The sequence below is a fragment of the Entelurus aequoreus genome, linkage group LG11 (genome assembly GCF_033978785.1).
Source record: "Entelurus aequoreus isolate RoL-2023_Sb linkage group LG11, RoL_Eaeq_v1.1, whole genome shotgun sequence".
NCBI lineage: Eukaryota > Metazoa > Chordata > Actinopteri > Syngnathiformes > Syngnathidae > Entelurus > Entelurus aequoreus.
In genome coordinates, this window is record NC_084741.1 from 26,116,352 (window position 1) to 26,188,440 (window position 72,089).

The window sequence follows — 72,089 nt, forward strand, 5'->3', positions numbered from 1 at the left end:
CGGCAGGTCTGATTGTGGCGGGTGTCTCCCTGTATGATCAGTGTCAGAGCTTGGTCCGCATTGCCGGCAGTATGTCGGACCCTTTTCCAGTGAGGGTTGGCAAGGCTGCCCTTTGTCACCGATTCTGTTCATAACTTTTATGGACAGAATTTGTAGGCACAGTCATGGCGTTGAGGATCCTCTCAACACCATGACTGCGCCTGGTTTGGTGGCTGCAGGATTAAGTCTCTGCTTTTTGCAGATGATGTGGTCCTGATGGCTTCAACTGGCCAATAATTGTCATATTGAACGTGGCAGTTATTAAAGTTAAAGTTAAAGTTAAAGTACCAATGATTGTCACACACACACTAGGTGTGGCGAAATTATTCTCTGCATTTGACCCATCACCCTTGATCACCCCCTGGGGGGGTGAGGGGAGCAGTGGGCAGCAGCAGTGGCCCCGCCCTGGAATAATTTCTGGTGATTTAACCCCCAATTCCAACCCTTGATGCTGAGTGCCAAGCAGGGATGTAATGGGTCCCATTTTTACAGTCTTTGGTATGACTCGGCCAGGGTTTGAACTCACAACCTACCGATGTCAGGGCGGACACTCTAACTACTAGTTCAGTTACACTGTCATTATGAGTAAAACCTAATTTTTGTATTTGTAAACCTTACAAAAACATCTGATTTAGTAAAAATCACATAGATACAATATTACAGGCATTTTTAGACATAATGCATGTTTGGTTTTGGAGTTATGTTTATATAACTTTCATATTTAGTATGACATATTGAGTAAAAAAACTAACTTGTGTCTTTGCAAACCTTACAAAATATTTATTTTTTCCAGTAAAACTCACAAAGATACATTACTTCAGGCATAATTAGCCATTGTGCATGTTTGGTTTAGGCCACCGGCCTTGATAATATTCCCTCCAGATTCCTCAGGGACTCTGCCTCCATCATTGCCCCGATCATCACGCACATAATAAACCTATCAATTACACAAGGCCAAGTACCAAAAGATTTTAAAATAGCAAGAGTAACTCCCCTCTTTAAAAAAGGAAGCAAATTGGAACCTGTCAACTACCGACCTGTTTCTATTCTCAGTTCCATTTCGAAAGTAATGGAGAAAATAGTTTATGAACAGGTCGATAGTTACCTTGCCACTAATAAACTCATGTACAAATTCCAATCCGGCTTCAGAACTAACCACTCCACTGACACATGCCTTCTCTATCTGACCGACCACATCAAACATGAGGTGGACGCGGGCAAATACTGCGGCATGGTCATGCTGGACCTTCAGAAGGCCTTTGACACTGTTAACCACGCTATACTGTTGGATAAGCTCAGAGCAATCGGATTTAACAAAACCTCATCGAGCTGGATGCAATCTTACTTGGAGGGGAGGGAGCAGGTGGGAGAGGTGAACGGCACCGTGTGTTCCCCCCCTCTCGGTGAGCTGTGGAGTCCCCCAAGGCAGTATATTGGGACCTTTACTGTTCCTAATATACATAAACGACATGTCATCGGCATGCGACTGTGAATTGGTTTTGTTTGCGGATGACTCTGCCCTGCTGGTATCCGACAAGGACAAGTCACAGGTGGAGAAAATCCTCAGTGCTGAGCTCTGTAGAACTTGCACCTGGCTCGCTGACAACAAGCTATCCATACACTTGGGTAAAATGGAATCCATCCTGTTTGGGTCCCACATCAACCTTAAGAAAGTCAATGAGTTCACTATAAAAGTGGGTGACATTGTTATCACCAGGAAAGATGAGGTCACCTACCTAGGTTCCATTCTAGAGGCTAACCTTTCCTGTGATAAAATGGCAACCAAGGTAATCAGAAAGGTTAACCAACGAACGAGATTTCTCTACAGAATCTCCTCTCTGGTCAACAAAAGCACCATGAGGATTCTGGCGGGAACTCTCGTTCAACCCTTTTTCGATTACGCATGCACCTCCTGGTACCCTAGCACCTCCAAAACCCTCAAATCTAAACTCCAAACATCTCAGAACAAGCTAGTCAGGTTACTTCTAGACCTCCACCCCAGATCCCACCTCACTCCTACCCACTTCTCCAAAGTGGGCTGGCTCAAGGTGGAGGACAGGGTTAAACAACTTGCACTGAGCCTAGTCTATAAAATCCACTACACCTCCCTGATACCGAAGTACATGTCAAACTACTTCCTTAACGTAAATGACCGCCATAACCACAACACCAGGGGGAGCTCCACTAACCACGTTAAACCCAGATTCCGAACTAACAAAGGTCTTAACTCATTCTCTTTCTATGCCACATCAATGTAGAATGCGCTCCCAACAGGTATAAAAGAAAGGGCATCTCTATCCTCCTTCAAAACCGCAATAAAAGTTCACCTCCAGGCAGCTACAACCCTTAACTAACACCCTCCCCGGATTGCTAACAATCAAATGCTAATAATCAAATGTAAACAATGAAATGCAGATACGTTTTCTTATGCCTTCTGATCTCTCTCTCTCTCTCTCTCTCTCTCTCTCTCTCTCTCTCTCTCTCTCTCTCTCTCTCTCTCTCTCTCTCTCTCTATGTTCACTACTTGCTGTCCATATCCTACCCCCCCCCCTCCACACCCCTGATTGTAAATAATGTAAATAATTCAATGTGATTATCTTGTGTGATGACTATATTATGATGATAGTATATGATAGACCCCGACTTAAACAAGTTGAAAAACTTATTCGGGTGTTACCATTTAGTGGTCAATTGTACGGAATATGTACTTCACTGTGCAACCTACTAATAAAAGTCTCAATCAATCAATCAATCAAGTTATGTTTAAATAACTGTCATATTGAATGTGGCAGTTATACTGTCATTAAGAGTAAAACCTATTTTTTGTATTTGTAAACCTTACAATATGTATGTAATCTGATTCTAGTAAAACTCACATAGATATAATATTAGAGGGATTTTTAGACGTAATGAATGTTTCAATTTGGAGTTATGTTTATATAATTTCCGATTTAGTTTGACAGTTTTTCTGTAATATTGAGTAAAAAAACTTACTTGTGTCTTTGCAAACCTTACAAAATATTTTTTTTTCCAGTAAAACTCACAAATATACATTACTCCAGGCATTATTAGCCATTTTGCATGTGTGGTAAGAAGTTATGTTTAAATAACTGTCATATTGAATGTGGCAGTTATACTGTCATTATGAGTAAAACCCAATTTTTGTATTTGTAAACCTTACAAAAACATCTGATTCTAGTAAAACTCACATAGATACATTATTACAGGCATTTTTAGACATAATGCATGTTTGGTTTTGGAGTTATGTTTATATAACTTTCATATTTAGTATGACAGTTATACTGTCATATTGAGTAAAAAACCTAACTTTTGTCTTTGCAAACCTTACAAGATCATTTTTTTCCCAGTAAAACTTCAGGCATTATTTGCCATTTTACATGTGTGGTTTAGGAGTTATGTTTAAATAACTGTCATATTGAATGTGACCGTATACTGTCATAGTGAGTAAAACCTAATTTTTGTATTTGTAAACCTTACAAAAACATCTGATTCTAATAAAACTCACATAGATACAATATTAGAGGCATTTTTAGATGTAATGAATGTTTCAATTTGGAGTTATGTTTATATAACTTTCATATTTAGTATGACAGTTATACTGTCATATTGAGTAAAAAAAACTAACTTTTGTCTTTGCAAACCTTACAAGATAATTTTTCCCCAGTAAAACTTCAGGCATTATTAGCTATTTTGCATGTGTGGTTTAGGAGTTATGTTTAAATAACTCTCATATTGAATGTGACCGTATACTGTCATAGTGAGTAAAACCCAATTTTTGTATTTGTAAACCTTACAAAAACATCTGATTCTAATAAAACTCACATAGATACAATATTAGAGGCATTTTTAGACGTAATGAATGTTTCAATTTGGAGTTATGTTTATATAACTTTCACATTTAGTATGACAGTTATTCTGTCATATTGTGTAAAAAAACTGACTTGTGTCTTTGCAAACCTTACAAAATATTTTTTTTTCCAGTAAAATTCACAAATATACATTACTTCAGGCATAATTAGCCATTTTGCATGTGTGGTAAGAAGTTATGTTTAAATAACTGTCATATTGAATGTGGCAGTTATACTGTCATTATGAGTAAAACCCCATTTTTGTATTTGTAAACCTTACAAAAACATCTGATTCTAGTAAAACTCACATATATACAATATTAAAGGCATTTTTAGACTTAATGCACAGATACTGTCATATTGAGTAAAAACTAACTTGTGTCTTTGCAAACCTTAGAAAATATGTTTTTCCCCCAGTAAAACTCACAAAGATACATTACTTCAGGCATTATTAGCCATTTTGCATGTGTGGTTTCGGAGTTATGTTTATATAACTGCCATATTGAACGTGGCAGTTATTAAAGTTAAAAATAAATTTAAAGTACCAATGATTGTCACACACACACTAGGTGTGGCGAAATTATTCTCTGCATTTGACCCATCACCCTTGATCACCCCCTGGGGGGGTGAGGGGAGCAGTGGACAGCAGCGGTGGCCGCGCCCTGGAATCATTTTTGGTGATTTTACCCCCAATTCCAACCCTTGATGCTGAGTAACAAGCAGGGAGGTAATGGTTCCCATTTTTATGGTCTTTGGTATGACTCGGCCAGGGTTTGAACTCACAACCTACCAATCTCAGGGCGGACACTCTAACAACTAAGCCAGTTATACTGTCATTATGAGAAAAACCTAATTTTTGTATTTGTAAACCTTATAAAACATCTGATTCTAGTAAAACTCACATAGATACAATATTACAGGCATTTTTAGACATAATGCAAGTTTGGTTTTGGAGTTATGTTTATATAACTTTCATATTTAGTATGACATATTGAGTAAAAAAACTAACTTGTGTCTTTGCAACCTTACAATTTTTTTTTTTTTCCAGTAAAACTCACAAAGATACATTACTCAGGCATAGTTAGCAATTTTGTATGTGTGGTTTAGGAGTTATGTTTAAATAAATGTCATATTTATTTATTTATCATTTATATTGAATGTGGCAGTTATACTGTCATTATGAGTAAAACCTAATTTTTGTATTTGTAAACCTTAAAAAAACATCTGATTCTAGTAAAACTCACATAGATTTAATATTACAAGCATTTTTAGATATAATGCATGTTTAGTTTTGCAGTTATGTTTATATAACTTTCATATTTAGTATGACAGATACTGTCATATTGAGTAAAAACTAACTTGTGTTTTTGCAAGCCTTTTGCAAGATATTTTTCTCAGTAAAACTTCAGGCATAATTAGCCATTTTGCATGTGTGGTTTAGGAGTTATGTTTAAATAACTGTTATATTGAATGTGGCAGTTATGCTGTCATTATGAGTAAAACCTAATTTTTGTATTTGTAAACCTTACAAAAACATCTGATTCTAGTAAAACTCACATAGATACAATATTAGAGGCATTTTTAGACGTAATGAATGTTTAAATTTGGAGTTATGTTTATACGGCGTGGCGAAGTTGGTAGAGTGGCTGTGCCAGCAATCGGAGTGTTGCTGGTTACTGGGGTTCAATTCCCACCTTCTACCTTCCTAGTCACGTCCGTTGTGTCCTTGGGCAAGACACTTCACCCTTTGCCTCTGATGGCTGCTGGTTAGCGCCTTGCATGGCAGCTCCCGCCATGTGTGTGTGAATGGGTGAATGTGGAAATACTGTCAAAGCGCTTTGAGTACCTTGAAGGTAGAAAAGCGCTATACAAGTATAACCCATTTATCATTATTTATTTATATTTAGTATGACAGTTATACTGTCATATTGAGTAAAAAAAACTAACTTGTGTCTTTGCAAACCTTACAAAATATTTTTTTCCCAGTAAAACTCAAAAAGATACATTACTTCAGGCATTATAAGCCATTTTGCATGTGTGGTTTAGGAGTTATGTTTAAATAACTGTTATATTGAACGTGGCAGTTATTAAAGTTATAGTTTAGGTGTGGCGAAATTATTATCTGCATTTGACCCATCACCCTTGATCACCCCCTGGGAGGGTGATGGGAGCAGTGGGCAGCAGCGGTGGCCGCGCCCTGGAGTCATTTTTGGTGATTTTACCCCCAATTCCAACCCTTGATGCTGAGTGCATTACCTCCAAGCAGGGAGGTAATGGGTCCCATTTTTGCAGTCTTTGGTATGACTCGGCCAGGGTTTGAACTCACAACCTACCGATCTCAGGGCGGACACTCTAACTACTAGTTCAGTTATACTGTCATTATGAGTAAAACCTAATTTTTGTATTTGTAAACCTTACAAAAACATCTGATTTTAGTAAAACTCACAAAGATACATTACTTCAGGCATAATTAGCCATTTTGCATGTTTGGTTTAGAAGTTATGTTTAAATAACTGTCATATTGAATGTGGCAGTTATACTCTCATTATGAGTAAAACCCAATTTTTGTATTTGTAAACCTTACAAAAACATCTGATTCTAGTAAAACTCACATAGATACAATATTACAGGCATTATTAGCCATTTTGCATGTGTGGTTTAGGAGTTATGTTTAAATAACTGTCATATTGAATGTGACAGTATACTGTCATAGTGAATAAAACCCAATTTTTGTATTTGCAAACCTTACAATTTTATTTTTTTTCCAGTAAAACTTCAGGCATTATTAGCCGTTTTGCATGTGTGGTTTAGGAGTTATGTTTGAATAACTGTCATATTGAACGGGATAGTTAGACTGTCATTATGAGTAAAACCTAATTTTTGTATTTGTAAACCTTACAAAAACATCTGATTCTAGTAAAACTCACATAGATACAATATTACAGGCATTATTAGCCATTTTGCATGTGTGGTTTAGGAGTTATGTTTAAATAACTGTCATATTGAATGTGACAGTATACTGTCATAGTGAGTAAAACCCAATTTTTGTATTTGCAAACCTTATATCTTTTTTTCCCAGTAAAACTTCAGGCTTTATTAGCCATTTTGCATGTGTGGTTTTAGAGTCATGTTTAAATAACTGTCATATTGAACGTGGCAGTTATTAAAGTTAAAATTAAAGTTAAAGTACCAATGATTGTCACACACACACTAGGTGTGGCGAAATTATTCTCTGCATTTGACCCATCACCCTTGATCAACCCCTGGGGGGTTAAGGGGAGCAGTGGGCAGCAGCGGTGGCCGCGCCCTGGAATCATTTTTAGTGATTTAACCCCCAATTCCAACCCTTGATGCTGAGTGCCAAGCAGGGAGGTAATGGGTCCCATTTTTATAGTCATTGGTATGACTCGGCCAGGGTTTGAACTCACAACCTACCGATCTCAGGGCGGACACTCTAACCACTAGGCCAGTTATACTGTCATTATGAGTAAAACCTAATTTTTGTATTTGTAAAACTTACAAAAACATCTGATTTTAGTAAAACCTCACATAGATACAATATTACAGGCATTTTTAGTCATAATGCATGTTTGGTTTTGGAGCTATGTTTATATAACTTTCATATTTAGTATGACAGTTATACTGTCATATTGAGTAAAAAAAACTAACTTGTGTTTTTGCAAACCTTACAAGATTTTATTTTTCCCCAGTAAAACTTCAGTTATGATTAGCCATTTTGCATGTGTGGTAAGAAGTTATGTTTAAATAACTGCATATTGAACGTGGCAGTTATACTGTCATTATGAGTAAAACCTCATTTTTGTATTTGTAAACCTTAAAAAAACATCTGATTCTAGTAAAACTCACATAGATACAATATTACAGACATTTTTAGACATAATGCATGTTTAGTTTTGGAGTTATGTTTATATAACTTTCATATTTAGTATGACAGATACTGTCATATTGAGTAAAAACTAACTTGTGTCTTTGCAAACCTTATAAAATATTTTTTTCCCCCAGTAAAACTCACAAAGATACATTACTTCAGGCATTATTAGCCATTTTGCATGTGTGGTTTAGGAGTTATGTTTAAATAACTGTCATATTGAACGTGGCAGTTATTAAAGTTAAAGTTAAAGTTAAATTACCAATGATTGTCACACACACACTAGGTGTGGTGAAATTATTCCCTGCATTTGACCCATCACCATTGATCACCCCCTGGGGGGGTGAGGGGAGCAGTGGGCGGCAGTGGTGGCCGCGCCCTGGAATCATTTTTGGTGAATTAACCCCCAATTCCAACCCTTGATGCTGAGTGCCAAGCAGGGATGTAATGGGTCCCATTTTTTTAGTCTTTGGTATGACTCGGCCAGGGTTTGAACTCACAACTACCGATCACTCTAACCCAGGGGCGTCACTAGCTTTTAAGGACAGGGGGGGCTTAGCCCCCAGGAGATGTACAGGATGCGAGCGAACGTAGCGCACAAGCACAAAACTTCACAAACGGCTAACAAAGACTTACAAATTATTATTATATACAGTATATATAATATATATAATATATTATATTATCATATTATATATTATATTATATATTATATTATATATTATATTATATATTATATTACATATTATATTATTATTACATATATTATATATTATAGAAATAATTATTATTTCAGTGAGTTTATTTTCAATCTGTGTTCAATACAACAACAAACATGGGTTTGCACAGTGACATTTTGTTTACATCATCAACAAGAAACAATTACTTGCATGATCCTTCAGGATACACTGAAACACAATGAAAGTCATGGCATTAGCCTCTATGTTATTCATTCACAACATAGAGGCTATGCCACGACTTTCGCTCACAATACAATAATTGTTTGTTCCCAAATATTTTTAATTGCACAGATTACATTTTGGGCACATATGTGACTAAAATTGTTGTAAATTTAAGCCCTGGAAATATTACTTAATTACTTGAATTAAAGTAATATCTGGATCGGGATAATTTGGCTTATATATAATATATTTATATATATATTATGGCAAGCCGTTAAGGAAATTAAATATATATGGAAGTCTGAATAGAAATGAGAAAGGTTTATATATACTGTAAATAAGAAAGACTTAGAGTCCGTCTGCTGATCTGAAAAAGAGCCAAAGCTGTCAAAGAGCTGAGGGACCATCTTCAAAGTGCAATGCTGAAACAAATAATGCAAACAATAAAATGTAACTTCCAGGGCTTGAGATTAACTAGTCCCGTCGTCCCAGGGACGGAAAAAAAATGCACGAGATGAAATTAAATGCCCCCCGGGACGATGGCTTTTAACCATTTTTTTTTCTTTTTCTTTTTATGTATTTATTCATTTTATATTAAATGTCTTGGTTTTTCCTCCCTCTGAAAATCCTATGAAATGTTTAACAAGCCATCCTATAATAATACAACAGCTATTAATGTAACAATACAATAAAACAAATTTATTTAATGATGTTTTTTTCATTATTTTAACAATAGGCTAATGTATATTACTTTATATAGATTCTACAAGAAACACGAAACTTAAAAACTAAATTATTTACAATTGCAGACACAAGGTTTCGTGCAGCTTCACTCATTGTAAAGGAAGACGGAAGTCCACGCAGGAGAAAAATGACTACAAATATGGTGTCTGGGTTTTTCTTATATATATATATATATATATATATATATATATATATATATATATATATATATATATATATATATATATATATATATATATATATATATATATTAAGTCTTTCATACATATATATATATATATATATATATATATATATATATATATATATATATATATATATATATATATATATATACACAGTATACTGTATATATATATATATATATATATATATATACATCAGAATCAGAATCAGCTTTATTGTCATTACGCAGGGTAACGAGATTGAGGCCATTCCATACAGTGCGATAAAACAAGACAAACAAACAAAACAACAACAAACAAACAACATATATATGAAAGACTTAAAGGTATACTAGAGAATGTTGTGGATCATGTTGACTATTGGTCCTCCTAATTGTCAATCATTCTGGTGATGTTACGTAAGGACATATATATATATATATATCAAATAAAACAAATGGCTTATCGATAAGCTATTTTTTATTTATTTATTTATTACAACGCCAAAATAGGCCTAACAACGCCAATGGTTGTAATTCTGTAGCACTTTGAGATTTGGAATCAAATGTAAAGTAGATCACAAATACAATCTATTATATATATATATATATATATATATATATATATATATATATATATATATATATATATATATATATATATATATATATATATATATATATATATATATTGACAATTAGGAGGACTAATAGCCAATATGATCCACCCAGAAATAAATAAAACAAATAGCTTATCGATAAGCCATTTAAAAAAAAAAAAATTTTAAGTTTTATTTATATGTATCATTATTCTCCCACTCACCTTTCCAGTAGAGGACTCTCTCCTCTCCCTTTCTGTGCTCCTCTGCCCTGACTCCTACAGGTCAAAAGGTGTTGTGGAGTGATTATTATTATTATTATCTACTGATGATAGTCATACGTGAATGAGCTCAGCTGCTGTTCTCCTCCATGTGTAAAGTGAGAAACACAGCTGATGCTGCAGAAGGAAGTAACCCCAAAGATAGCAAATGGTAAAAAAGAGTGCACATTTAACTTTATAAATAACCAGGACCTTTATGATGCATTTCAGGCTAACTAGCTAACTAAGTAGCAGCATTGTTTTAGAGCTGGTGTAAAGTGGAGCTAATACATTTTACTACACGCAGTGATGAATACTTACTTTCTTGAAAAAGTTTCTTATGTCCATTTTGCATCCGTTCACGTTCTTGTTCTGCAGTGCTGTGTGCTAATGTGCTTCGTACACCTGCAGGACCGCAACTCCGCAAGCAAGGTCGCTGAGAAAATGCGGACTGGATTTTGACTGATGTGGGCATTTTCTAATGAACAAGTGGAATGGATTGGATACCGACGCACTAAAGGGGCTCTCTACCTTACGCTATGAAGTGAGGGGAAACTGAGTGAATAATGACAGTTTATATGATTATTTATTTAAAGTCATATTCGGGCCACTTTATAATTAATATGTCGGCAAGTATTTGTAAAAAAATAAAAAATAAATTAAAAAAAGTTGTTGTTTTTTTTTTAACACTAAATTATTTAGGGGGGCTTAAGAATATTTTAGGGGGGCTTCAGGCCCCCTAAAATAGGCCTAACAACGCCAATTATATTTAGTATGACAGATACTGTCATAATGAGTAAAAACTAACTTGTGTTTTTGCAAGCCTTACAAGATATTTTTTTCCCCAGTAAAACTTCAGGCATAATTAGCCATTTTGCATGTGTGGTTTAGGAGTTATGTTTAAATAACTGTCATATTGAATGTGGCAGTTATACTGTCATTATGAATAAAACCTAATTTTTGTATTTGTAAACCTTACAAAAACATATGATTCTAGTAAAACTCACATAGATACAATATTAGAGGCATTTTTAGACGTAATGAATGTTTGGTTTTGGAGTTATGTTTATATAACTTTCATATTTAGTATGACAGATACTGTCATATTGAGTAAAAAAAATGTTTGTCATTCTTGTTTGGTGTGGGTTCACAGTGTGGTGTATATTTCTAACAGTGTTAAAGTTTTTTATACTGGCACCCTCAGTGTAACCTGTATCGCTGTTGATGAAGTATGTGTTGCATTCACTCGTGTATGTGTACGGAATCCGCTCATATCTTGTGACTGGGTCTGAACGATGTTAGAATTGGGTGGACGAGATATAATGACTGTTGAACACCTTTGTTCGATAACGAAAGTTGCCTCAGCTCAAAGCCTGAGCCCCGACATTAATGAACTAGCATCCAAGAAAAGATGCCAGGTATCTGGCTTGGGCACATCAGATTGATCAGTGTGTTGCAAACTGAGCAGTTTAAAGTCCTGAATGGTTGTTTTATTCATTGTTATTTTATTTTCAAATGTATTAGCCAGTGGAAAAAGTTAATGTTGATATTTACCTCAGAAGGCTGTAAATAGTAAAGAGGCATTCAATTTTTATTTAAATTGTATTTGATATGCCATTGATATTTTTTAATTATTATTATTATTATTTGAAACTCGATTTTGCATGTCACTATAAAGTTATATAAGCCTTGCTTGTTCATTATTCAATGCAAAACCTGTTTGGGTCCCTATTAAAAGGTTAATTTGTTCAACCTTGGCCCGCGGCTTTGTTCAATTTTAAATTTTGGCCCACTCTGTATTTGAGTTTGACACTCCTGCTTTAGAGTTTTACTCGAAACATATGCTGTTTTAAATCTTGCAAACACAAAAAGTAGTTTTTTACTCAATATGACAGTAATGTTCTCAAAATCCTGAGATAATGCGAAAAAAGCAATAAAAATGTATTCCATCATAATTCCTAAACCAAACATGAAAAATGTCTAAAAATGCCTGTAATATTGAATCCATGTGAGTTAACTAGAATCAGTTGTTTTTGTTAGGTTTGCAAATACAAAAATTAGGTTTTTCTCTTAGACAGTGTCACACTCAATATGACAGTTATTTAAACATAACTCCTAAACTATACATGCAAAATGGCTAATGATGCCTGAAATAATGCATCCTTTAGAGTTTTACTCGAAACATATGCTGTTTTAAATCTTGCAAACATAAAAAGTAGGTTTTTTACCCAATATGTTAGTAATATTCTTAAAATCCTGAGATAATGTGAAAAAAGCAATAAAAAAGTTTTCCATCATAATTCCTAAACCAAATATGCAATATGTCTAAAAATGCCTGTAATATTGAATCCAAGTGAGTGTTACTAAAATCAGTTGTTTTTGAAAGGTTTGCCAATACAAAAATTAGGTTTTACTCACTATGACAGTATACTGTCACACTCAATATGACAGTTATTAAAAAATAACTACTAAACTATACATGCAAAATGGCTAATAATGCCTGAAATAATGCATCCTTTGGAGTTTTACTCGAAACATATGCTTTTTTTAAATCTTGCAAATACAAAAAGTGTTTTTTACTCAATATGACAGTAATGTTCTTAGAATCCTGAGATAATGCGAAAAAAGCAATAAAAATGCATTCCATCATGAGTTCTAAACCAAACATGCAAAATGTCTAAAAATGCCTGTAATATTGAATCCAAGTGAGTTTTACTAGAATCAGTTGGCTTTTTTTAGGTTTGCAAATACAAAAATTAGGTTTTTCTCATAAGACAGTGCACACTCAATATGACAGTTATTTAAACATAACTCCTAAACTATACATGCAAAATGGCTAATGATGCCTGAAATAATGCATCCTTTAGAGTTTTACTCGAAACATATGCTGTTTTAAATCTTGCAAACACAAAAAGTAGTATTTTTACTCAATATGACAGTAATGTTCTCAAAATCCTGAGATAATGTGAAAAAAGCAATAAAAATGTATTCCATCATAATTCCTAAACCAAACATGAAAAATGTCTAAAAATGCCTGTAATATTGAATCCATGTGAGGTAACTAGAATCAGTTGTTTTTGTTAGGTTTGCAAATACAAAAATTAGGTTTTTCTCATAAGACAGTGTCACACTCAATATGACAGTTATTTAAACATAACTCCTAAACTATACATGCAAAATGGCTAATGATGCCTGAAATAATGCATCCTTTAGAGTTTTACTCGAAACATATGCTGTTTTAAATCTTGCAAACATAAAAAGTAGTTTTTTTACTCAATATGACAGTAATATTCTTAAAATCCTGAGATAATGTGAAAAAAGCAATAAAAAAGTTTTCCATCATAATTCCTAAACCAAATATGCAATATGTCTAAAAATGACTGTGATATTGAATCCAAGTGAGTGTTACTAAAATCAGTTGTTTTTGTAGGGTTTGCCAATACAAAAGTTAGGTTTTACTCACTATGACAGTATACTGTCACACTCAATATGACAGTTATTTAAAAATAACTACTAAACTACACATGCAAAATGGCTAATAATGCCTGAAATAATGCATCCTTAGGCGTTTTACTCGAAACATATGCTTTTTTTAAATCTTGCAAATACAAAAAGTGTTTTTTACTCAGTATGACAGTAATGTTCTTAGAATCCTGAGATAATGTGAAAAAAGCAATAACAATTTATTCCATCATAATTCCTAAACCAAACATGCAAAATGTGGAAAACTGCCTCTAATATTGAATCTATGTGACAATTACTGTAATCAGTTGTTTTTGTAAGGTTTGCAGATACAAAAATCAGGTTTTACACATAATGACACATGGATACAATATTACAGGCATTTTTAGACATAATGCATGTTTGGTTTTGGAGTTATGTTAAATAACTTTCACATTTCATATTTACTGCACACCCATTATGACAGTTTTTTAAACATAACTCCTCAACCACACATGCAAAATGGCTAATAATGCCTGGAAAAAAGTATCTTTGTGAGTTTTACTTTGTAAGGTTTGCATAGACACAAGTTAGTTTTTTTTACTCAATTTGACAGTATAAGGGTCATACTAAATATGAAAGTTGTATAAACATAACTCCAAAACCAAACATGAATCCTTCTAAAAATGCCTCTAATATTGAATCTATGTGAGTTTTACCAGAATCAGGTATTTTGGTAAGGTTTACAATTACACAAGTTAGGTTTTACTCATAATGATAGTATAACTGCCACATTCAATATGACAGTTATTTATTTGTTTTTTTTTTAGGTTTGCAAATACAAAAATTAGGTTTTTCTCATAAGACAGTGTCACACTAGATATGACAGTTATTTAAACATAACTCCTAAACCACACATGTAAAATTAATAATAATGCCTGGAAAAATGTCTGTGAGTTTTACTGGAAAAACATATTTTGTTAGTTTTCTTTACTCAATATGACAGTATAACTGTCATAACCAAATATGAAAGTTATATAAACATAACTCCAAAACCAAACATGCGTTATGTCTAAAAAATGCCTGTAATATTGTAACTTCAATCCGTTGTTTTTTAAGGTTTGCAAATACAAAAATGTGGTTTTACTCACTATGACAGTTATTTAAATATAACTCCTAAACAACAAATGCAAAATGGCTAATAATGCTTGGAGAAATGTATCTTTGTTAGTTTTACTAGAATAATGATCTTTTGTAAGGTTTGCAAAGACACAAGTTAGTTGTTTTTTTTACTTATTATGACAGTAATACTGTCATACTAAATATGAAAGTTATTTAACATAACTCCAAAACCAAACATGCATTATGTCTAAAAATGCCTGTAATATTGTATCCATGTGAGTTTAACTAGAATCAGTTGTTTTTGTAATGTTTGCAAATACAAAATATGTTTTTTTTCTCTATGACAGTATACTGTTACACTCAATCTGACAGTAATTTAAACATAACTCCTAAACCACACATGCAAAATGGCTAATAATGCCTGGAGATATGTATCTTTGTGAGTTTTACTGGAAAAACATATTTTTTAACGTTTGTAAAGACACAAGTTAGTTTTTTTACTCAATATGACAGTATAACTGTCATAACCAAATATGAAAGTTATATATACATAACTCCAAAACCAAACATCATTGTGTCTAAAAATGCCTGTAAAATTTTATCCATGTGAGTTATACTAGAATCAGTTGTTTTTGTACGTACTAAATCCATCCATTTTCTTCCGCTTAACCGAGGTTGGGGTGCGGGGGCAGCAGCCTAAGCAGAGAAGCCCAGACTTCCCTCTCCCCAGCCACTTCGTCCAGCTCTTCTCGGGGGATCCCGAGGCATTCCCAGGCCAGCCGGGAGACATAGTCTTCCCAATGTGTCCTGGGTCTTCCCCGTGGCCTCTTGCCGGTCGGACTTGCCCTAAACACCTCCCTAGGGAGGCGTTCGGGTGGCATCCTGAGCAGATGCCCGAACCACCTCATCTGGCTCCTCTCAATGTGGAGGAGCAGCGGCTTTACACTGAGTTCCTCCCGGATGACAGAGCTTCCCACCCTATCTCCAAGGGAGAGACCCGCCACCCGGTGGAGGAAACTCATTTCTGCCGCTTGTACCCGTGATCTTGTCTTTTCGGTCATAACCATGACCATAGGTGAGGATGGGAATGTAGATCGATCAGTAAATTGAGAGCTTTTCCTCTGGCTCAGCTCCTTCTTCACCACAATGTAACGATATAGCGTCCTCATTACTGAAGACGCCGCACCGATCCGCCTGTGGATCTCACGATCCACTCTTCCCTCACTCGTGAACATTACTCCTAGGTACTTGAACTCCTCCACTTGGGGCCATCAAGTATGTGCCATCTCCTCCCCAACCTGGAGATGGCACTCCACCCTTTCCCGGGCGAGAACCATGGACTCGGACTTGGAGGTGCTGATTCTCATCCCAGTCGCTTCACACTCGGCTGCAAACCGATCCAATGAGAGCTGAAGATCCTGGCCAGTTGAAGCCATCAGGACCACATCATCTGCAAAAAGCAGAGACCTAATCCTGCAGCCACCAAACCGGATCCCCTCAACGCTGAGTGCGCCTAGAAATTCTGTCCATAAAAGTTATGAACAGAATCGGGCAGCCTTGGCGGAGTCCAACCCTCACTGGAAAAGGGTCCGACTTACTGCGGACCAAGCTCTGACACTGATCATACGGGGAGCGACCCGCCACAATCAGACAGTCCGATACCCCATACTCTCTGAGCACTCCCCACAGGATTTCCCGGGGGACACGGTCGAATGCCTTCTCTAAGTCCACAAAGCACATGTAGACTGGTTGGGCAAACTCCAATGCACACTCAAGGACCCTGCCGAGAGTATAGAGCTGGTCTACCGTTCCACGACCAGGACAAAAACCACACTGTTCTTCCTGGAGCCTAGGTTCGACTATCCGGCGTAGCCTCCTCTCCAGTACACATGAATAGACCTTACCGGGAAGGCTGAGGAGTGTGATCCACGATAGTTCGAAGACACCATACGGTTCCCCTTCTTAAAGAGAGGAACCACCACCCCGGTCTGCCAATCCAGAGGTACCGCCCCTGATGTCCACGCGATGTTGCAGAGTCTTGTCAACCAAGACAGCCCCACAGCATCCAGAGCCTTAAGGAACTCCGGACTGATCTCATCCACCCCCGGGGCGTTGCCACCAGGAGCTTTTTAACTACCTTGGCAACCTCAGCCCCAGAAATAGGAGAGCACACCAAAGATTCCACAGGCACTGCTTCCTCATAGGAAGACATGTTGGTGGGATTAAGGAGGTCTTCGAAGTATTCCCTCTACCGATCCACAACAGCCGCAGTAGAGGTCAGCAGCACACCATCCTCACCATACACGGTGTTACAGTGCACTGCTCCCCCCACCCGAGGCGGCGGATGGTGGTCCAGAATCGCTTCGCAGCCGCCCGGAAGGCGTTTTCCATGGCTTCCCAAACTCCTCCCGTGTCCAAACTTTTGCCTTTGCGACCGCTGAAGCCGCACTTCGCTTGGCCTGTCAGTACCTGTCCGCTGCCTCTGGAGTCCCATGAGCCAAAAGGACCCGATAGGCTCTTTCTTCAGCTTGACGGCATCCTTCACTGCCAGCGGGTTCTAAGATTACCGTCACGACAGGCACCAAACTCCTTGCGGCCACAGCTCCAATCAGCCGGCTCGACAAGAGAGGCACGGAACATGGTCCACTCAGACTCAATGTCCAGCACCTCCCTCGTGACATGATCAAAGTTCTTCCGGAGGTGGGAATTGAAACTCTCTCTGACAGGAGACTCTGCTAGGCGTTCGCAGCAGACCCTCACAATGCGTTTGGGCCTGCCAGGTCTGTCCGACATCCTCCCCCACCATCAGAGCCACCACCAGGTGGTATTCAGTAGAAAGCTCTGCCCCTCTCTTCACCCGAGTGTCCAAAACATGAGGCCGCAAATCCGATGACACAACTACAATCAATCATGGAACTGCGGCCGAGGGTGTCCTGGTGCCAAGTGCACTTATGGACACCCTTATGTTTCAACATTGTGTTTGTTATGGACAACCTGTGACAAGCACAAAAGTCCAATAACAAAGCACCACTTGGGTTCAGATCCGGGTGGCCATTTTTCCCAATCACGTCTCTCCAGGTTTCACTGTCGTTGCCAACATGAGCGTTGCAGTCCCCCAGCAGAACAAGGGAGTCACCCGAGGGAGCACTCTCCAGTACTCCCTCAAGGGAATTCAAAAAGAGTGGGTACTCTGAGCTGCTGTTTTGTGCGTAAATACAAACAGTCAGGACCCGGCCCCCAACCCGAAGGCGGAGGGAAGCTACCATCTCGTCAACTGGGTTGAAGTCCAACGTGCAGGCTTTGAGCCGGGGAACAGCAAGAATTGCCACCCCAGCCTTTCATTGCTTGCAACGCCAAAGTGGAAGAGAGTCCAGCCCCTCTCGAGAGAATAGGTTTCAGAGCCCTTGCTGTGCGCGAAGTGAGTCCAACTATATCTAGCCGGAACTTTTCCACCTCGCACACCAGCTCAGGCTCCTTCCCTCCCAGAGAGGTGACGTTCCACGTCCAAAGAGCTAGCTTATGTAGCCGATGATCGGACCGCCAAGTGCCCTGTCTTCGGCTGCCGCCCAGCTCACACTGCACCCGACCTCTATGACCCAGCCCATGAGTGGTGAGCCCATTGGAGAAGGGACCAACGTTGCCTCATCGAGCTGACCAACAGGCGCTTGCCATCGTGCCCCACCTCTGGGCCTGGCTCCACAGGGGAGCCACGGTGACCCGCGTCCGGGCGAGGAAAAATCTAGGACCTCGATTTGTACTTTTCATAAAGGTCTTTGAGCTGCTCTTTGTCTGATCCCTCACCTCGGACCTATTTGTCTTGGGAGAGCCTACCAGGGGGCATAGAAGCCCCCGGACAACATAGCTCCTAGGATCAGTGGGACATGCAAACTCCTCTACCACGATAATGTGGCGGCTCAGAAAGGAGTTTATATAAACATAACTCCAAAACCAAACATGCATTTTGTCTAAAAATGCCTGTAATATTGTATCTATGTGAGTTTTACTAGAATCGGTTGTTTTTGTAAGGTTTGCAAATACAAAAATTAGGTTTTACTCACTATGGTAAATGGGTTATACTTGTATAGCGCTTTTCTACCTTCAAGGAACTCAAAGCGCTTTGACCTATTTCCACATTCACCCATATACACACACATTCACACACTGATGGCGGGAGCTGCCATGAAAGGCCCTAACCACGACCCATCAGGAGCAAGGGTGAAGTGTCTTGCTCAAGGACACAACGGACGTGACGAGGTTGGTAAAAAGTGGGGATCGAACCAAGAACCCTCAGGTTGCTGGCACGGCCACTCTCCCAACAGCGCCACGCCGTCCCCATGTATACTGTCACACTCAATATGAACAGGTTCGATGGTTACCTTGCCACCAATAAACTCATGTACAAATTCCAATCCGGCTACAGAACTAACCACTCCACTGACACATGCCTTGTCCATCTGACCGACCACATCAAACATGAGGTGGACGCGGGCAAATACTGCGGCATGGTCATGCTGGATCTTCAGAAGGCCTTTGACACCGTTGACCACGCTATACTGTTGGATAAGCTCAGAGCAATCGGATTTAACAAAACCTCATCGAGCTGGATGCAATCTTACTTGGAGGGGAGGGAACATGTGGTAGAGGTGAACGGCACCGTGTGTCCCCCCCCTCTCAGTGAGCTGTGGAGTCCCCCAAGGCAGTATATGGGGGCCTTTACGTTCCTAGTATACATAAACGACTTGTCACCGGCATGCGACTGTGAATTGTTCTTGTTTGCGGATGACTCGGCCTTGCTGGTATCAGACAAGGACAAGTCACACGTGGAGAAAATCCTCAATGCTGAACTCTGTAGAACTTGCACCTGGCTCGCTGACAACAAGCTATCCATACACATGGGTAAAACGGAATCCATCCTGTTTGGGTCCCACATCAACCTTAAGAAAGTCAATAACTTCACTATAAAAGTGGGTGACATTGTCATCACCAGGAAAGATGAGGTCACCTACCTAGGTTCCATTCTTGAGGCTAATCTTTCCTGTGATAAAATGGCAACCAAGGAAATCTAAAAGGTCAACCAACGAACAAGATTTCTCTATAGAATCTCCTCTCTGGTCAACAAAAGCACCATGAGGATTCAGGCGGGAACTCTCGTTCAACCCTTTTTCGATTACGCATAAACCTCCTGGTACCCTAGCACCTCCAAAACCCTCAAATCTAAACTCCAAACATCCTAGCAAGTCAGATTACTTCTAGACCTCCACCCCAGATCCCACCTCACTCGTACCCACTTCTCAAAAGTGGGCTGGCTCAGGGTGTAGGACAGAGTAAAACAACTTGCACTGATCCTAGTCTATAAAATCCACTACACCTCCCTGATACCGAAGTACATGTCAAACTACTTCCTTAACGTAAATAACCGCCATAACCACAACACCAGGGGGAGCTTCACTAACCACGTTAAACCCAGATTCTGATCTAACAAAGGTCTTTACTCATTCTCTTTCTATGCCACATCAATGTGGAATGCGCTCGCAACAGGTATAAAATAAAGGGCATCTTATCCTCCTTCAAAACCGCAATAAAAGTACACCTACAGGCAACTACAACCCTAAACTAACACCCTCCCCGGATTGTTAATAATCAAATGTAAACAATCAAATGTAGATACTTTTTCCTATGCATTCTTCTCTCTCTCTCTCTCTCTCTCTCTCTCTCTCTCTCTCTCTCTCTCTCTCTCTCTCTCTCTCTCTCTCTCTCTGTCTCTCGCTCTCTCTCTCTCTCTTTGTCTCTCTCTCTCTCTCTCTCTCTCTCTCTGTCTCTCTCTCTCTCTCTCTCTCTCTCTCTCTCTCTCTCTCTCTCTCTCTCTCTCTCTCTCTCTCTCTCTCTCTCTGTCTCTCTCTCGCTCTCTCAATGTCCACTACTTGCTGTACATATCTTACCAAGTCAGACTACACTGTTCCAATATCCATTTCTCTGTTCTCAATTGTTGATGACTGATGATATTTAAACATAACTCCTAAACTACACATGCAAAATGGTTAATGATGCCTGAAATAATGCATCCTTTGGAGTTTTACTCGAAACATTTTTTTTTTTTTAACCTTGCAAACACAAAAGTGTTTTTTACGCAATATGACAGTAATGTTCTTGCGAAAAAAGCAATAAAAATGTATTCCATCATAATTTTTAAACCAAACATGAAAAATGTCTAAAAATGCCTGTAATATTGAATCCATGTTAGTTTTACTAGAATCAGGTTTTTTTGTTAGGTTTGCAAATACAAAAATTTGTTTTTTCTCATAAGACAGTGTCACACTCAATATGACAGTTATTTAAACATAACTCCTAAACTATACATGCAAAATGGCTAATGATGCCTGAAATAATGCATCCTTTAGAGTTTTACTCGAAACATATGCTGTTTTAAATCTTGCAAACACAAAAAGTAGTTTTTTACTCAATATGACAGTAATGTTCTCAAAATCCTGAGATAATGCGAAAAAAGCAATAAAAATATATTCCATCATAATTCCTAAACCAAACATGAAAAATGTCTAAAAATGCCTGTAATATTGAATCCATGTGAGTTAACTAGAATCAGTTGTTTTTGTTAGGTTTGCAAATACAAAAATTAGGTTTTTCTCTTAGACAGTGTCACACTCAATATGACAGTTATTTAAACATAACTCCTAAACTATACATGCAAAATGGCTAATGATGCCTGAAATAATGCATCCTTTAGAGTTTTACTCGAAACATATGCTGTTTTAAATCTTGCAAACAGAAAAAGTAGTTTTTTTACTCAATATGACAGTAATATTCTTAAAATCCTGAGATAATGCAAAAAAAGCAATAAAAAAGTTTTCCATCATAATTCCAAAACCAAATATGCAATATGTCTAAAAATGTCTGTAATATTGAATCCAAGTGAGTGTTACTAAAATCAGTTGTTTTTGTAAGTTTGCCAATACAAAAATTTGGTTTTACTCATTATGACAGTATACTGTCACACTCAATATGACAGTTATTAAAAAATAACTACTAAACTATACATGCAAAATGGCTAATAATGCCTGAAATAATGCATCCTTTGGAGTTTTACTCGAAACATATTCTTTTTTTAAATCTTGCAAATACAAAAAGTGTTTTTTACTCAATATGACAGTAATGTTCTTAGAATCCTGAGATAACGCGAAAAAAGCAATAAAAATGTATTCCATCATAAGTTCTAAACCAAACATGCAAAATTTCTAAAAATGCCTGTAATATTGAATCCATGTGAGTTTTACTAGAATCAGTTGTTTTTTTAGGTTTGCAAATACAAAAATTAGGTTTTTCTCATAAGATAGTGCACACTCAATATGACAGTTATTTAAACATAACTCCTAAACTATACATGCAAAATGGCTAATGATGCCTGAAATAATGCATCCTCTAGAGCAGGGGTCACCAACGCGGTGCCCGCGGGCACCAGGTCGCCCGTAAGGACCAGATGAGTCGCCCGCGGGCCTGTTCTAAAAAAAAAAATTGAAAAAAAAAATAATAATAAAAAAATAAATTCAATCTACATAGAAAAAAAACACAAGATACACTTTCAATCAGTGCATCAACCCAAACAACCTCCCCCATGCACACTCATCCACACCCACTCACACAAAAGGGGTTATTTCTTTCTGCTACCAATATTCTGGTTCCCACAACATAAACACATCTGCAAGGGACACAGTCCCTGAAGCACACATGATTGTATAGGCTGCTGGTCCACTAACATTTTTATATTGTTTTACTTTCTTTTTTATCCAAGAAAATGTTTTTTATTTATTTATCTTATTTTATTTTTTTAAAAAGGGCCTTATCTTCAACAGACCAGGTTGTCAATGAAATTAGATTTGTTTAAAGGTTTTTTTAAACCAGGCCCAGTCCAGATAATGTCCAAGTCGGACTCAGCAACACACACCTTCATTCATGTACACAGAAAAAAATTAGGGAACACAACAGATTGTATATAATTTATAAACAAAATTACATTTTCAAAATAAGCATTTATGTACAGTCCAGATTATGTCCAGGTCACTCAAATTAGGGAATACAACAACAGATATCATATAATCTATAAACGTAATTATACTTTCAAAATAAGCCTTTGAGGACTTCTCATCTTTTTTTTTAATGTTTTTTGGCATCGTTATCGTTTTCAACCATGTAACTTTCTAAAGTTAGAAAATACTGAATAAATGTTTTAAAGAAAGCAATACTAAGTGAATATCTGTTTTTGGCCTTAAAAATAAACATTTTACCGAGTACTATAATTAAATTGACTAAATCATGATTGTCAATGAACTCTCCTAAAATAACAGAAACCACATTAAGCTTCATAAACAAACCAATCCTTAAACACATTTTTTCAACTTCCACCCAAAACAAAGACACAATATGACAATACCAAAACAAATGCAGGGTGGATTCAGGCTCCTGACAACAAAATCGGCAATCATCTGACTCTGTCATATTCCATAATTTTAACATTTTCCCTGTGGGTAAGAAGTTATAAATAATTTTAATTTGAAAATAACGATTTTGCACATTGATAGTGGTTTTATAGATTAGTTTGAATATGGCATCCCATGGCAACGGGCAGTCAAAAAGTTCCTCCCATTTTCCATATGTGTTGTATGACGCAGCCTTCAAAGATTTCTTTATTAAATAAAAATTATATATTTTTCTATTTATTTTAGTTCCTTTTTGCCAACTAGAATTTCTTATTAGAGGTTTACAAACTAATAATTTAGTAGTTCCATAATTAATTATTTGTTTCCATCTTTTCCCAATTACTCCAGTTAGTTGATAAAATGAAAAGCTTGAGCAAGCATCACCATACATAGCTCTAAATTCATCATACTTCATAATTTTACCTTTCTCATTGATAATATCATTGACAAAAATGATTCCTCTTTCAAACATATTTTTCCAAAAGAAAGGCTTTCCATCTATTACAATATTAGAGTTCATCCATATTAACTGCTGCAAAATATCGTCTCTTTTTTCTGGCACATAAAATTGAAAACACCACTATGAGTGGATTGTTTCCTTTATGAACCCCGTCATGTTTCCCAGCAGACTCTCTGGGAGGGGATCACTTGTAAAAAAGGATACAATTTATTTTGATACAGTACATGTTTTTTGTCCAACAGGACATTTGTGTACCACTCAATGTTTAAATACATATTTGGAACAATTGATGTTTTTAAAGACAGACACATAGCTTCAAGGTTGAGAAGTTTCAGGCCCCCATATTCATACTCTTTGTACAAAACCTTTCTTTTAATCTTTTCTGGTTTGCCGTTCCAGACAAAATCGGAGACCCTCCGCTCATAAATCTTAAAAAAGTTTTGTAATGGAGCTGGTAATGACAAAAACAAATAAATAAATTGAGGAATAATTAACGAGTTGGCAATAGACATTTTACCATACAAGGTTAGGGATTTCCCTTTCCATAATTGCATAATTTTGTCCAGCTTTCTTAGTCGATTATCATAATTTACTGAGCCTAGATCTTCCAGATTTTCTGGGACAACAACACCAAGTATGTTAACTGGTCCATCTGTCCACAAAACAGGCACTTTGCATTCCATTCGAAAGGACGTTCCCTTTAGATTTCCGATCCTTAACATTTTACATTTATCATAATTAAGCTTAAGGCCAGATTGCTGTGAAAATATGTCCAAAAGATTAAGAAGGTTCCGCAAACAATGAGGAAAAATCTTATCTTTGTGAATCAGCCTTTTCTGACATGAACTTCATCAAGAACAAACACAGAACACGCCTCACTGATGCACATCTGCAAGACTCACTCAGAGTTGCAGTGTCAAGTTACACACCAGAGTACAACACACTAGTTAACAGCATGCAATGCCAGGCTTCCCACTAACTGACAAAGAAACAGATAACAGATTTGGTGTCCAGTTCAAAGTGTGACATGATTTAAAAATTTGAGAGTTTACTTTTGTATTTTACATGAGTTATTATTTGTACAAACATGGTGCAAAGTAATTCATGATTTGTTCAAAAATGTTAGTGGCTAGCTAGTTAAAATGGGACTTTGCGATTTCACAAGACTGTCTTAGAAGTGATCATTTGAAAATGTTCAATTTGAAAAATGTGCACTTAGAGAAAATATAAAAATAAAGTGTTGCATATTGATATTTATCTGTTTCTATATATATTTATTGTGAGAAATCATTAAGATGATCAGTGTTTCCACAAAGATAAATATCATTAATTATTAATAATAACAGAGTTAAAGGTAAATTGAGCAAATTGGCTACTTCTGTCAATTTATTTAAGTGTGTATCTAACTGGTAGCCCTTCGCATTAATCAGTACCCAAGAAGTAGCCCTTGGTTTCAAAAAGGTTGGTGACCCCTGCACTAGGGTCTCAACAGATGTCTAAACAACAGCTAACTACTGACAGTAGGGAGCAGTGTAGGTCTGTTTCACCGTGGGAGTCTCCTCTATAATGACGCACTTCCGCCCAAACTCTACAATGCTGTGAAAGCGACAACACGTTTCCATTTGTGGTCCTTGTGTCCATATTTCAGGTTAGTAATTACCTTAAAGCAGCTATATTTGAAACACAAATAATTTCGTGGTAATGTGCAGTCACTGAGTTTTAGTTTGATGTAAAGATGATGGTGTTCTTGTGAGTGACACTTGGTGTTCATTTTGGGACATTGTAATGTAATGCAAAGTGAGCTGCTGCAGTTTATTTTCTTTTTTTTTTTTTCTAACCACTTCTGCAAAAGTGATAAGTGCAAGGAGCCTAAATGTGTACAATATGAGTTCGTTTTTGGTATAATAACTTTCTATCTTGTTTATTGGTCCAGTTCTGCCAATGTTGTTAGCATTAGCCACTGTCTGCTTTCAGTGTGCACTGTAGTGGTGCAGCTACTCACAAGTGGGCTTTGCCAAAGCTATGTAGTGACACAACAATGATGCGGACACTGTAGTAACAGTATTATGCTGGAAATGAAAATGAGAGATATTGATGAAGAGAACAAATGATGTAAAATGAGAATGGTGTTATGTGTTATGTAGTGTGAATTTGAATAATGACAGAATGATTGTTAGATTGATTATTATTGTGATAATACAAAAATGTGAACATTGAAAAGACAATGGAAAACAAAACAAAAGAAAGAGACAGAATATATTTTTTGTGGTTCAATAAAAACACAATCCTGTGGAATCTGTGAAAGCGACAACACTTTTCCATTTGTGATCCTTGTGTCCATATTTCAGGATAACTATAAGCTGTAACCAGCTACCCAAGCCGGGACCTGTAACAGATGCACAAAAAAAACTTGCTTAATTATGAGCAACACATTTCACTTTCATCCACCACTTTCTGAATTCAAACAATTGCACAAAGCATTGCCAAAACAAATCTTATTTCTGCTTAAAGATAGTTTGCCACACTGTCCATTATTACTTCCATAACTTAATCATTAATACAGTAACTATTTTATTAGATCATGTCTTAATATACATTTTAATCCAGGTAAACAAAACAATATATTTTTTTATTACATTTAATGAAGGCACAATTTTAAAAATACAAACATTATATTTATTTTTTCCATTACCAGCCAAGGTGAAAGAAACTCACTTTAAAACCACAAACAATATGTATCCATATTTTTGGTTAGGTAAACACATCCAAGTATTGACAAATGTCTTTTTACCTGCATGCTTAGTTTGGCATTCTTTAATTTAGTTTTCTATGTTTGTTTTCTGGGAGTCAATTTTTTTTATATAGGTTATATAAATCTTTCACCTCAGACTTAACAGGGACAGTGCAATTTTTTTATTCACACATCCATGGATAGGGCAACAATGGAATTGTTTTAAGTTCTGGGCAAAGTGCCTGATACATTAGAGAAGAAAATACTTAAGACATGGCACAAAGCACGGTGGCAGAGGGGTTAGTGCATCTGCCTGACAATACGAAGGTCCTGAGTAGTCCTGAGTTCTTTCTGTGTGGAGTTTTCATGTTCTCCCTGTGACTGTGTGAGTTCCCTCCGGGTACTCCGTCTTCCTCCCACCTCCAAAGACATGTACCTGGGGATAAGTTGATTGGCAACACTAAATTGGCCCTAGTGTGTGAATGTGAGTGTGAATGTTGTCTGTCTATCTGTGTTGGCCCTGCGATGAGGTGGCGACTTGTCCAGGGTGTACCCCGCCTACCGCCCGAATGAGGCTGAGATAGGCTCCAGCGACCCCAAAAAGGGACAAGCGGTAGAAAATGGATTGATGGATGGATGGCACAAAGTTTCAAGACGTATACAGAAATATCTACGCACATATCAACTAAAACTGAAACGCAAACCAAAATTGCCGGAAATATAGTGGATTTTAATGACAGGACCGCGGACTGGCCTGTAAGAAAATCTCTACTATGATGCACGATCGAATCCTTTTTTTATATCCACTTTCATATGATATGTACATATAGATATCTGTAAACGCCAGACCTCGATGTGTTATGTGTAAAATATTTTCTGTGTAGGGCTCCAAATACATTTAAGCCAGACACACAGGTCCTGTAGTATCCCCGCTTTTACTTTGAAAATAAAACTTGCGGTGTCAGGCAACGAAAAACCATCCGTTTTGGTCTGTTTTTCAGTTTTGTTTACTGGGGAACTTCATTTTTCTTTTCAAAACCAAAAAAGAAAAACGCTTTGTTTGTGGGTCAGGAGTCCGTGTACGATTCGTTTTTTGTTTGGAATAGAAAAACACTTTAACATAAAAATCCACTTTTTCCGATTTTTTGGTTCGATAATTAAAAAAACCTCTAAACGGATCTTTATCCATCATACAATTTTAATGTTTTTAAAAATCGAAACTGGGAATTAAAACAACGAGTGGAAAACTAATCTATTCCCTGTTAAAGGTCTGGACATATGCGCATATTGCACATGCGGAGTGTATCTTTTCAGCTCTTTAATGAGTCACCCGAAACAACAATAACAGAAGAAGAGCGAGAATGCAACCACACGTTAAAAATACACATTAAAAAACTATAATTTTCAAATAAATACTTTCAAATTGTGTGATTTGTGTTTTCTATTCGGAATCGGATAACTGTTTAAAAAAAAACGTTCACATATACGACGATCATATTGTTCTTTGAACACACCACCTCAGGCTTCCGGGCTCGTCAGAAGCAGCTCGGTCGTAGCATGTAAACAAAAATCCACGATGGCTTAAAACTGTAAGATCCATCTATGTTCTACCGCTCGTCCATTGCCAGTAATTGTAATTCACCCTAACGCGCTGCGGTTGGTTAACACACTTCACATCATTCGGGAAAGCCAACACTCGTAAAAGTGTGAAATGTTTGCCCCTAAAAATGCCCAGACACAGTATAGTTCGCTATGTGGTCACGTGAGGACGTCGCAACCGGTACGTAGAGAGTCCGCGACACAGTTAACGCCCCCAGCTGTCCTTGTAGCTCACGCTTGTTATCTGCTTCATGACCGCCATACCAAACATGGTTCAACTGAGTAGAGTTTGCCTCCGGAAAGTAAGTATTGCTGGGAAGACTTAATACTAAGATTCTATAGTTAGCAGCTTTCGCTAAACATGAGTAGAAGTGGTGGTCAGAGGCCGTTTGCTAGCTAGCTAGCAAACGGCATCAAGCTTGTGTAAAACAGTCAATGTAACTGCTGAATGAGTAAAGTGTTTTTGCAGGTTATTCGCCGTTTTGTATCTTTATTTTTTTAAAGAAGAAGAAACATCAGGCACTTAAAAACGTTAAATAGTCCACAGCACCACACGCGGAGTTTCAAAGTGTTGCACAGTGAGCCTCATATGGTCGCCACAGACAATGTAATTTGATACTCTAAAAAAAAATGTTGTTTTCCTTTGCTAACTTAGGTTGCCTCTACACTAAGACGGCTAAGGTTATACAGGATATAACCCACCTAACCTTATCCCTGTACACACACACACAATGCTTTGGTTTAAGCCCCCCCCCCCTTCTCCTCCACCCGCCGGCACAACGCGACCTGGTAGGCATGCGCGGAAAATGTACGTTTGTATACAAATAAAATGCAGGAACTATAAAAGTACGGATTTTGAATTACTGTAATTTATTTTTCTCTATTTTTGTGTAGCTGATATGCCACACTTAATAAACCCCTGGGATAGATTGATTTACTAGTTTTGTGCTTTATTTGTTGCTATGTCCTCATCATAGAAAATACAATAGAAAAGGGTCTCTTGCAGATAAACAAATTGGATGCAATGGATTAGATTAATATAGAAACACTCATACATTTTCCAGACACTCATACCGCTTTACAGAGAACTGAGAACCCATCATACTTTCACTCCACCACAGCTGCCCAGGGGTAGACTGAAGAAAGTGTGGCTGTCCTCTGACCACCACCAAACATTTGTTCACATTCATGCACCCTTGTGAGCAGGACTGGGGGTAAGGTGGGTGAAGTGTCTGTCCAAGGCATGGAATGGGACCCTGAAGTTGCTGGCTCCGCCATGCCACCGTCTAAGCCACACTGTCTCATAACAAACTAAAAGTGTCTTGTCTGACTATTTTGCAGTATGGACATTTTGTGGACAACATCCGCCTGTATGTCCGCGCAGGCACAGGTGGTATGGGTTTGCCTCGCCTTGGGGGGTACGGAGGACAGGGTGGAAATGTCTTGTTGGTCGCCACAGAGAACATGACATTGAAGAGGATCAAAGACAAGCACCCTCATAAACGGTTTCTAGCTGGCGTAGGAGCGAACAGCAGGTTGGTTAGTGACGATAGGATCTGTTGTATCCCAAACATAATGGTTGTGTATTCTTTGAGTTGTTTTTGTGTTGACAGTGTGCGTTCCCTGAAAGGTGAAAGCGGAATGGACAAAGAGATTTTGGTTCCAGTGGGTGTCACAGTCACCACAGATAAAGGCAAGATAATTGGTAGGTGGATAACTATCACAGTCAATATTATCACATATATAGTTCTACATAGTTCTGCTTGATGTCAACTGCTTTTGTCGACATAAACCAGTCTGAGGGGCGTTGACATAAACAGGTTACACTGTAATCTGTTCCAGGGTCAAATTGTCAGTCATAAAAGTAAGATTTTAAAGGCCTACTGAAACCCACTACTACCGACCACGCAGTCTGATAGTTTATATATCAATGATGAAATCTTAACATTATAACACATGCCAATACGGCCGGGTTAACTTATAAAGTGACATTTTAAATTTGCCGCTAAACTTCCGGTTCGAAACGCCTCTGAGGATGACGTATGCGCGTGACGTAGACCGGCGAACACAGGTATGCCTTCCACATTGAAGCCAATACGAAAAAGCTCTGTTTTCATTTCATAATTCCACAGTATTCTGGACATCCGTGTTCGTGAATCTGTTTCAATCATGTTCATTGCATTATGGAGAAGGAAGCCGAGCAAGCAAAGAAGAAAGTTGTCGGTGCGAAATGGACGTATTTTTCGAACGTAGTCAGCCACAACAGTACACAGCCGGCGCTTCTTTGTTTACATTCCCGAAAGATGCAGTCAAGATGGAAGAGCTCGGATAACAGAGACTCTAACCAGGAGGACTTTTGACCTGGATACACAGACGCCTGTAGAGAACTGGGACAACACAGACTCTTACCAGGATTACTTTGATTTGGATGACAAAGACGCAGACGTGCTACTGTGAGTATGCAGCTTTGGCTTTTTTTTTGCGTATGTACGTAACTTTTTTAAAATATATAAGCTTTATGAACCTTGGGTTAGGTGAACGGTCTTTTGGGCTGAGTGATTGTGTGTGTTGATCAGGTGTTTGAATTGTATTGGCGTGTTCTATGGAGCTAGGAGCTAGCAGAGGAGCTAGGAGCTAGCATAACACGTACCGTACGTGCGCGTCACGTACGTAACTTTTTAAAAATATATAAGCTTTATGAACCTTGGGTTAGGTGAACGGTCTTTTGGGCTGAGTGATTGTGTTTGTTGATCAGGTGTTTGAATTGTATTGGCGTGTTCTATGGAGCTAGGAGCTAGCAGAGGAGCTAGGAGCTAGCATAACACGTACCGTACCGTACGTGCGCGTCACGTACGTAACTTTTTAAAAATATATAAGCTTTATGAACCTTGGGTTAGGTGAACGGTCTTTTGGGCTGAGTGATTGTGTGTGTTGATCAGGTGTTTGAATTGTATTGGCGTGTTCTATGGAGCTAGGAGCTAGCATAACAAACACGCAGGTGTTATTATGCAGGATTAATTTGTGGCATATTAAATATAAGCCTGGTTGTGTTGTGGCTAATAGAGTATATATATGTCTTGTGTTTATTTACTGTTGTAGTCATTCCCAGCTGAATATCAGGTACCGTGAGTATGCAGCCTTGGCTGCTAAACATTCGATAACTTGACCGTATGTGCGCGTCACGTACGTAACTTTTTAAAAATATATAAGCTTTATGAACCTTGGGTTAGGTAAACGGTCTTTTGGGCTGAGTGATTGTGTGTGTTGATCAGGTGTTTGAATTGTATTGGCGTGTTCTATGGAGCTAGGAGCTAGCAGAGGAGCTAGCATAACAAACACGCAGGTGTTTTTATGCAGGATTAATTTGTGGCATATTAAATATAAGCCTGGTTGTGTTGTGGCTAATAGAGTATATATATGTCTTGTGTTTATTTACTGTTGTAGTCATTCCCAGCTGAATATCAGGTCACCCCCGGCTCTCACAGCATCTTCCCTATCTGAATAGCTTCAACTCCCCACTAGTCCTTCACTTGCACTTTACTCATCCACAAATCTTTCATCCTCGCTCAAATTAATGGGGAAATTGTCGCTTTCTCTGTCCGAATCTCTCTCACTTCATGCGGCCATCATTGTAAACAATAGGGAACTTTGCGTATATGTTCAACTGACTACGTCACGCTACTTCCGGTAGGTGCAAGCCTTTTTTTTATCAGATACCAAAAGTTGCAATCTTTATCGTCGTTGTTCTATACTAAATCCTTTCAGCAAAAATATGGCAATATCGCGAAATGATCAAGTATGACACATAGAATAGATCTGCTATCCCCGTTTAAATAAAAAAAAATCATTTCAGTAGGCCTTTAACATTTGTCAAGTCAAGTGTAAAAATAAGTTAACCACATTAAAGTAAATGTCTTACCCTTTAATGTTGTGTGACAGAGGTGTTGCGAGGGAGGAAGGGTAACATTAATGAGTTGACTTCATTGCACTTTTTTTACATTTTATTTACTGTCGTACGATTGTTAAAGTGTAAAAAGAAATAGGGTTAGTTTGTGTGCCCAAGAAGTGAGTCTCATCATATGAAGACAAAACACACTGTACTTTACACATTTTTCTTTTCTTTACTCAGCCATATTGAACTGAGCAGCCATGACTGTATATCGCTTTTCTACATAATGATAACTTCCCCTTCCTGTTCTATGATTATATGTCACCTTTCCGCTTTGCCATCACTGGTACCCTTCTCTGATGGCACAAAGAAAAAGCAAAAATCATGTGGAGGTAATCCTTCTGAGTCTCATGAGACATTTTAGAGGCAGATTTTTTTTCCCAAAAATTTGATGAGGTTGTACTGTATGTTGTCACATTGAGAGTTATTGTGATAACAAGTTATCCTGCTTTTCTTCTCGAAGGAGACCTTAATGCAAAGGGTGATCGTTTGATGGTGGCCAAAGGAGGACACGGAGGATCTTTGTCCTCTTCTTTTCTGCCCAGTAAAGGCCAGTCAAGGCAGATCAAATTAGACCTCAAACTCATCGCTGACATGGGCCTTGTTGGGTAAGTGTATGTAAGTGTGTGTGTGTCTGTGTGTGTGTGATGTAGTGAAGGAGCACTACTCAAATGTGGCTTATGAACCTTGCTTTGTCACCATCAGGTTCCCAAATGCGGGCAAGTCGTCCCTGCTGACAGTTTTGTCTAATGCCACCCCTCAGATAGCCAATTACCCTTGTAAGTGCCTGTTATATAAGTTATTAATGGATTACATTTATATAGCTGGGAGCAGGTGGGTAAAGTATATTTACTAATTTTTCTATTTTTTTTTACATTAAAGTTATTAGTTATTACATATTTTGGCTTCCTCCCACCTCCAAAGACATGCACCTGGGGATAGGCTGATTAGCAACACTAAATTGGCCCTAGTGTGTGAATGTGAGTGTGAATGTTGTCTGTCTATCTGTGTTGGCCCTGCGAGGAGGTGGCGACTTGTCCAGGGTGTACCCCGCCTTCCAGCCAAATGCAGCTAAAATAGGCTCCAGCACCCCCCGTCATCCCAAAAGGGACAAGCGGTAGAAAATGGATGGACATTCTATTTATTATTAGCTGAACTACTGTTACCTCCAAGGTGTCCGTGTCCTACGCGCACGGAAAATCTATGCAGTGCTTAAACTCCAAATCCCAAATTCAACCTAAACTCTATACAAAAAACACAAAACATTTTAATCCGTACCATTTTGCAATGCAACTCTGCTAGTGACAGGTGACAACAGGTGGTCACAACAGAGAAAATATTGGCAATGTCTGCCGAGACTTTTTAAGGAGGAGAAAGATCTGCATAAAAATAAAATTTATTGAGTAAAACTGATTGCTGTCGTCCTTAACCACACCAGCACAACGTCAGCAACAAAATTAATCTCTAGCAAAAGTAGTCACTTTCTGCCAAAATCACACCCAACAAACAAACTATATGTCATGTTGACAGCATCCGCTCTTTCACTTTTATTTGGGCCAAAAGACGCACACACTTGGCTCAGCTAGTGATACGTTCATGGCCACAAAAACAGCAGGCATTTACATTTTCCGCAGAAGTTCGCGTTTTTAAACATTTATTTTTGCGTCAAAATATCACTTGCATGTTTTTGTTAATGACATTTCTATAGAGCATGAAAGTGGGACGTGGAAACGCGATGCATTGTGGGCTTGCTGGCGTCTGAATTTCTTATTTAAAACATTGCAATGGTCTGTGATGATCGCTTCATGGACAAAAACGATTTTGTGAGATTTGTCTCATTTCCATTGTGAAAGCAAACCCAAGGAACTGAAGTTAGTGAGCTAATAAAGGGACGGCAAATATTCTGGATAGCAGCCATGATACGATCAAATATCACTTTTAACGCCATCACATGTTGGTGTGTTCACAGCATTTTCAGACTGCTATATTTGAATAAAAAACATGTTTTATTATGTTTCACATGAATCCAGATACCATTTTTTTATCTCATACCAGGAATAATTCTTTGTTATACAGACAAACAATGTAATGGAAACATTAAAGGCCTACTGAAACCCACTACTACCGACCACGCAGTCTGATAGTTTATATATTAATGATGAAATCTTAACATTGCAACACATGCCAATACGGCCGGGTTAACTTATAAAGTGCAATTTTAAACTTCCCAGGAAACTTCCGCTTGAAAACGTTGCGGTATGATGACGTATGCGCGTGACGTCACGAGGGCAAGGGAAGTGTTTGGACCCAATTCAAATACCTCTGTTTTCGTCGACAAAATTCCACAGTATTCTGGACATCTGTGTTGGTGAATCTTTTGCAATTTGTTTAATGGACAATGGAGACTGCAAATAAGAAAGTTGTAGGTGCGATCGGTGGAGCGGCGTACTACAGCAACAACAACACCAGGAGGTCGTGTTGTGTTTTGAGCAGGATAGCAGACGCACTACAGTGAGTAAGCCCGCCGCCACATCTAAGTTAGCTTCTGTTTTTTTAGCTTCGCCAAGCTGAATATTATTAATCGTGTATTTACATGTTCATGGTTTAATAGTATTTTTGATCTTCTGTCTATCCATCCAGTCAGGGTTTTTTTAAATTTAGTTTCTATCTGCATTTGACACTGATGCTATCACGTTGGCTACGTAGCTAGGTTAGCTTCTATTTTTTTAGCTTCGAAAAGCTGAATATTATTAATCGTGTATTTACATGTTCATGGTTTAATAGTATTTTTGATCTTCTGTCTATCCATCTAGTCAGGGTTTTTTTTAATTTAGTTTCTATCTGCATTTGAGACTGCTATGCTATCACGTTGGCTACGTAGCTAGGTTACCTTCTATTTTTTTAGCTTCGAAAAGCTGAATATTATTAATCGTGTATTTACATGTTCATGGTTTAATAGTATTTTTGATCTTCTGTCTATCCATCCAGTCAGGGTTTTTTTTTATTTAGTTTCTATCTGCATTTGAGACTGCTATGCTATCACGTTGGCTACGTAGCTAGGTTATCTTCTATTTTTTTAGCTTCGAAAAGCTGAATATTATTAATCGTGTATTTACATGTTCATGGTTTAATAGTATTTTTGATCTTTTGTCTATCCATCCAGTCAGGGTTTTTTTTAATTTAGTTTCTATCTGCATTTGAGACTGCTATGCTATCACGTTGGCTACGTTGCTAGGTTAGCTTGTATTTTTTTAGTTTCGCAAAGCTGAATATTATTAATCGTGTATTTACATGTTCAGTCATGTAAATACACGATTAACATTCAATGGACATTGATGGACATTCACGACTGTGAAAGTCCATTTCGCGTTCTCGACTCTCATTTTCAAGAGGATATAGTATCTGAGGTGGTTTAAAATACAAATCTGTGATCCACAATAGAAAAAGGAGAGAGTGTGGAATCCAATGAGCCAGCTTGTACCTAAGTTACGGTCAGAGCGAAAAAAGATACGTCCATCACTGCCTCTCAAGTCCTTCACTGTAACGTTCCTCATCTACGAATCTTTCATCCTCGCTCAAATTAATGGGGTAATCGTCACTTTCTCGGTCCGAATCTCTCTCGCTCCATTGTAAACAATGGGGAATTGTGAAGAATACTAGCTCCTGTGACGTCACGCTACTTCCGGTACAGGCAAGGCTTTTTTTATCAGCGAGCAAAAGTTGCGAACTTTATCGTCGATTTTCTCTACTAAATCCTTTCAGCAAAAATATGGCAATATCGCGAAATGATCAAGTATGACACAGAATGGATCTGCTATTCCCGTTTAAATAAAAAAAATTAATTTCAGTAGGCCTTTAAAATCAACAGCAAACTGTGGATTATTCATTTAAACAGCAGAAGTTTGTATGCAAACTACTATAACGTGACATTTTTTTTGGAACAATTCAACGACTACTTCAATGTTATTGCTATTTTAGAAACATGGATGGATGCTAAAAAAGGAATGGATTTTGATCTGGAAGGATATGAACTAAATTATTTTAACAGTACCAACAAGAACGGAGGGGGAGTAGCTGTGTATGTGATTAATAACTTAAACTACAAAGTGGTTAAAAAAAATATGTCATTACCTATTGATAAGATCTTAGAATGTACAGTATAACCATTGAAATATGTCATTAAAAAAGCAAAACATCCTGTTCAGTTTTGTATATATAGATCTCCAAAGTCAAATATTGATACGTTTAAAAACTGGATTAAGGTAACTTTTACTGAAATCAGTCAAAAAATAAGTTTATTATGTGGAGACTTCAACATAGACCTCTTAAACCGTAACAGACAAAAGTCCATATATGACTGTATTGACACAAAATATAGCCTAAGTCAGGGGTCGGCAACCTTTACCACTAAAAGAGCCATTTTGACAAGTTTCACAAATTAAAGAAAACAATGGGAGCCACAAAACTCTATTGAAAATTTTAAATGAAATAACACTGCATGCAAAGCTTTTTTTGCTTTGTGCTATGTTTTAACCAGGGGTCTCAGACACACGCCCCGGCCCGCACCTTAATATGAAAATGTAATGTTAGTGCGGCCTGCGAGTTTTAAATGAATGGCGCTTGATAGCGTCATAATTGCCAACGCTCCCAATTTTTCCAACCCTCCCAATTTTTCTGGGAGATGCCCGAATTTCAGGGCGTGATGGCACTGCTTTCTGCTTGCACAAGTAAGTGACAGCAAGGCATACTTGGTCAACAGCCACACAGCTTACACTGACGGTGGACGTATAAAACAACTTTAACACTGTTATGTTACAAATATGCGCCACACTGTGAACCCACACCAAAAAAGAATGACAAATACATTTCTGGAGAACATCCGCACTGTAACACAACATAAACACAACAAAACAAATACCCAGAATCCCATGCAGCCCTAACTCTTCCGGTCTACATTATACACCCCCGCTACCACCAAACCCCGCCCACCTCAACCGGGGGGGGGGCGTTGATGTGTCCTACGTGTGCAAGTAAAAGCTACATACAACATGTGGCCGGGCTGGCACGCTGTTTGTACAGGCTATAGAGGACAATAAATGCAGTGCCATTAAGGCACGCCCTTAATTTAGTTGTTAGGGTGAAAATCAGAGAATATTTCTAAGAGAGGCACTGAGATCTGTAAGTCTCCTGGGAAAATCGGGAGGGTCGGCAAGTATGCAGCTGAGCCGCATCAGAGTGGTCAAAGAGCCGCATGCGGCTCCGGAGCCGCGGGTTGCCGACTCCTGGCCTAAGTTTATATCCTAAAATCACAAAGCAAAGCAAAAATTCAGGACATAATATTTTTACTAATGATTTTGATAATAATACCACAAGTGGTATGCTCGCACAACACTTAAAGGCCTACTGAAATGATTTTTTTTTATTTAAACGGGAATAGCAGATCCATTCTATGTGTCATACTTGATCATTTCGCGATATTGCCATATTTTTGCTGAAAGGATTTAGTAGACTCACCAACACAGATGTCCAGGATACTGTGGAATTTTGTCGAAGAAAACAAGAGGTTTTTATATCGGGTCAGATGGGGTACAACCACTTCCGTGGATTTTGTGACGTCACGCGCATGAATCATATCCAAAGGAGTTTTTCAACCGGAAGTGTGGCGGGAATTTTAAAATTGCACTTTATAAGTTAACTCGGCCGTATTGGCATGTGTTTCAATGTTAAGATTTCATCATTGATATATAAACTATCAGACTGCGTGGTCGGTAGTAGTGGGTTTCAGTAGGCCTTTAAAATCTTTATTACATCTGTATGTGGAATTAACATCAGTGATCATGTTGTCAGTTTTCATTTTCTATGACGGAAAGTACAAGAAGAGGAACATTGGAAAACAAAAAGACATTTTGAAAAATATGCACAGAAAAAACAAAGTTTTCAAGAATGATCTGAGAGATCAAAGTTCGGACAATGTATACAGGAAAATTATGTAGATGATGCGTATGGTATTTTTAAAAATACTTTCTGGATGCTTTATGACAACACTGTCCATTGAAACAACTTAGTAAGAAGCAAAAGAAAAACAATCAACCATGGAGGACAAAAGGACAGAAAAATGCTTGCAACAAGAAAAATATCTTATATAGAACATTTATAACACAAAGATCTACAGAGGCAGAAAACGAGTACAAAATGTATAAGAACAAGCTAACTGGCATACTACGAACATGGAAGAAAGAATATTAAAATTATTGGACCAGAACAAAAACAATATGAGAGGAACACAGGGCATCCTAAATAGCATTGTTAAAAATTGTGTGGAAATGTAAAAAATGACGAGATGAATAAAGTAGTTGAAAGCTTCAAAAAGTAGTTTGTGAACATTGGATCAATCCTGGAGGAAAACATTCCATATCCCGAGTCAGTTGAGGAATTTAATGACACTACAAACAGAAATCCCCACTCGATGTTCCTCGTAGGTGTGACAAAAGAGGAAATAATCAATATTGTGAAAAAATGTAAATCCAAGACCTCAATTGATTTGTAACGGAATTGATATGGAAACAATAAAAAAGGTTATTGAAAAGATTTCAGAACCTTTACTATATATCTGCAACCTATAATTTCAAACAGGCAAATTCCCAGATAAAATGAAAATAGCAAAAGTCGTACCAATTTGTAAGACTGGAGACAAACACCACTTTACAAACTACAGACCCGTTTAAAAAAATATTGAAAAACTGTTTAACAACAGATTGAACAATTCATAAATAAAAATGAAACACTCACAGACAACCAATACGGGTACAGAGCCAACATTTCAACATCAACGGCATTAATCAAAATAATGAAAGAGATTATCAATGCAATAGATAGCAAAAAATTTGCTGCTGTAGTGTTTATGGATTTAACAAAAACATTTGACACAATCAATCACAATATCTTAATAAACAAATTAGAACGGTATGGCATCAGAGGGTTGGTCTTGAACTACTTAACCGACAGGAAGCAATACGTGAAGATAGGTGAACACATGTCAACAAGAGCTGAAAATATAAATGATAATGATAAATGGGTTGTACTTGTATAGCGCTTTTCTACCTTCAAGGTACTCAAAGCGCTTTGACAGTATTTCCACATTTACCCATTCACACACACATTCACACACTGATGGCGGGAGCTGCCATGCAAGGCGCTAACCAGCAGCCATCAGAGGCAAAGGGTGAAGTGTCTTGCCCAAGGACACAACGGACGTGACTAGGAAGGTAGAAGGTGGGAATTGAACCCCAGTAACCAGCAACACTCCGATTGCTGGCACAGCCACTCTACCAACTTCGCCACGCCGTCCCCTTATATCTTGTGGCGTACCTCAGGGATCAACACTGTTGAATTGTTTAATCTTTATACAAACAATATTTATAAAGTTACAAAGGACTTAAAGTTAGTGTTATTTGCAGATGATAAAACTAAGTTTTGTTCAAGAGAGAATACAAATAAAAACAGAAGTAATTAACAAATTCAAAAAATGGTTTGACAAAAACAGACTATCTTGGAATCTCAGTAAATCTAAAATAATGCTATTCGGTAACACTAGAGGGGAAAGTCAAACACAAATACAAAAATAGACGGTATACACATTGAAAGGATAAAAAAAACAAAATTTTTGGGTGTGATAAACTGGAAACTTCATGTAAAAAATATACAACATAAAGTAGCAAGAAACATGTCAATAATGAATAACGCAAAATATGTTCTCGACAAAAAATCACTTCATATTCTCTACTGCTCGGTAGTGTTTCCATATGTGAGTTATTATGTAGAAATATAAGGAAAAAACTATAAATGTGTGCTTCATTCACTAACGGTGTTACAAAAAAGATCAATTAGAATAATACACAATGTTGGATATAGAGAACATACAAACCCCTTATTTATTGAATCAAAAATTTTGAAATTCAACGACTTCTTGCATTTGCAAACAGCTAAAATTATGTACAAAGCAAACCATAACTTGCTACCCAGGAATGTTCAACAATTCGTCTCAACAGAATAGGAGAAATATAACCTTAGAGGAGAATATAATTTTAAACATTTGTATGCACGCACAACACTTAAAATCTTTATTATATCTGTATGTGGAATTACATTATGGAATGGATTAAGCAAAGAAATCAAACAAAGCACCAATATGATTCCATTTGAGACTGTTCAAAATACTAGTGTTCACAAAGTACAAAGAAGAACAATTATAATGAAGATCTTGAAAAAAATTTTTTTTAGAAGATTATGTATTTAATATTTGTTTACTTAATTATGTTTTTTTATTTATTTATTCAGTGTTCTGTTACAAACAGAAAACAAGGAAATGGGATAAAATTGTTATGATAGGAAAAGGGGTATGATTAAATAAGATCTGCTTCTTCCTACTCCTTTTCGGACGAGCTGTAATGAAACAACTGGAAATATGTGATGCATCACATTGTATCTTATGCATGTTCGAAATAAACTGAAACATGTAACTTTTTGTAGGCTGTTAGCGCTAGCATTAGCTAGCTGCTGGTTACAACAACATGAAGTATTTTGGAAAAAATCATTGTCCCTATTTATAGATCAATCACTGAGAATACCTCAAACATTTCCCACGTTAATGCAGTGTATTACAGACTTAAAATATATTTAGTATGAAACAAATTTCTCCAGGAGACAAATGTGACTTTATGTGACAAGTCCTGTTTACTTACCTCTGAAATGACGAAATGTTTCTCCTTTAGAAAGAAAATTCACCCACTCAAAAATGGTTTGTCCGTAAGCCTTTACCCTCTTTGCATTGCTAAATTCCTCGCCTGTATACAAATGTACTCTGTTGACGAGATACAGGACTAGTTTGGCAACTTACATAAATCTCTTGTCGATTGGACGTGCTCACATGCATTAATTCCACCAATTTTACTAATATTTTCAAGTTAGCGAGCCTTTAAAACAGGGTCCAGTTTGTCTTGGTATACTTCCTTAACTCTTTTCTTCCACATAATAGCTTAAAGCTTCATAATATAACCTTAGGAATGTTATCTGAGTTCTTTGCATGCAGGTCATAGGATTTTGCATTACGTTTTCAATGTGCTAACTCGTGCTTACTCACATTTTGGCAAAACGAACGGGCACTGTACACCCTTACCCCCCAATCTGATGTGTGCTTATTTTAGTTGCATGTAACATTGTTAATTTATGGATATTGCTCATGAAATGTGGTTACAAGATAACAAAAATGATAATTAAATCTATGTAATTATATATTTTACAACACACATTCAAACGTTTAAATTGCACCGTATAATAATAATCAAAAACGCACCAGAGACAAGAACTTCGTTTATGCGGTCACACCACACAGCACTTAGGGCTGTGAGCGCACATGTTTTTATTAGCACACACAAATTGACACAGTCAACCACGGACGCATTTTAGCTGTGTATGTCAGCCTTCAATAATGAAAACAGGTGTTTAGGAAATAAAAGACAATCAGGCCAAACACAATAATTGAGGGAAAATCTTAACATGTGCAAAAATATGATTTACTCGATTAATCGATTGGGATATTCGATAGAATACTCGATTACTAAAAATTCGATAGCTGCAGCTCTAGTTATAACATATATTACGTATTATATATATATATAAATATTTATTTGTATTATTACATATTTTCTACATTACACTTTTTGTTACCTACTTTTTTATATTAAACTTGTTATATGTATGTTATTGAATATGTTTTCTTTATATTTATAAATTATTACATATTTTACATTTGTATTTTTCAGTTATTGCAAAAGTATTCATGAAATGTATTTTTAGTTATGACATATTTTTGACATTTCCTTGCTATTGCATATTTTTTGCATCACGTGGTCAACCACTTTTATTTTGAGAGCCACGAAAAATGGGTCCGTTTACCTTTGTGTGTCATCACTTTAATAAGCAGTGTGAAAAACAAAAATAACACAAGTACTGTTAAGTTGCAATGTATTAAAATGTACACAAAGTGACTTCCTGTTCACTGCAAAGTAAGCTTTAAAAATCACCATTGTGTTTCCGGTATGTCTCTTGACCAAGTCACAAGTAAATGAGAGGCAATGAATAGTTTTGTTTGTGTATATAACCGCTTAATAAACAGGTGCTACATATTAGTTGTTATGATTTACTGCATGTTTTGCTTCACAGTTGTGATAATTATTTTTATTTTGCAGTCACAACGTTGCAGCCTGAGATTGGTAAATTATTATATGATGACCACAAGCAGGTATGAAAATCTGAAAACTGTCTTAATTGGTGCACTTGTGTATTCATACTTGGGTTTGAGTGCATAAGGGCATTCATTTTGAGAAGTACACTGTCAGTACTGCATCATGTATTGGTGTGGTTATGCTTGCTTTTTCTTCATGTAGATCTCAGTCGCGGACCTCCCAGGTTTGATTGAAGGTGCACACATGAACAAAGGAATGGGACACAAGTTCCTTAAGCATGTGGAGAGAACCAAGCACCTTCTCTTTGTGGTTTGTATAACAACAACATTGATGATTCAACTTTTTAGTTTTGTTTACAAACACCTTTTAGTCCAATCATAGTCCATTCCAGGGTCAACCTTTTGATGATTGTGGAAACCTTTGTTAAATTTAAGGAACTTTTTGATATTGTGTAACTTATAAAAGGTGTAAATTAGTCTTTAATGATAAATGTATATAATTTTCCATCATTCTTGTCACATAATTGTAAAAAGAAAGAAGTTATCCACTGTAAAAAAAAATCTTGTCATTGTAAAAAGAAAGAAGTTATCCACTGTAAAAAAAAAAAAAAGTTTATCTTCCTTTTGTAATTATTTTCTTAAAGATGCTGTTTGCAACTTAACAAAATAATAAAAGCTTATGTCACCAATAGTGGTTTAACAGAACACATACCGTATTTTTCGGACTATAAGTCGCTCCGGAATATAAGTCGCACCGGCCGAAAATGCATAATAACGAAGGAAAAAAACATCTATAAGTCGTACTGGAGAAATTTATTTGATAAAACCCAAAACCAAGAATAGACATTTGAAAGGCAATTTAAAATAAAGTGTACGTTATATGACGGTTTCATAAATACACCTTACGGTGCAACCTGGACACATCATCAGTGATTCTCCCGGAGTCATAGGGTGTTTCGGGTCTTAATCAAACACCCTCTCCCGGGCGACCCAGCCGAGGGTGATCAGTCCCTCGACTTGTGTCCAGGTATCGCTCCACGCCACGCGTCCCCCCTCCGACGGTCTGCCCCGGGGTTGCGCCGGTGGTGCTTGGAGGTTCCAGGCACTGTGGGGAGTGTCCGGGCCTGGGTCCTCCTCCGTCTCATCAGGGCCGTACAAGGTACTGGCCCTGTGCGTTGCACCACGGGTTTCCTCAGGCAGCCTATCTTGATCTTATGTGTCTTCAGGGTTTTTCGCAGCGTTATATGGGCGCTCCCTTGCGGGAGCTGCAACTTGGGATGCTACCCCTCCCTGCCCCGGTTGCCGTCTTTCCGAGCTGTCAACTGTCTCTCCAGTTGTCACCACTCTTTCGGGGTTGTCATCCAGCCTCTTCCTGGAAGTCAATGGCGATGCCATACTGGATCGGTTTCATAAATACACCTTACGGTGCAACCTGGACACATCATCAGTGATTCTCCCGGAGTCATAGGGTGTTTCGGGTCTTAATCAAACACCCTCTCCCGGGCGACCCAGCCGAGGGTGATCAGTCCCTCGACTTGTGTCCAGGTAGCGCTCCACGCCACGCGTCCCCCCTCCGACGGTCTGCCCCGGGGTTGCGCATAAATAACCAACTGAGAACGTGCCTGGTATGTTAACATAACATATTATGGTAAGAGTCATTCAAATAACTATAACATATAGAACATACTATACGTTTACCAAACAATCTGTCACTCCTAATCGCTAAATCCGACGAAATCTTATACGTCTAGTCTCTTACGTGAATGAGCTAAATAATATTATTTGATATTTTACGGTAATGTGTTAATAATTTCACACATAAGTCGCTCCTGAGTATAAGTCGCACCCCCGGCCAAACTATGACAACAACTGCGACTTATAGTCCGAAAAATACGGTATATATATATATATATATATATATGTATGTATGTATGTATGTATGTATGTATGTATGTATGTATATCGTATGTATATATACAGTGGGGCAAAAAAGTATTTAGTCAGCCACCGATTGTGCAAGTTCTCCCACTTAAAATGATGACAGAGGTCTGTAATTTTCATCATAGGTACACTTCAACTGTGAGAGAAAGAATCCAGGAATTCACATTGTAGGAATTTTAATGAATTTATTTGTAAATTATGGTAGAAAATAAGTATTTGGTCACTTCAAACAAGGAAGATCTCTGGCTCTCACAGACCTGTAACTTCTTCTTTAAGAAGCTTTTCTGTCCTCCACTCGTTACCTGTATTAATGGCACCTGTTTGAACTCGTTATCTGTATAAAAGACACCTGTCCACAGCTCAAACAGTCAGACTCCAAATTCCACTATGGCCAAGACCAAAGAGCTGTCGAAGGACACCAGGAAAAGAATTGTAGACCTGCACCAGACTGGGAAGAGTGAATCTACAATAGGCAAGCAGCCTGGTGTGAAAAAATCAACTGTGGGAGCAATTATCAGAAAATGGAAGACATACAAGACCACTGATAATCTCCCTCGATCTGGGGCTCCACGCAAGATCTCATCACGTGGGGTCAAAATGATCATGAGAACGGTGAGCAAAAATCCCAGAACCACACGGGGGACCTGGTGAATGACCTGCAGAGAGCTGGGACCAAAGTAACAAAGGTTACCATCAGTAACACACTACGCCGACAGGGAATCAAATCCTGCAAGGCCAGACGTGTCCCCCTGCTTAAGCCAGTGCATGTCCAGGCCTGTCATGGATGATACAGCAGAGGATTGGGAGAATGTCATGTGGTCAGATGAAACCAAAATAGAACTTTTTGGTATAAACTCATCTCGTCGTGTTTGGAGGAAGAAGAATACTGAGTTGCATCCCAAAAACACCATACCTACTGTGAAGCATGGGGGTGGAAACATCATGCTTTGGGGCTGTTTTTCTGCTAAGGGGACAGGACGACTGATCCGTGTTAAGGAAAGAATGAATGGGGCCATGTATCGTGAGATTTTGAGCCAAAACCTTCCATCAGTGAGAGCTTTGAAGATGAAACGTGGCTGGGTCTTCCAGCATGACAATGATCCCAAACACACCGCCCGGACAACGAAGGAGTGGCTCTGTAAGAAGCATTTGAAAGTCCTGGAGTGGCCTAGCCAGTCTCCAGACCTCAACCCCATAGAAAATCTGTGGAGGGAGTTGAAAGTCCGTGTTGCTCGGCGACAGCCCCAAAACATCACTGCTCTCGAGAAGATCTGCATGGAGGAATGGGCCAAAATACCAGCTACTGTGTGTGCAAACCTGGTAAAGACGTATAGTACTCGTTTGACCTCAGTTATTGCCAACAAAGGTTATATTAAATTATTGAGTATTGAATTTTTGTTATTGACCAAATACTTATTTCCCACCATAATTTACAAATAAATTCTTTAAAAATCCTACAATGTGAATTCCTGGATTTTTTTTCACATTCTGTCTCTCACAGTTGAAGTGTACCTATGATGAAAATTACAGACCGCTGTCATCTTAAGTGGGAGAACTTGCACAATCCGTGGCTGACTAAATACTTTTTTTCCCCACTGTATATATATGTATGTATGTGTATGTATATATATATATATATATATGTGTATGTATATATATGTGTATACAGTATATATATGTATATATATATATATATATATACATTTTGGGTGTCATTTTATGGGGGGCGGGGGTTGGTGGTAGCGGGGGTGTATAATGTAGCCCGGCAGAGTTAGGGCTGCATGGGATTCTGGGTATTTGTTCTGTTGTGTTTATGTTGTGTTACGGTGCAGATGTTCTCCCGAAATGTGTTTGTCATTCTTGTTTGGTGTGGGTTCACAGTGTGGCGCATATTAGTAAGAGTGTTAAAGTTGTTTTATACGGCAACCGTCAGTGTAACCTGTATGGCTGTTGACCAAGTATGCCTTGCTGCCACTTACATGTACTATCAGAAGCTGCATACAACATGTGGCTGGGCTGGTAAGCTGTTTTGTACAGGTCGTAGATTGGGTTAAACGCTTTGCCTACACGGCACGCCCTTATTATTATTGTTTGGGTGAAAACCGGAGAATATTTGCCCCGGGAGATTTCTGGGAGAGGCACTACAATCCTGAAGTCTCCCGGAAAAATTGGGAGGGTCGGCAAGTATGAAGCTGAGCCACATCAGAGTGGTAAAAGAGCCGCGGGTTGCCGACCCCTGGTGTAGACAGATTTAACATGCTAATGCTAGCATGCCAGTTAGCAACACATGTTATGCCAAAGACATTTAGCATATCAGTTTGTGGCATTAAATTCTGGAATGCATTAAGCAAGGAAATCTAACAAAGCACTAATATGATTCAGTTTAAGAAGCTTTTCAAACTACAAGCGTTCTTAAAGTACAAAAAAAATAATTAGATAATGTCTTTCATCTCCTAGATGAACCATAAATGACTTAACTATATATTTATGAAAATGTTACTGTGTATATGTTTATATGTCTAATATTTATTTATGCCTTTAATAGTTGTTTACTTACTTATTGTATATTAATTTACTAATTTATATATTCACTGTTCTGTTACAAACAGAACATGTGATAAAACAGCTATGATATGAATAGGGGTAGGATTAAATAAGATCTGCTTCTTCCTCCTTTTCGGACTTGCTGAAATGACACAACTAAAAATATGTGATGCATTACAATGTAAGTGTATTTCATAGATGCTCGAAATAAACTGAAAATAACTAAACTAATTAACTAAAAAGGTGAGTGGAGTGTGTGGATGGTGCAACGGTTCCAATCAGATAAGAATTGTGGGGCATGCAGAATTTTGTATATTGCCCATTCATTCTCAATGGGTAGAAATTCTGAGAAAAACAAGAATTTGGGGAAAGGGAAAACATGTTTTGCCTTCGATATCTCGGAAGAGTAGTGTGTGTGGATAGTTGAAAGATCTGAATCAGGTTTAAAAAAAAAAATGTTGCAAAATTTGGGGCATAGGAGAGTTGAATATGTGCTTTAATTTTAATGTAAATATCCTGGAAATATGGGAATTTCAGGAAAACTGCACGTTTTTGAAAATTTAGATCATACCACAATTGTCCTCGATTATATAAATGGGATGGTGTTGGAATTTTTCGAATTGGTTGAAAAATATTGGAATTCCTAAATTTTCTTAAAAATCAATAATTTGTACAAAAATAACCCCAAAAACTTGTCTCAACTAAGATAAATGTGTTGATGGTGGAATGGTTGGAATTGTTTGATAAATGTGGACTGTGAAAACTTTGGGACAAGATGTGAAAATAAGGCATTGGAAAACCAGAAATTCCGGGAATTCTTTTTTTAATTGGAAGATGGGGGAAATTCCTGGTACGGTAAATCCAGGTAATGCAGGAATTTGTGGCATCCACACAATAATACATTGATTAATTTTTGTTGTCGAACAACATATGTGTGTGCTTAGTTTTACTGTAACTTCATTGTAGAGACTATCAATCAATAACCTCAAGTTGTTTTTTTCATCTCTATGTAAAAATAAATTTGTTTTCCATATTTGGCAAGCTGGCACAGGGGTTAGTGCATGTGCCTCACAATACGAAAGTCCTGAGTAGTCCTGAGTTAAATCCCGGGCTCGGGATCTTTCTGTGTTTCAGTTTGCATGTTCTCCCAGTGACTGCGTGGGTTCTCTCCGGGTACTCCGGCTTCCTCCCACCTCCAAAGACATGCACCTGGGGATAGGTTGTTTGGCAACACTAAATTGGCCCTAGTGTGTGAATTTGAGTGTGAATGTTGTCTGGCTATCTGTGTTGGCCCTGTGATGAGGTGGCGACTTGTCCAGGGCGTACCCCGCCTTCCGCCCGAATGCAGCTGAGATAGGCTCCAGCACCCCCGCGACCCAAAAAAAAGGGACAAGCGGTAGAAAACGGAAGAATGGATGGAATTCTAACATTCGGGGAGGGCAGAACAATATATGTCATTAAACTAGGGGTTTACAAATTGCAGCCTGTGTTATAATGTAATATTAAAGTAGGCAGCATCAATTAAACATAAGATATAATAAGAAATACATTTATGTTAATACTAATTACCAATAACATTTTTTAAATATATGTAAAAACATTTTGTTAGCCTTTTTAACGAAATATATGAATATATAAGAATTGTCACTGATTATGCAAATTATATGATGATTTCATAATGGCACTATCCGAGCCAGACCCCCACCCCTAAAAGTATATTGGCAATATGCTGTTCTACTAGATCAGGGGTCGGTAACCCAAAATGTTGAAAGAGCCATACTGGACCAGAACTACAAAAAATAAATCTGTCTGGAGCCGCAAAAAATTAAAAGCCTTCTATAAGTGATATAATGAAGTCAACACATGATATACGTGTCTATATTAGCTATATTAGCCTACTATCAAAATGACTTTGTCGCAGGCTGACACAAATCTTCGTTGACAGAAATGTTGACTTGTAATATTTATTCTACCCATTTTTACAGCATTGGAAAACATTAGTAAAACTGAGGCTTCTCGGGGTGAGATACCTCGTCGAAATTACTGGCTCAGAATGGCCAAAGGTATTGATGTGTGTGTCCATGTTAAAGGAACTGGCGGGCTGTCTTCTTCAAAATTGATTTACAACAGTCTATGCAAGCTGGGTTACGATTGCTGTGGTCTGGAACAACATTGCACACAAACAACTATCAGAAATGCAGCCAATATTACACACATACATTATGAGGAATGCAGATATAAATTAAATACACAGAGGATATAGGAAATTAAATGAGCTCAAATATACCTACAAGTGAGGCATAATGGTGCAATACGTACATAAAGCTAGCCCAAATAGCATCTTTGCATCGTTTAGCTTGCAGTCATGCACTGACAAAATATGCTTGATAAGCACTCCACACAAGTCAATAAGATCAACAAAGTTCACCTTTGTGCATGCGCACACAGCATAAAACGTTTGGTGGACAAAATAAGATAAAGGAGTGGCATAAAACACGTCTTTCTCTGACATCGTTGAAGAACATCTGTTGCAAGCAAACTACGGTGACCGCCAAAATTAGTAGGATAAAATGGCGCTCGCCAAATACTCATCAGTGAAGCATGTTTGATATAAACCGTGGCATTTCTAACAATTAGGGAGGTTTGTGTCATGTTGTCCTCTTACAGAAACCCTATTAAAACAAAAATATATTTTTCCCCCATCTTTTTAAATTTTCATGCATTTTTGAAAAAGCTCCAGAAAGCCACAAGGGCGGCGCTAAAGAGCCGCAGGTTGCAGATCCCAGACTAGATATATATGTCAACTGGGAGAGCATGTTAGCGCAATGATTTGATCTTTATTTTTTTAGGTTGATGTTTGCGGATTCCAGCTCGCGAGTCAAACAGCGTTCAGGTCGGCCTTTGAAGCGGTGCAGCTCCTCACTAAGGTGACATTCATCAAGTCACCTTTTCTGTTTGTCTTTAGAGTGTAAACTAAAAATGTCCACTTTCTGTCCTCTTTGTGGACTGCAGGAGCTAGAGTTGTACAAGGAGGAGCTTGTGAACAAACCAGCACTGCTGGTAGTCAACAAGATGGATCTGCCGTCTGCTGAAGAGAACCTGGAGCAGCTAAAAGAGCAGCTACTAAACCCAGAAGGTAAACAATTAAATTATCACGCACCATCACTATTAGAGGTGGGAATCTTTGGGCATCTCATGATTCGGTCACAATTCAAAAATTACGATTAGATTCAAAATAAATTAATGCATCCTTAATTTATGTATATTGTTGCAGTTTTAGATTTATATTTGTTTTCCTATATAAGCTTGCATTAATTGCAACTTTTAAAAACAGTGGATTAAAATTAATACCCATTACATTTATTAAATTACCGATAATTAATTAATTAAATGTGTGCAAAACTGGAACATAAGTGCCCTAAGATAAAAGAGCTGGTCAGATCTCTCGGTGAAGTGACTTGCTTTAGTGAGCCAAATTTTACAACTGTCTGCATTACTTTATTTACAATAAAACAATAATTGATTATGATTTTACAATGACCAATGTCCGAATGGCGATGCATCTAAAAATCGATGATTTCCCCCACCTCTAATCACTATATTCTGTAAATATTAATCATGTTTTAAATGAGCTCATCTTCCTGTAGATTACTGCAGGACATTGCTGCCCACTGACTTGATACCAAAGGGTCACATGACATTCAGGCACGTGGTTCCTGTCTCCACTACTACCGGGTTTGGTGTGGACCGATTGAAAGGTTTAATTCGGGAGTCGCTCCAGGAGGCAGACGCCATGGATACTGAGCCCTTCCGTCAGGAAAGACTGCAGCTGCTGAGGCGATCACTGTAGTTAGTGTTACTTTAAAAACATGGATTATGTTATTAGTCCTTTAAAGGGGTCAAATTCTAATTATTTTTCTACATTTAAAACACTTCTGTGTTGTCTTCATAATATTTAATGGTGTTGCTTGGATTAGTTTTATGGCTTATCTTCAAGCCGCTTTCTGACCATCTCTTAAGGATGCGCTGTTTTGTGGACGATCTTATTTATGTGACTTCACCTCGATTGCGTCTTCTCCCCATCTTTCATATATTTTTAGCGCTTCCATATGGAGTCTACTTACAGATATTACTTCAAACTATACACTACTTTGGAGGGATGGATGTATTAGAAATGGCAACAGCGGAGAAAGCATGTTCATGTACGAGACACCAATGAAGCAAATTCCAAACGTCTTGTTTCCCAAAAGTATGAAGAAAGGCAAGATGGTTTTATAAATATTTTTGCATGGCCACCATAGTTTGATTTTACATGTTCGGGACTTATGCGGATCCCAAATACACAAAAACAGGTACAAATGCAGGTTTATGAGCGTGGTCACCATGACGTCATTGACTCATTTGCATAATTTCCTAAACTATTTTCTTTAAAAAGCTCAAAAATGTGTACATACATGGTAAACATTTATAATGAATTAGTTTGTTGTTTTTAACGTTTTGCCCTATTTTCAATTGTTGCTGCTTTTTGTACAATGTACTGTTGAGATTTTTTTCAAGTGTTCCAGACTTTTGAGGGGTTTTTTTTAATTAAAAACAACTAGCAACAAATCTAGCATCTTGTGGTGTTATTATAAAATGTACTCGTGTTTAGAGACTATTTCTGTCCCTCGATGTCCCTGATGAAAGAAGAGAGCCGCAGTGACCATGACGTCACGCTTGCTTCGCGCTGTTGCTCTAGTTTCTTTTCTTAAAAGCCGCCACTGTCCTCTTAATATTTGCACATTTTGTAGATAGCTGTCCACTGGTATATCTGGAATGTATTAAAATTATGTCCACATTGCATGCATGCTGACAATGCTCGAGACAGTCACAATGGTATGCGTTTTGTTAACATCCGGATTCAGGAGCATGGATTTCGGTGATCAAAGTATTTTTTCGGTGGTCAAGTTTTCGGTACATCACTCAATAGTGCACATAAAGGGCTATGTACAGTATATCAATTTGTAGTGTAACAACCAGCTAATGTTAATGTTTTATGTTTGTGTTTGGATTTGATGTTAGTTTTTCCCATGTTTGCAAACACACTGTCCGTGCCTGAAAGATGATTGGCATAGAATGAGGAAGTGTTGTTGTGTGTCCGGCGGGGTAGCGCGGACTCACGGGTCGAAAGTGCGTACACAGAAGGTAAAACGTAAAATATTAAAATTTTATTTTTTTCTGGGGGCTACAATATATTACATTACTGTAATTTGTTCAGAGAAGTCCCGCAGGATTAGAGTGGCCATATTTTGTATCAGATCTACAACCAACCGATTCATGTCTTTTCAACCGGACATCAACCGATCCATACCACATATAGATCGATCCAGCGGCTCGCCAAACATGTATTCATACACATACAGTTGTGGTCAAAAGTTAACATACACTTGTAAAGAACATAATGTCATGGCTGTCTTGAGTTTCCAATAATTTCTACAACTCTTATTGCTGGGTATTGTGGCCAAACAGCTAATTTTTTGTTTCATCTGACCACATAACTTTTCTCAAGAAGGTCTTATCTTTGTCCATATGATGTCAGATGAAACAAAAATTGAGCTGTTTTGCCACAATACCCAGCAATTTGTTTTGGAGGAGAAAATGTGAGGCCTTTAATCCCAGGAACACCATTCCCACCGTCAAGCATGGTGGTGGTAGTATTATGCTCTGGGCCTGTTTTGCTGCCAATGGAACAATGAAAAAGGAGGCTCCAAATTCTTCAGGACAAGCTAAAATCATCAGCCCGGAGGTTGGGTCTTGGGCGCAGTTGGGTGTTCCAACAGGACAATGACCCCAAACACACGTCAATAGTGGTAAAGGGATGGCTAAATCAGGCTAAAATGAAGGTTTTAGAATGGCCTTCCCAAAGTCCTGACTTAAACGTGTGGACAATGCTGAAGAAACAAGTCCATTTCAGAAAACCAACAAATTTAGCTGAACTACACCAATTTTGTCAAGAGGAGTGGTCGAAAATTAAACCAGAAGCTTGTGGATGGCTACCAAAAGTGCCTTATTGCAGTGAAATTTGCCAAGGGACATGTAACCAAATATTAACATTGCTGTATGTATACTTTTGACCCAGCAGATTTGGCCACATTTTCAGTAGACCCATAATAAATTCATAAAAGAACCAAACTTCATGAATGTTTTTTGTGACCAACAAGTATGTGCTTCAATCACTCTATCACCAAATAATAAGAGTTGTAGAAATTATTGGAAACCCAAGACAGCCATGTTCTTTACAAGTGTATGTAAACTTTTGATCGCGATTGTGTGTGTGTGTGTATATATATATATATATATATATATATATATATATATATATATATATATGTATATATATATATACAGTCAAGAAAATAAGTATTTGAACACCCTGCTATTTTGCAAGTTCTCCCACTTAGAAATCATGGACGGATCTGAAATTTTCATGGTAGGTGCAGTCCACTGTATATGAGAGAACCTAAAAAGAAAAATCCAGAAATCACAATCTATGATTTTTTAACAATTTGTGTGATAAAGCTGAAAATACACTACTGTTCAAAAGTTTGGGATCATCCAAACAATTTTGTGGAATAGCCTTCATTTCTAAGAAGAATAGACTGTCGAGTTTCAGATGAAAGTTCTCTTTTTCTGGCCATTTTGAGCGTTTAATTGACCCCACAGATGTGATGCTCCAGAAACTCAATCTGCTCAAAGGAAGGTCAGTTTTGTAGCTTCTGTAACGAGCTAAACTGTTTTCAGATGTGTGAACATGATTGCACAAGGATTTTCTAATCATCAATTAGCCTTCTGAGCCAATGAGCAAACACATTGTACCATTAGAACACTGGAGTGATAGTTGCTGGAAATGGGCCTCTATACAGCTATGTAGATATTGCACCAAAAAACAGACATTTGCAGCTAGAATAGTCATTTACCACATTAGCAATGTATAAAGTGTATGTCTTTAAAGTTAAGACTAGTTTAAAGTTATCTTAATTGAAAAGTACAGTGCTTTTCCTTCAAAAATAAGGACATTTCAATGTGACCCCAAACTTTTGAATGGTAGTGTAAGTATTTGAACACCAACATTAATATTTGGTAGAGTAGCCTTTGTTTGAAATTACAGAGGTCAAACATTCCCTGTAGTTCTTCACCAGGTTTGCACAGACTGCAGGAGGGATTTTCGCCCACTCCTCCACACAGATCTCTAGATCAGTCAGGTTTCTGGGCTGTCGCTGAGTAACAGACTTTCAGCTCCCTCCAAAGATTTTCAATTGGATTTAGGTCTGGAGACTGGCTAGGCCACTCCAGAACCTTGATATGGTTCTTACGAAGCCACTTATTGGTTTTCCTGGCTGTGTGCTTTGGGTCATTGTCATGTTGGAAGATCCAGCCACAACTCATCTTCAATGATCTGACTGAGGGAAGGAGGTTTTTGGCCAAAATCTCACAATACATGGCTGCAGTCATCCTCTCTTTAATACAGTACAGTCGTCCCATCCCATGAGCAGAAAAACACCCCCAAAGCATGATGCTACCAACCCCATGCTTCACAGTAGGGCTGGTGTTCTTGGGATGGTACGCATCATTCTTCTTCCTCCAAACACGCATAGTGGAATTATGACCAAAAAGGTCAATTTTGGTCTCATCTGTCCACAAAACTTTCTCCCATGACTCCTCTGGATCATCCAAATGGTCATTGGCAAACTTAAGACGGGCCTTAACATGTGCTGGTTTAAGCAGGGGAACTTTCCGTGCCATGCATGATTTTAAACCATGACGTCTTAGTGTATTACCAATAGTGACCATGGAAACAGTGGTCCCAGCTCTTTTCAGGTCATTGACCAAGTCCTGCCGTGTAGTCCTGGGCTGATTCCTCACCTTTCTTAGCATCATTGAGACCCCACGTGGTGATATCTTGCATGGGGCTCCACTCCGATTGAGATTGACCGTCATGTTTAGTTTCTTCCATTTTCTAATGATTGCGCCATCAGTGAACCTTTTTTCACCAAGCTGCTTGGCAATTTCTCCGTAGTCCTTTCCATCCTTGTGGAGTTGTACAATTTTGTCTCTGGTGTCTTTGGACAGCTCTTTGCTCTTAGCCATGCTGAATGTTTGGGTCTTACTGATTGTATGGGGTGGACAGGTGTCTTTATGCAGCTAACGACCTCACACAGGTGCATCTGATTCAGGATAATACAGTGGAGTGAAGGAGGACTTTTAAAGGTGGACTAACAGGTCTTTGAGGGTCAGAATTCTAGCTGATAGACAGGTATTTAAATACTTATTTTCAGCTGTATCACACGAATAAATTGTTAAAAAATCATAGATTGTGATTTCTGTTTTTTTTTTTAGGTTATCTCTCATACAGTGGACATGCACCTACCGTGAACATTTCAGACCCCTCCATAATTTCTAAGTGGGAGAACTTGCAAAATAGCAGAGTGTTCAAATACTTATTTTCTTGACTGTATATATATATATATATATATATATATATATATATATATATATATATATATATATATATATATATATATATATATATATATATATATATATTAGGGGTGTGGGAAAAAAATTGATTCGAATTCGAATCGCGATTCTCACTTCGTGCGATTCAGAATCGATTATCATTTTTAAAAAATCGATTTTTGTTTTGTTTTTTATTATTTATCAAAAATTATTTTATTTTTTTAATCAATCCAACAAAACAATACACAGCAATACCATAACAATGCAATCCAATTCCAAAACCAAACCCAACCCAGCAACACTCAGAACGGCAATAAACAGAGTAATTGAGAGGAGACACAAACACGACACAATAATGAAACCCAAAGTAGTGAAACAAAAATTAATATTATCAACAACAGTATCAATATTAGTTACAATTTCAACGTAGCAGTGATTAAAAATCCCTCATTGACATTATCATTAGACATTTATAAAAAAAAAAAGAACAATAGTGTCACAGTGGCTTACACTTGCATCGCATCTCATAAGCTTGACAATACACTGTGTCCAATATTTTCACAAAGATAAAATAAGTCATATTTTTGGTTCATTTAATAGTTAAAACAAATTTACATTATTGCAATCAGTTGATAAAACATTGTCCTTTACCATTATAAAATCTTTTTACAAAAATCTACTACTCTGTTTGCATGTCAGCAGACTGGGGTAGATCCTGCTGAAATCCTAAGTATTGAATGAATAGAGAATCCTTTTGAATCTTGGCAAAAATCTTAGCCACACGATTATCAAATGTAATAGGAAAATTTCAGAATCCAAAATGGAACGCTGGTCACGTCTCCAAATATCACTTTGGGGTCGGGTGAACATAGTACAAATGAGTATACTGCCAGCAGTTAATTATATACTGAAAATGATGCCTGTCCTAATTAATAAAAGTTGGTTTAAGAAAATACATACAATGATATCACATTTTATATGGTGTGGAAAGAAGGCCAGTTGTTCATACTTAAGGTTGTCTTGTACACAAGATAAAGGAGGACTACAATTACCAAACTTATTACATTATTATATCTCCTTCGGTTGTGAACAAGCAAGCCACTTATTTCATTCTTCTGCAGATAAGGACTGGATCAACATAGACAAAAATATGTTAATAAGTTTGGACATTGATGTGGGGAGTTTATATTATATTAAAAAAATACCTAATGAATTGAGGCAGAGCCCAATAGAAGCCACCTTTAACATTCTAAAACTGTGTCAGAAAATACTAGGAATCAAGTCAATGACATCTGTAAATCAACCGCTTTGGTACAATCCTAATATCATAATTAATAAAAATGTGGTTAAATGGACAACATGGAAAGACAGAGGTATTACTAAACCTCATCATATTATTAATACAAACTCTTTTAAACCGTTCAATGATTTAGTTGATCAATAATGTACCCAGAAATCATTTTTTGAATGTTATCTCTTTAAAACACGCTGTAAATAAATGCATATCCTCTGAAAGTATGTCTTTAAATAGCCATGAACTAGAAGATGCACTTTTTAATCAAGATACATTTAAGAAATTAATTAAACTATTTTATGGAAAAATAAATGAACACCACACTAGAAATGCTGTGTTGCATGTGTTGGGAAATGGATGATGGACTTAAACATTTTAGATGAAAGAGACATATCATGGAATGATATTTTGAAAAATGCCAATAAGCCCTTTAGAAGCATTAAAGATAAACAGACTCAATTTAAGATATTGAATAGATTGTATTTTACATCTTCTCAGCTGTTTAAAATTGGTGTAGTAGATAGCAAGTTATGTATGAAGTGTCGGGCAGCCGAGGCAACTCTTGTTCATTTATTGTGGGAATGTCAGAGAATAAAAGAGTTATGGTTGAAAACAACAAAAGAAGCAATCACAGTCCTTAATATAAATATCCCAATGACACTGGAAACTCGTATTCTTGGGGATCTCCATCAATTTAGTAACGTGTCATCAAAGAGTAAAAATGCATTTCTTTCAATATGCATAATAACAAAAAGGGTAAAATTAAAAAAATGGATAGATGCTGATAGTCCAACTCATACTGACTGGTACACACAAGCTATGGAGATGATCCATCCATCCATCCATTTTCTACCGCTTATTCCCTTCAGGGTGGCGGGGGGCGCTGGAGCCTATCTCAGCTACAATCGGGCGGAAGGCGGGGTACATCCTGGACAAGTCGCCACCTCATCGCACAGATAGACAACATTCACACTCACATTCACACACTAGGGCCAATCAACCTATCCCCAGTGCATGTCTTTGGAGGCGGGAGGAAGCCGGACTACCCGGAGGGAACCCACGCAGTCACGGGGAGGACATGCAAACTCTACACAGAAAGAGCCCGAGGCCGGGATTGAACTCACGACTACTCAGTACCTTCGTATTGTGAGGCAGACGCACTAACCCCTCTACCACCGTGCTGCCCCTATGGAGATGATATCAGTAGAAAAAACTGCATTTAGTTTAGATAATAATGAGTCATATATTGGAATATGGGATCCATTTTTTAAATTTGTTTAACTATTAAATGAACCAAAATATGACTTATTATATCATTGTGGAAAATATTGGACACAATGTGTTGTAAAGTTTATGAGATGCGATGCAAGTGTAAGCCACTGACACTATTGTTCATTTTTTGTACTTTTTTTTTAAATTAATGTTTGTAATGATAATATCAATGATGGATTTTTAATCACTGCTATGTTCAAATTGTTACTAATATTGATACTGTTGTTGATAACATTCATTTTTGTCTCACTACTTTTAGATTGTTCCCTGTCATGTTTGTGTGTCCTCAATTGCTCTCAATTGCTCTGTTTATTGCTATTCCCAATGTTGCTGGGTCGGGTTTGGTTTTGAAATTGTATTGCATTATTATGGTATTGTTGTGCATTGTTTTCATTAAAAAAAAAAAATAATAATTGTTTTTGAATCGAGAATCGTGTTGAGTTGAAAAAAAATCGATTTTGAATCGAATCGTGACCCCAAGAATCGATTTTGAATCGAATCGTGGGACACCCAAAGATTCACAGCCCTAATATATATATATATATATATATATATATATATATATATATATATATATATATATATATATATATATATATATATATATATATATATATATATATATATATATATATACACACACACAGTGTTGGGTTAGTTACTGAAAACCAGTAACTAGTTACAGTTACTAGTTACTTTATTTCAAAAGTAACTCAGTTACTAACTCAGTTACTTACACCAAAAAGTAATGCGTTACTGTGAAAAGTAACTATTTAGTTACTTATTTTTTTCTCCTTTTTTTTTTAAAGCTCCCATTAATGCCCTTTTAGCCTTCATTTCAGTACTGTTATTGCACTGCAGAATAATACAATCTGTTGATCAACTTGACATGCATTTGCATCACTGAACTCCGCTAAGCAATGTGGTCTACATACAACACACAAAAACAAAGATATGTTTCAAAGGGCCAACTTATTTCAGGCCAGAACAAATTGACAAAACTATTTTAAATAGCTGCAACATAACATACATAAGTAACAAACAGCATAATAACAACATAGCTGTAAACCAAATAAGTACTTTAACTTTACTTTTACATACCAAAGCCTAACCAGGCGTTTTTTCGCTCAAGGAATTCTGAAATAAAATCATGTCTGAAGCCCAGAACACTCTACACATTTCCCCAGTTTTAGTTTAGAGATAAGGAAATATTGGCCTGGCCCACTAGGATCCCTCTTTAATTCACTTCACTTTATGTTTGTGAACTTTATATTATATACATTTAGAGTGATGTGACAATCAAACACTCTAGAAGTCTAGAATGAAAGAGTATATAAGAGAATTGACAGAGTGTGTGTACTATAATTCATAATAATATTGATTTTGATTCAATATTATGTTTTGAGCAATGACAGTTTGAAAGAAAAAAAAACAGCTTTGTTTTATTAGTCAACATTGCAACTTTTTCTAAATTACATTTCACCTTTAAGCTTTTTTATTTCACTTTTGTTATGTTTTTGTTTATTTTAATAGTATTTTTAGAAAGTGCTGTGGGCTTTTAAAACATTAGCTGTGGGCCGCAAATGGCCTCCGTGGCACACTTTTGACACCCCTGCTATAGATAATAAAAAATGTAATCTGATAAATCTATCGATAAAAAGCTGAGCCTGGCGACGCATGCGTGTTAACAACTCTCTCGCTCTCTCTGTCTCCGCCCCTCCCTCACGAATGCTGCTGCGTGCACCCCTCGCCTCCCTCCTTCCCACACTCAGACACACCCAGCGCGGCTCCTCCGTGTGACACAAGAGATTCAGAAGGACGGCGCTGCAATAAAACACACTCAGATTTTCTGTTTCTAGCCGATACTACATAAAAAAATAACGTAAAATAACGCAGTAACGCATCATGTAGTAACGGTAACTGAGTTACTCAATATAAAAAATAACGCGTTAGATTACTAGTTACCGCCGAAACTAACTTTGTAACGCGTTAGTCCCAACACTGCACACACATGTGTATATATATATATATTAGGGGTGTAACGGTACGCCTATTTGTATTGAACCGTTTCGGTACGGGTGTTTTGGTTCGGTTCGGAGGTGTACCGAACGAGTTTCCACACGAACATATTAAGTAGCCGCCGAAGCTAAAGTCTTAACAAGCTGCTCCGCTTTCTGCCTCTGTGTCTGTCAGTACTCTACACAGCACCCAGCATTGTCCCACCCACACAACCATCTGATTGGTTACACGCAGAGCGGTAACAGCCAATCAGCAGTGCATATTCAGAGCGGTAACAGCCAATCAGCATTGCATATTCAGAGCGGTAACAGCCAATCAGCAGTGCGTATTCAGAGCGCATGTCGTCAGTGCTCCAGCGTTGTGATGAGCAGGTAGGTGTTAAGCAGGTGAGTATCAGGCAGCGGACTCTCCCCAAATTATAATAAACACCTCCCAGTCAACTACTAGTAACATCACTATGAGCCCGTTGACGTTCTAGAAACCTAAACGGCAGCTCAGCTCGCTCGCAGTCCTGGCTTGAGGTGAAGACTAATTAGCTTTTAGCTATAGTTACATTAATCAATAGTAATGGAGCAGCCTAGTTTTGAATGGCAGGGTCCCTGCTATCACATGTTGATACAAATATAACATTTACATAATAAAAATCAACTACAGGCTTCCCAAATGCTGTAATAAATTAAGCATGATGAGTTAACTTGAAACTGTTTAATGTTGCACTTTTTATAAGTAGAAGAAAATGTTTGTCATTGTATTTAATCTGAGCAACAACTTGAGGCAGTTTAGTGTTGATTAACGTGGGCAGAATTATTATAGTGTTCCCAATGTTAAAAGGATAAAGCCATTGTTTACAAATTTGGTAAATAAATATCCAAAAAATTTATATTTTGTTGTTTTCTTACTGTACCGAAAATGAACTTTTTGTGTACCGTTACACCCCTAATATATATATATATATATATATATATATATATATATATATATATATATATATATATATATATATATATATATATATATATATATTAAAGTTAAAGTTAAAGTTAAAGTTAAAGTTAAAGTACCAATGATTGTCACACACACACTAGGTGTGGTGAAATTTGTCCTCTGCATTTGACCCATCCCCTTGATCACCCCCTGGGAGGTGAGGGGAGCAGTGGGCAGCAGCGTAGCCGCGCCCGGGAATCATTTTTGGTGATATATATATATATATATATATATATATATATATATACACACACATATATATGTATATATATATGTCACGGCCAGGGCGCATTCCAAAGCGCCCTCATCTTTGTGTCCTGACGAGGGCCACGCCAACAGGTGCTCTCTCTCCACAGCGGGCGTGCCTCCTCGCACCTGCAGACAATCTGCAATCTGCGCGCCTGCCCGTGATGAGCGAGCTGCCTTCATAAGCCGGCACAACCTGCCATCCCGCGCTGGAATATAACCTTCTGTTCGCGTACAAGCCACGTCCTGCTTGATGCAATCCAGCTCTCTCTGTGTTTGCCCCTCCGTGTTTTCAGTGTGTGTTTTCTTGTGTCGTTCCCGCAGTACCCTCTGTCGCCTTGAAAGTGAGCTGTGCGTTTCACTTTTCCCTGGATCTCCCTCTGGACTCTGACTGCCTTCCTCGATCATTGACCTTCCCCGCTTTGGACTCGGACCTGTAGAGTTCTCTCTCCCCTGGACTTCCTCGTCTCTCATTCAACATTTACGGTAACACTCAGCAGCTAGTCTACACGCACCATACACACTCTTGGATTTTGTCACACTCCATTTCCTTAGTTAGTATATTTAGTATTGTTTGATTATTATATACATATGGTATATATATATATATATAATAAATCTTAGAGCTACATTTCCCCCTGGTGTCTGTGTCGTCATCTCCCTTAGTCAAACATAACAATATATATATTCACATGTGTGTGTGTATATATAATAATATAAATGATAAATGGGTTATACTTGTATAGCGCTTTTCTACCTTCAAGGTACTCAAAGCGCTTTGACAGTATTTCCACATTCACCCATTCACACACTGATGGCGGGAGCTGCCATGCAAGGCGCTAACCAGCAGCCATCAAGAGCAAGGGTGAAGTCTTGCCCAAGGACATATATATATATATATATATATATATATATATATATATATATATATATATATATATATATATATATATATATATATATATATATATATATATGTATATATATATATATATATATATATATATGTATATATATATATATCAGGGGTCACCAACCTTTTCGAAACCAAGAGCTACTTCTTGGGTACTGATTAATGCGGAGGGCTACCAGTTTGATACACACTTAAATACATTTGAGAGTTGACTTTTGTATTTTACATGAGTTATTATTTGTACAAACATGGTGCAAAGTAATTCATGATTTGTTCAAAAATGTTAGTGGCTAGCTAGTTAAAATGGGATATTGTGATTTCACAAGACTGTCTTAGAAGTGATCATTTGAAAATGTTCAATTTGAAAAATGTGCACTTAGAGAAAATATAAAAATAAAGTGTTGCATATTGATATTTATCTGTTTCTATATATATTTATTGTGAGAAATCATTAAGATGATCAGTGTTTCCACAAAGATAAATATCATTAATTATTAATAATAACATAGAGTTAAAGGTAAATTGAGCAAATTGGCTATTTCTGGCAATTTATTTAAGTGTGTATCAAACTGGTAGCCCTTCGCATTAATCAGTACCCAAGAAGTAGCTCTTGGTTTCGAAAAGGTTGGTGACCCCTGACCTAGTATATTAAGATTAAAGATTAAAGTACCAATGATTGTCACACACACACTAGATGTGGCGAAATTTGTCCTCTGCACTTGTCCCATCCCCTTGGGGAGCAGTGGGCAGCAGCGGCGCCGCGCCCGGGTACAATAATATAAACCAAGTCATTGTATTTCATTTAGGATTATTTCATATCTTCATTTAAATAAAAATATATTTTAATCTTTTTTAGATACAGTCAATAAAAAATGTGAACATGTATCATAACATGGAAATCTAAGAGAACGTGTTGTGAATGAAGATGCTTGTGGACTGGGATTTTTTTTAATTTATTTTTTACACATTTTTATTTTAAAAAAAAAACAGTTTTTCCAACGTATTCAATTTTAGACGATTTCTTTCATTGATTGATTAAAACTTTTATTAGTACATTGCACAGTGAAGTACATATTCCGTACAATTGACCACTAAATGGTAACACCCGAATAAGTTTTTCAACTTGTTTAAGTCGGGGTCCACTTAAATTGATTCTATGATACAGATACATACTATCATCATAATAGTCATCACACAAGATAATCATCAGATTACATACATTGAATTATTTACATTATTTACAATCCGGGGTGTGAGATATAGAGGAGGGAGGGGGGTGGGGGTGGGGTGGGGTGGGGGGGGGAGGGGTGGGGTTGGTAGGTTTGGTTGGTATCAACACTTCAGTCATCTCTTCTTAGTTATTATTTCTCCGGCTATAGAAAAGACCCGCTCACAGGGCACAAAGGAGGCGGGAGTGTGACACAGTTCGCGTATCGGTCACGTGACCAAAACAGCTCATGATCGGTCACGTGACTTTCTAAAAGCGGTACGCGCACCGACACAGGGTATTGCTCTATGAGCTCGACGCATGCGTCGATGCATCACTAACATCTATAGCAGGGGTCACCAACCTTTTTGAAACCAAGGACTACTTCTTGGGTATTGATTAATGCGAAGGGCTACCAGTTAGATACACACTTAAATAAATTGACAGAAGTAGCCAATTTGCTCAATTTACCTTTAACTCTGTTATTATTAATAATTAATGATATTTATCTTTGTGGAAACACTGATCATCTTAATGATTTCTCACAATAAATATATATAGAAACAGATAAATATCAATATGCAACACTTTATTTTTATATTTTCTCTAAGTGCACATTTTTCAAATTGAACATTTTCAAATGATCACTTCTAAGAAATCACAATATCCCATTTTAACTAGCTAGCCACTAACATTTTTGAACAAATCATGAATTACTTTGCACCATGTTTGTACAAATAATAACTCATGTAAAATACAAAAGTCAACTCTCAAATTTTTAAATCAGTCACACTTTGAACTGGACACCAAATATGTTATCTGTTTCTTTGTCAGTTAGTGGGAAGCCTGGCATTGCACGCTGTTAACTAGTGTGTTGTACTCTGGTGTGTAACTTGACACTGCAACTCTGAGTGAGTCTTGCAGATGTGCATCAGTGAGGCGTGTTCTGTGTTTGTTCTTGATGAAGTTCATGTCAGAAAAGGCTGATTCACAAAGATAAGATTTTTCCTCATTGTTTGCGGAACCTTCTTAATCTTTTGGACATATTTTCACAGCAATCTGGCCTTAAGCTTAATTATGATAAATGTAAAATATTAAGGATCGGAAATCTAAAGGGAACGTCCTTTCGAATGGAATGCAAAGTGCCTGTTTTGTGGACAGATGGACCAGTTAACATACTTGGTGTTGTTGTCCCAGAAAATCTGGAAGATCTAGGCTCAGTAAATTATGATAATCGACTAAGAAAGCTGGACAAAATTATGCAATTATGGAAAGGGAAATCCCTAACCTTGTATGGTAAAATGTCTATTGCCAACTCGTTAATTATTCCTCAATTTATTTATTTGTTTTTGTCATTACCAGCTCCATCACAAAACTTTTTTAAGATTTATGAGCGGAGGGTCTTCGATTTTGTCTGGAACGGCAAACCAGAAAAGATTAAAAGAAAGGTTTTGTACAAAGAGTATGAATATGGGGGCCTGAAACTTCTCAACCTTGAAGCTATGTGTCTGTCTTTAAAAGCATCAATTGTTCCAAAGATGTATTTAAACATTGAGTGGTACACAAATGTCCTGTTGGACAAAAAACATGTACTGTATCAAAAGAAATTGTATCCTTTTTTACAAGTGATCCCCTCCCAGAGAGTCTGCTGGGAAACATAAAGGAAACAATCCACTCATAGTGGTGTTTTCAATTTTATGTGCCAGAAAAAAGAGACGATATTTTGCAGCAGTTAATATGGATGAACTCTAATATTGTAATAGATGGAAAGCCTTTCTTTTGGAAAAATATGTTTGAAAGAGGAATCATTTTTGTCAATGATATTATCAATGAGAATGGTAAAATTATGAAGTATGATGAATTTAGAGCTATGTATGGTGATGCTTGCTCAAGCTTTTCATTTTATCAACTAACTGGAGTAATTGGGAAAAGATGGAAACAAATAATTAATTATGGAACTACTAAATTAGTTAGTTTGTAAACCTCTAATAAGAAATTCTAGTTGGCGAAAAGGAACTAAAATAAATAGAAAAATATATAATTTTTATTTAATAAAGAAATCTTTGAAGGCTGCCTCATACAACACATATGGAAAATGGGAGGAACTTTTTGACTGCCCGTTGCCATGGGATGCCATATTCAAACTAATCTATAAAACCACTATTGATGTGCAAAATCGTTATTTTCAAATTAAAATTATTTATAACTTCTTACCCACAGGGAAAATGTTAAAATTATGGAATATGACAGAGTCAGATGATTGCCGATTTTGTTGTCAGGAGCTTGAATCCACCCTGCATTTGTTTTGGTATTGTCATATTGTGTCTTTGTTTTGGGTGGAAGTTGAAAAAATGTGTTTAAGGATTGGTTTGTTTATGAAGCTTAATGTGGTTTCTGTTATTTTAGGAGAGTTCATTGACAATCATGATTTACTCAATTTAATTATAGTACTCGGTAAAATGTTTATTTTTATGGCCAAAAACAGATATTCACTTAGTATTGCTTTCTTTAAAACATTTATTCAGTATTTTCTAACTTTAGAAAGTTACATGGTTGAAAACGATAATGATGCCAAAAAACATTAAAAAAAAGATGAGAAGTCCTCAAAGGCTTATTTTGAAAGTATAATTACGTTTATAGATTATATGATATCTGTTGTTGTGTTCCCTAATTTGAGTGACCTGGACATAATCTGGACTGTACATAAATGCTTATTTTGAAAATGTAATTTTGTTTATAAATTATATGCAATCTGTTGTGTTCCCTAATTTTTTTCTGTGTACATGAATGAAGGTGTGTGTTGCTGAGTCCGACTTGGACATTATCTGGACTGGGCCTGGTTTAAAAAAAACCTTTAAACAAATCTAATTTCATTGACAACCTGGTCTGTTGAAGATAAGGCCCTTTTTTAAAAAATAAAATAAAATAAGATAAATAAATAAACAACATTTTCTTGGATAAAAAAGAAAGTAAAACAATATAAAAATGTTAGTGGACCAGCAGCCTATACAATCATGTGTGCTTCAGGGACTGTGTCCCTTGCAGATGTGTTGTCTATGTTGTGGGAACCAGAATATTGGTAGCAGAAAGAAATAACCCCTTTTGTGTGAGTGGGTGTGGATGAGTGTGCATGGGGGAGGTTGTTTGGGTTGATGCACTGATTGAAAGTGTATCTTGTGTTTTTTTCTATGTAGATTTAATTTAAAAAATATATATATATTTTTTTTATTTTTTTATTTTAGAACAGGCCCGCGGGCGACTCATCTGGTCCTTACGGGCGACCTGGTGCCCGCGGGCACCGCGTTGGTGACCCCTGATATATATATATATATATATATATATATATATATATATATATATATATATATATATATATATATATATATATATATATATATATGTGTGTGTGTACTGTGTATGAATATATATTCTGTTTATGGAACGTCAGAATGTTATACGGGAACGTTTTCTAACTGCTTAACTGAACTGCAATCAATAATTTGCTCAAAACTTGGTGACAGTAAGTATAGTAATAATTAGGTGCAAATTTTAGTTTTTATTGTCTTAAATATAAATATTTCCTACTTAACAGAATACAAATAAACATATTTCTTTAAGAAAAGTCTGTCCTGCTTAACTTAAAACAGAATAAATTCAGTGTGCAGCTTTATGAAAGAGCAACTTTTATCACTATGAAAACTACTGTGACAAAAAGAGGGGTGGATATTTGTTGTTCATTAATATGACTGGCAACATTTTAATTGTGCTGTATTTGTGAAGGTGAGGTTATTGTGTGTAAACTATATTGTGTAATTTGTCATTTAATATAAAAATGGGACCCATTACCTCCCTGCTTGGCACTCAGCATCAAGGGTTGGAATTGGGGGTTAAATCACCAAAAATGATTCCCGGGCGCGGCTACGCTGCTGCCCACTGCTCCCCTCACCTCCCAGGGGTGATCAAGGGGATGGGTCAAATGCAGAGGACAAATTTCACCACACCTAGTGTGTGTGTGACAATCATTGGTACTTTAACTTTAACTTTAATAAAAGCATCACACACATCATCATAGCTCAATAATGTGGAATAAATGACACGCCACTTATAGTTTAAGCCACATAACTGTCACTTACCAAAGGGTGCAAACTGTCCGTCCTGGAGCCTATCTCAGCTGCATTCGGGCAGAAGGCAGGGTACACCCTGGACAAGTCGCCACCTCATCGCAGAACCAACACAGATAGACCGACAGCATTAACACTCATAATTGGCTAGGGCCAATTTAGTGTTGCCAATCACCCTATTCCCAAGTGCATGTCTTTGGAGGTCGAAATAAGCCACAAAAACCCACGCAGTCAGGTGGAGAACATGCAAACTCCACACAGAAGACCCTGAGCCGGGATATGGAACCCAGGAACTATTCGCTGTGAGCCACAAGCGCTAACTACTCACCACCGTGCTCAACCAACGTGGTTAATCATCTTGAACTGATATTAACAGTTTTCTCTTTTATTGACCACCAAACATAAGTGTTTATAATATTTCCAACATCACATATGTTATGAGTTCATGTTAAGCAATAAAGTTGAGGGAGTATGATGCAGCCTTGCAAACAAAATGGTGGTCACTACCAAAACATGTGCACTGTTTTGCAACCGAAACACTGGGGGTTTACAAAAAAATAGTACATTGAGGTATCAACTAAAATGTGATATGATACTGATTGATTACATTTATGTTCAATTTCATCGCGTTATGGTGGAAAATAATTATTTGGTCAATAAAAGTTAATCTCAATACTTTGTTAATTACCCTTTGTTGGCAATGACATAGGCCAAAAGTTTTCTGAAAGTCTTCACAAGGTTTTCACACAATGTTGCTGGTATTTTGGCCCATTCCTCTAAGCAGATCTCCTCTGTGATGTTTTGGGACTGTTGCTGGGCAACACGGACTTTCAACTCCCTCCAAAGATTTTCTATAGGGGTGAGATCTGGAGACTGGCTATGCCACTCCAGGACCTTGAAATGCTTCTTAGGAAGCCACTCCCTCGTTGCCTGGGCGGTGTGTTTGGGATCATTGTCATGCTGAAAGACCCAGCCACGTTTCATCTCCAATGCCTTTGCTGATGGATGGAGGTTTTCACTCAAAATCTCACGATACATTTTGAGTCGTCCTGGTGCCTTTGCAGAAAAACAGCCCCAAAACGTGATGTTTCCACCCCCATGCTTCACAGTAGTTATGGTGTTCTTTGGATGCAACTCAACATTCCTTCTCCTCCAAACGCGACAGGTTGAGTTTTTACCATAAAGTTCTATTTTGGTTTCATCTGACATTCTCCCAATACTCTTCATCATCCAAATGCTCTTTAGCAAACTTCAGCCTGGACATGCACTGGCTTAAGCAGGGGGACACAACTGGCACTGCAGGATTTGAGTCCCTGGCGGCGTAGTGTGTAACTGATGGTAGCCTTTGTTACTTTGGTCCCAGCTCTCTGAAGGTCATTCACTAGGTCCCCCGTGTGATTCTGGGATTTTTGCTTACCGTTTTTGTGATCGTTTTCACCCCACGGGGGGAGATTTTGCGTGGAGCCCCTGATCGAAGGAGATTACCAGTGGTCTTGTGTGTCTTCCATTTTCTAATAATTGCTCCCAGTTGATTCCTTCACACCAAGCTGCCAACCTATTGCAGATTCAGTCTTCCCAGCCTGGTGCAGGTCTACAATTTTGTTTCTGGTGTACTATGACAGCTCTTTGGTCTTGGCCGTAGTGGAGTTTGAGTCTGACTGTTTGAGGTTGTGGACTTCTGTCTTTTATACTGATAACGAGGCCAAACAGGTGCCATTAATACAGGCAACGAGTGGAGGACAGAGGAGCCTCTTAAAGAAGAAGTTACAGGTTTGTGAAAGCCAGAAATCTTGCTTGTTTGTAGGTGACCAAATACTTATTTTACAGATAAATGTACCAATTAATTAAAAATGCTACAATGTGATTTCCTGGATTATTACCCCCCATTCTGTCTCTCATAGGTAAAGTGTACATATGATGAAAATTACAGGCCTCTCTCATCCTTTTAAGTGGGAGAACTTGCACAATTGGTGGCTGACTAAATACTTTTTTGCCCCACTGTATATACTGTATTTATACATAGTGTATATATTTCCTCAGTTTCACCACATCAGTTAAGACAACCACGTTTGTTGATGAAAGTTTTATTTCATATTACAATACTGAATTAACAGTAGAAGAGTGGGGGTGATTTTTGCATTTGTACAAGCAAAAACTATTTTAAAAAAGTGTTTTTTATCAGGACATGTGGGCAGAGCTTAGAGTGAAAATTAAAATAAAGAATTAATTTTATGTGTATTCAGGATTACATTCAATGAACCAGGCAGTCAATGTTGAATTAGGTCCATGACATCCATACCAACATCTTGACTCAATGTAGTGCATTATTATTATTATTATTATTATTATTATTGATAATAATAATGATTCAAATTAGAGATGCCAGATGCTGGACACATTTTATTTTAAAAGGCAAATTAGCAAATTTTTAACACCAACAAACAATATGAAAAATAAAATCCCCACTCAAAGACATATATACAGTAGTAGAGCACTTAATGACTGAGTGAGTCACTGCTGTACATAATGTAAAGACAAAAAAGTGAACAATACAAAGGTACCTAATGAAAATATACTATTAGTAGCTATATGAATCCAGTATGTTGACTTTTACATTATAATGTCTAAGCTTAATGAAGACATGAATTTCAAAGGTGCTAAACAAAACAACAAATGCATCGTTAAAATTGTACGTCCTTGACATGTTTTCTTTCCTAAACACTTCCATAGCAACACTGCTGCTGCAAGCAAAACAAAACACATGTTTGTCTTTCTAAAGTCATAGTTTATGGATAAACTGTGACTTTCAGAATTAATTATGTGCAAACATGTAAAAATGATTATACCCATGACTTGTGGCACTCCCTGGAGGTTGTGTTCAAAATGGGATAGCCGACATGCAGTGTACATGTTATGTAATAAAGATATCCTCAAAATGTTATCATCATTACATCAGGGGTGTCTAAACTTTTTCCACTGAGGCTTGGCAGACTGAAACATCAAAGGACGCGGCGGCCAATTTGATATTTGAAATTTTTTCAAACAGGCTAAAATGAACCCTTCCAGCTAAGAAGTGACATACTATATAATTAAAGGAGACCTATTCCGTTCATTTAAAATGATATTGGACCACAGCGGAACACTACACTAACTTTATTTGAATAAAATACTCTCCAAATCTGCATTCTTCTCTTTTTTTGCTCCGCAGCCTATTCCCCGACCACGCCTACTCAGCCTTGTTAGGGTGCTGGAGACATCCTACAGGTCTGACAGGAATTTTTAAAGATGTTGTGGAAATGTCACAAACTTGATTATTCTCAATTTTTAAGAGTGGCATGAAAACGAAAGTCTCCATGCCACTGTGTAGAGCACAGACTACACCATTTTTAAACATTACTCATACTCCTTGAACTTGTCCACACTTTAAAACCAAAAACAGTTTTTTTTTTACTTTGATTTAATGTGTGGAAATGTTTAAAAAAAAGTACTCTGCCAGAGAAAAAAGCTCATAAAAGACTTGCAACTGTAATTGCACTGACAAACACAGCCTGTTGAATATTTGCTTATTTGTCAAAGTAATTGTAAAATCATGCATTATTTGTGTTGGTCTTTCACATTTAATATATTCATGTTTGTGGCTTTGACAAGATAAAATGTGGAAAAGTTCAAGGAGTAAAAATACTTTAAGTAGGAAAGGACCCATTTAAAGTACAAAACAGCCTGCAGCTTACAGGGGGATTGCACTTTTTTGGAATGTTACCTCTCATTCACAATCATTGAGAAACAAGAACTATCAAGTCTTTTTTTTTTTTTTAGGATTCTAAACCTAAAAAAAGAAAATGCTGGCAAGATGCAGCTAACATTGCAGCTAATGGGAGACGCCTACAGTGCATCCGGAAAGTATTCACAGCGCTTTACTTTTTCTACATTTTATGTTACAACCTTATTCCAAAATGGAATACATTCTTTTTTGTCCTCAACATTCTACACATAACACCACATAAACACAATGACACATTTTTTCTTTTTTTTAAATTTTGAAAATGTACTACAAATAAAAAAAAATAATGAAAAAAAAATCTCGTGTACATAATGAGTATTCAAAGCTCAGTAGTTTGTGGATTCAGTAACAGCCTTAAGTCTTTTTTAATACAATGCCACAAGCTTCACATGCCTATCTTTGGGCAGTTTTGCCCATTCCTATTTGCAGCACCTCTCAAGTTTCATCAGGTTGGATTGGAAGCTTTGGTTTTCATCCGGAATGTCTCTATATTGTTGCATTCATCTTTCCCTCAGTGACGAATGCATTGCATCACTCAGGAGTCGAGGAGTCACACCGGAGCCACCATATTCTTCTAAAACATTTTTTGTTGTGTTGAGTCATTGTGCGTCAGAGAAACTAAAGGGAATGCCCCGTGCTGCAGCCGTCAGGCGCAGAGAATAGCAAACGGCCGTAAAAAAGGCACATCAAAAGATACCTGTAATATACCGCCCAGCCCTAGTCTGTGAGTGTCTCTGTGAGCTAGGCGAGGTTTTTCTACGTTTCCTGTATG

The 72,089-nt window shown here is 37.4% G+C and overlaps 2 protein-coding genes across 6 annotated transcripts in view; one reads left to right on the forward strand and one right to left on the reverse strand.

Moving 5' to 3' along the window:
• The first annotated feature begins 25,514 nt into the window (after window positions 1-25,514).
• LOC133659910 (GTP-binding protein 10-like) lies at window positions 25,515-51,589 on the forward strand. 3 transcript variants are annotated; one of them, XM_062062760.1, is made up of 10 exons: window positions 25,515-25,625; window positions 29,649-29,842; window positions 29,921-30,012; window positions 32,720-32,864; window positions 32,962-33,035; window positions 42,504-42,556; window positions 42,702-42,809; window positions 49,834-49,911; window positions 49,997-50,120; window positions 50,632-51,588. In XM_062062760.1, exons 2-10 carry the CDS (start codon window positions 29,703-29,705, stop codon window positions 50,832-50,834), a joined length of 1,017 nt encoding a protein of 338 aa, XP_061918744.1. In that variant the 5' UTR covers window positions 25,515-25,625; window positions 29,649-29,702; the 3' UTR covers window positions 50,835-51,588. The 3 variants fall into 3 exon arrangements, with proteins under 3 accessions (XP_061918744.1, XP_061918745.1, XP_061918743.1); XM_062062761.1 differs by lacking the exon at window positions 25,515-25,625 and adding an exon at window positions 28,237-28,609 and having other exon boundaries at window positions 29,938-30,012; window positions 50,632-51,589; XM_062062759.1 differs by lacking the exon at window positions 25,515-25,625 and adding an exon at window positions 28,237-28,609.
• Window positions 51,590-69,663: 18,074 nt separating this feature from the next.
• adam22 (ADAM metallopeptidase domain 22) overlaps window positions 69,664-72,089 on the reverse strand; it is a 191,877-nt gene continuing 189,451 nt past the window's right edge. For all 3 annotated transcript variants that reach the window (XM_062062763.1, XM_062062764.1, XM_062062762.1), the window contains exon 31: window positions 69,664-72,089. This exon is cut by the window's right edge and continues 779 nt beyond it. The gene's annotated coding sequence lies outside the window, so the exon portion shown is untranslated.

Bases quoted from the DNA above. Each gene is read 5' to 3' on its own strand.
- LOC133659910 (XM_062062759.1), top strand. From the start codon at position 28,559: ATGACCGCCATACCAAACATGGTTCAACTGAGTAGAGTTTGCCTCCGG. The intron at 28,610-29,648 runs GTAAGTATTGCT...ACTATTTTGCAG, and splicing joins GTAGAGTTTGCCTCCGGAAA to TATGGACATTTTGTGGACAA. The intron at 32,865-32,961 runs GTAAGTGTATGT...TGTCACCATCAG, and splicing joins GCTGACATGGGCCTTGTTGG to GTTCCCAAATGCGGGCAAGT.